This window comes from Triticum urartu, chromosome 6A (assembly GCF_056163025.1).
Source record: "Triticum urartu cultivar PI428250 chromosome 6A, HENAU_Tu73, whole genome shotgun sequence".
NCBI lineage: Eukaryota > Viridiplantae > Streptophyta > Magnoliopsida > Poales > Poaceae > Triticum > Triticum urartu.
Window position 1 is genome coordinate 395552005 of NC_141878.1, and position 72089 is coordinate 395624093.

At 45.6% G+C, this 72089-nt stretch overlaps 1 protein-coding gene and 1 pseudogene across 3 annotated transcripts in view; one reads left to right on the forward strand and one right to left on the reverse strand.

The window, feature by feature from the left end:
- Positions 1-7909: 7909 nt before the first annotated feature.
- LOC147965377 (uncharacterized) lies at positions 7910-47929 on the reverse strand (annotated as a pseudogene). The gene is made up of 5 exons (XR_015609267.1): positions 47778-47929; positions 47314-47675; positions 18897-19374; positions 10954-11469; positions 7910-8232 (listed from the first exon to the last, which is right to left on the reverse strand). The product of XR_015609267.1 is annotated as an uncharacterized LOC147965377 (transcript).
- A 21766-nt stretch (positions 47930-69695) lies between these two features.
- The window catches only part of LOC125513280 (uncharacterized), a 4740-nt gene continuing 2346 nt past the window's right edge, over positions 69696-72089 (forward strand). The window contains exons 1-3 of one of the 2 annotated variants that reach the window (XM_048678351.2): positions 69696-69956; positions 71118-71149; positions 71769-71963. In XM_048678351.2, coding sequence (XP_048534308.1) covers positions 69904-69956; positions 71118-71149; positions 71769-71963 — 280 coding nt within the window. In that variant the 5' untranslated portion in view covers positions 69696-69903. The remainder of the gene's footprint in view (positions 69957-71117; positions 71150-71768; positions 71964-72089) is intronic. The other variant, XM_048678352.2, reaches the window with a different exon arrangement.

A 72089-nucleotide genomic window follows, 5' to 3' on the forward strand; every position in this document is an offset into this window, starting at 1 on the left:
CCTATATAGCATCTACTGCCACTTATAGCAAGACTGATGAATATATATAAGGACGACAAGAGTGGATAATAATTTTCTTACATAATTAGGAAGATAATTAAAAAAGCCACATGCGGCTATGCCCGAAATACATAAGGGCAAAAGAAGAAGGAAGACGCATACAACGATCTGGCTCGCTGATCTCTACTTTCTTTGTGCGCTGCAGGTCGCGGAGACTAGTTCTCGGGGCGGGCGACGATCTCTTTCATCAGTTTCATGTCCTTAATACGGTGCTTGGTAGCATCCATGCATTCCTCCACCAACCTATTACGCTCGATGCGGAGCATGGCATTCTCGTCCATAAGTTTCTTAATGATGACGCCCGTCCTCTGCAACAAGGCAGTGGTCTCCTCCTCCTGCTTCACCCTTCCTGCGATCTTCGCCCTCAGCAGGTCGTGCTCGCTCCGGAGCTTCGCATTGCCCTCCCCTAGTTGTCGGATGACGCTGGTAGCCTCGTCCTGCAACCTCGCCCAGCCGGAGATCTGATCCATCTGGCTATGGACCATCGCATGCATGCGCCTGTAAGAGTCCTCGCCTGCCCGCGAGAAATTTTCCCAGGCCGCCCAGCGCGGCGGGACCTCCGTGCTGCTTCGGCGGCGCGGCGGGACATCTCTGCTGCTTCTGCGGCATGGCCGGACCAGTCGGCTACATCGACGGCGCGGTGGGACCTCCGTGATGCTTTGGCGGCGCGGCGGGACCTCTGTGCTGCTACTTCTGCGCGGCTGGACATGTCGGCTGCTTTCGCAACGAGGCGGGACATCTCTCGTGCTTCCTCTTCCATGTTCACCTCTCCCTGGTGGAAATCTCGCGACCCAGAACTCACGCTGGCTATGGCTTGATTGACTTGATTGTTTTTTTGTGGATGAGGAGTTGAGGAGGAATGTGCAGTCATCTTAGCATAGTAGTATTTATAACTGAGTACTACTAATATGCTCCTAAGTGGGAAACTGTTTAGGTTGTGAACGGTGTGAACAGGTTTGCAATTAAATATAGTGTGGTAGTAGTAGTAATTTGGAGTGTGACGAGACGCGCTCAAAATTTATTGACGGTTCCAGTTTCGAAGTGCGGCACTATTCCCGGATGGCGTAACGTCGGCACGTTTTCTCGGCAGTGGTGTAGCATATGCCATGGTACTAGTTCTTTTTCTACTGTTGTGTACGTGCAAAACATGGCACCGTCGAATACATATCTTATGCTTGGCGTTCGAGAGGAATACCCTCGTGGCGAGCTATTGACTAGTCTTTTTTCCAGACGCATTACACCTATCTCTCGGGACTTCTCGCACGCACCATCACTGCTCCCTAGGTCGATGCCACCCACATACACTTGTACTCTGAGAAGAGGTGCACGCACGCACTCGTCCTCTCTCACACACGCATCTGTAGCTACGAATTGTAGTGTTCTCAACCATCCGATTGGCTCTATCATAGGTTTCACGTTGCTCCTTGGCCTTGAGATTGAGAAGTTTGAAACTCGTAGGCTAAGGTGGAGGCGCGAGGTTTTGGTTAACGTGCGGGCCGCACACGGCACCAACACGACACGAGTTTCGTCTGCCTGGTGCGCATGCAGTCGGGTGAGTTGTCCAAGTATAGACACAACCAGGCCCTCGTTGGTATCCGCGCCTCAACTTTGGCTGGTCATAGTGGAGAGTAACATAGACTGTAACATAGACTAGTAACTAGACTAGTTACTAGTCTATGTTACTAGTACCTTCATAGTGGGTAGTGTCATGTAGTATATGCATAATTTGGCGATGAGCGCTCTCTATATGTACCACATTTTTTCTTTAATTTAATCTTGTTGGTTTTGCTCCATGGCGCAATCCATCGATACTACTACTGTACAAATATATACATTTTTTAAAAGGCTAGAGGGCGGGGCAATCTAGCTTGGTCCTTTTCAAGAGAGGCGAGGGCCTTTGTGATTTGATAGCTCATTACTACTGGAAGGCAAGGCCTTGTGATTTGACTGCTCGTATCAATGTGCCGACGACCTGAGGAGGAGCAAAGAACCGTGCGGTATACTCAAGTTTTTCACTGGAGTAGTACTAGTACGACGAAGGAGCACGAAACACGGCAGCCCAGTGCCATGTGGCGATAAAAATGATCTAATTTGCTAGTCATCTCATTGTTAGCATTGTTCTATTCATGCCTCGCAGAGAACGTGACACGTGCGGCGAAACACCCGAAGCAAAAGAAGAAACACAGGAGCAAAAGAAGAAGGAAGATTATCACCCCAGATGATCTAATTCGTCGTGGAGTCGTAACTGCTTCTTCATCGCCTCCACGACCTTCATCTCCTTGCGCGTCTCCTCCGCCATCTTCTTCATTCTGTCCATGACGCGGGATTTCTCGATGCGAGCCTTCATCATCTGTTCCACGGCTGCATTATGTACCCTGACAGCAGCTGGGGCTCGATGCGGAGCTTCGCCAACTCCTCCTTCTGTTCCATGACGAGGGCCTGCAGCATCTTCATCGAGGAACTACTACTCTCATGCAGCTTCTTTCAGCCGGCGTTCTTCTCCTTCAGCAGGTCGAGCTCGTGGCAGAGCTTCGCCTTGTCCTCCTGAAGTTGCAGGATTTCACCGGTCGCCTTCTTCTCCGAGGCCATGCTCTTCTTCAGCAGCATCACCAAGCCGGCGGTCAAGTCCCCCTACTTATTGAGCTCAGCGGGCATGTCATCGAGACTCTCCTTCAACAGCTCCACCAAGCTGTGGATGAACTCCTTCTGCTAATTGAGGTGCTTATTAAGCTGATCGGGCATGCCGTCGAGGGATAACGACTCTAGCTCCGCCAGCTCGGCATGTTCGCGTCCGCGGCTAGGGCGCTCCTAGGAGCCATCGCCAGACCGTGAGAGATCTTTCGAGGTCTCTGCGTGGCGGCGAGCCCTCTTTTTTTCCGCAGCCTTGGTTGCCGCTCCCTTGTTACGAGTAGTTCTCGACCTAGAGCTCTGCGCACCGGACATGGCAAGGACGGATGAAGAAGAAGCACTTATGAGGAGGAAAGGTAGAGTAATTATCAGTTAGGTAGTTCCCCTTTTTATAACCTAAGTACTAGCACTAGTACTAATACCTGCATAGAGGGAACACGTTCAGGTTTGGTACGTACTAGTAGGTATGAGCAGGCTTGCACTTAATTGTAGCACTAGTACTTTCGAATGTGATGGGAACAAGGTAAAGATAAATTGATGGGATTTGGTTTCGAGGCCCGAAACGGCTCCCGATGAGTTTAATGGAACATAAATTTCAAGTAGACTACACTACTCACATGCGTAAATATTATGTTACTGTCAAAAATTGGCACAAAATAGGAAGGAGACCAATGGAAGTACTACTAGCAACCCAGATTTAACTACTCGCATGCGCGAGTGGAGTAGTAATGTCTTTCTTCCGCCCGCACGTCCACTCAATTTGCATGCACTGTATTAATTGACCATCAATAAAGTGAAGGACTTTACACGCGTCAAATTATCACATGGGGTGGATCTTGATACAAAATTGCGTCCACCCGTGTACGTGCGTGTGTGTGCGAGGAAATGAGTGCGTGCGTGGCGTGCGTGCACATCTTCGCTTCGTGCATGTACCGCCAGTGTGGCTCGGGGAGGACGAGTACATTCTTCTGGAACCAGCAGGACGTCACTGTGATCAATCCACACAAGGATGTCGCGACAACGCCTCTGATAACCCACAAGTATAGAGGATCGCAACAGTTTTTGAGGGTAGAGTATTCAACCCAAATTTATTGATTCGACACAAGGGGAGCCAAAGAATATTCTCAAGTATTAGCAGCTGAATTGTCAATTCAACCACACCTGAAAACTTAATATCTGCAGCAAAGTATTTAGTAGCAAAGTAATATGATAGTAGTGGTAACGGTAGCAAAAGGTAACAGTAGTAAAAGCAATGTTTTTGGTATTTTGTAGTGATGATAGCAATAGCAACGGGAAAGTAAATAAGCGAAGAACAATATATGGAAAGCTCATAGACAATGGATCAGTGATGGAGAATTATGCTGGATGCGGTTCATCATGTAACAGTCATAACCTAGGGTGACACAGAACTAGCTCCAGTTCATTGATATAATGTAGGCATGTATTCCGAATATAGTCATACGTGCTTATGGAAAAGAACTTGCATAACATCTTTTGTCCTACCCTCCCGTGGCAGCGGGGTCCTTACGGAAACTAAGGGATATTAAGGCCTCCTTTTAATAGAGAACCGGAACAAAGCATTAACACATAGTGAATACATGAACTCCTCAAACTACGGTCATCACCGGTAAGTATCACGATTATTGTCACTTCAGGGTTAACGGATCATAACACATAATAGGTGGCTATAGACTTGCAAGATAGGATCAAGAACACTCATATATTGATGAAAACATAATAGGTTCAGATCTGAAATCATGGCACTCGGGCCCTAGTGACAAGCATTAAGCATAGCAAAGTCATAGCAACATCAATCTCAGAACATAGTGGACACTAGGGATCAAACCCTATCAAAACTAACTCGATTACATGATAGATCCCATCCAACCCATCACCGTCCAGCAAGCCTACGATGGAATTACTCACGCACGACGGTGAGCATCATGAAATTGGTGATGGAGGATGGTTGATGATGACGATGGCGACGGATTCCCCTCTCCAGAGCCCCGAACGGACTCCAGATCAGCCCTCCCGAGAGGTTTTAGGGCTTGGCGGCGGCTCTGTATCGTAAAACGCGATGATTTCTTCTCTCTGATTTTTTTCTCCCCGAAACTCAATATATGGAGTTGGAGTCGGAGAGGCAACAGGGGGACCATGAGGTTGGGGGCGCCCCCCCACCCTCGTGGCAAGGTGGTGGGCCCCCTAGCCTTCATCTTTTGCAGGTATTTTTCTTATTTTCTGAAAAGTGGCTCCGTGAAATTTCAGGTCAATCCGAGAACGTTTGCTCCTGCACATAAATAACACCATGGTAATTCTGCTGAAAACAGCGTCAGTCCGGATTAGTTCCATTCAAATCATGCAAGTTAGAGTCCAAAACAAGGGCAAAAGTGTTTGGAAAAATAGATACGTTGGAGACGTATCAACTCCCCCAAGCTTAAACCTTTGCTTGTCCTCAAGAAATTCAGTTGACAAACTGAAAGTGATAAAGAAATTTTTTTACAAATTCTATTTGCTCTTATTGTTGTAAATATGTAAAGCCATATTTCAAGTTTTCAGCAAAGATTATAACTAGCCACATTCACAATAATGCATAGGCCTCAAGTTTACTCATATCAATAGCATAATTAACTAGCGAGCCATAATAATAAATTTCGGATGACAACACTTTATCAAAACAATCATAATGTGATATAATAAGATGGTATCTCGCTAGCCCTTTCTGAGACCGCAAAACATAAATGCAGAGCACCTTTAAAGGCCAAGGACTGACTAGACATTGGAATTCATGATAAAAGAGATCTAGTCAGGTAGTACTCAATGTAAACTAACAGTAATGAATGCAAATGACAGCAGTGCTCTCTAACTGGTGCTTTTTAATAAGAGGATGATGACTCAGCATAAAAGTAAATAGATAGGCCCTTCGCAGAGGGAAGCAGGGATTTGTAGAGGTGCCGGAGCTCGATTTTGAAACAGAGGTGAATAATATTTTGAGCAGTATACTTGCATTGTCAACATAACAACCAAGAGATGGCGATATCTTCTATGCTACACACATTATAGGCGGTTCCCAAACAGAATGGTAAAGTTTATACTCCCCCTTCCACCAACAAGCATCAATCCATGGCTTGCTCGAAACAACGAGTGTCTCCAACTAACAAGAGTCCCAGGGGGAGTTTTGTTTGCAATTATTTTGATTTAGTTTGCATAAAGCATGGGACTGGGCATCCCGGTGACCAGCCATTTATCTCGTGCGTGAGGAGCGGAGTCCATTCCTCTTGAGAATAACCCGCCTAACATGGAAGATACAGACAGCCCTAGTTGATACATGAGCTATTCTAGCATACAAAATAGCATATTTATTTGAAGGTTTAGAGTTTGACACATACAAATTTACTTGGAACGGCAGGTAGATACCGTATATAGGTAGGTATAGTGGACTCATGTGAAATAACTTTGGGGTTTATGGAGTTTGGATGCACAAGCAGTATTCGCGCTTAGTACAAGTGAAGGCTAGCAAAAGACTGGGAAGCGACCAACTAGAGAGTGACAATAGTCATGAACATGCATTAAAATTAATCAACACCGAATGCAAGCATGAGTAGGATATAATCCACCATGAACATAAATATCGTGAAGGCTATGTTGATTTTGTTTCAACTACATGCGTGAACATGCGCCAAGTCAAGACACTTAAATCATTCAAAGGAGGATACCACCCTATCATACCACATCATAACTATCTCAATAGCATGTTGGCACGCAAGGTAAACCATTATAACTCATAGCTAATCAAGCATGGCACAAGAAACTATGATTTCTAATTATCATTGCAAACATGTTTATCCATAATAGGATGAATCAGGAACGATGAACTAATCATATTTACAAAAACAAAAGAGGTCGAGTTCATACCAGCTTTTCTCATCTCAGCCAGTTCATCATGTATCATCATAATTGCCTTTCACTTGCACAACTGAATAGTGTGAATAATAATAATAGTGCACGTGCATTGGACTAAGCTGGAATCTGCAAGCATTCAATAAACAGGAGAAGACAAGGCAATATGGGCTTTTTTGTCAGATCAACATTTATGCATATAAGAGCCACTTCAACAATTTAATTATGGTCTTTGTTGCGTAAAAAAACAATTTAATTATGGTCTTCTCCTATCAACCCCCAAAGAAAAGAAAAGAAATAAAACTATTTACACGGAAAAGCTTCCAACAAGCAAAAGAAGAACAGGAAATCTTTTTGGGTTTTCTTTTTAATTACTACTACAAGCATGAAAATTAAACTAATTAAAAGCTATAACTAATTTTTTTGGTTTTTCTTAAGGTTTATTAAACACACAAAAAGAGAGCATAAAAAGGAAATTTAACTAGCATGGATGATACAATGAAAAAGTATGAACACCGACATCTAGCAATGAGTGTGTGAACATAAATGTAATGTCGGTGGGAAATACGTACTCCCCCAAGCTTAGGCTTTTGGCCTAAGTTGGTCTATGGCCACGGCTGGCCTGGCGGATATCCATAATAGTAGTTGGGGTCGTACTGCGATGCAGCGGCTATCGCCTGCTGAGCTCCAGCGTGGCGACGAGCGGCCTCCTCTCGTACTCATCTGCCTCCTCTCTGGTAATAGTATATCTTCCTCTTGCCTGATAATCAAAAAATGCAGGAGCAGGGAGAGTAATACGGACAGCAAGACGTCTGTCAAATATTAGTCGATACTGGAGAGGTAATTCATTCCTCTCAACAAACTGGTGGTGAACCATAGCATTAAAGTCTAGGTAAGCAGGTGGTAATTCAATATCATCTTCGCGTATGTCTATACCAAGAAAATTAGCTATGCGGGTTGCATAAATTCCTCCAAAGAAATCTCCATTAAATCTATTAAGGTGCAGCCTACGTGCAACAATGGCTCACAAATTATAAGATTGGTCTCCTAACACAGCACTTCTAAGAATACTGAGATCGGGGACACACATGTGACATGCCTCATCTTACCATTTATGCATCTACCTATGAAGAGAGCAAAGTAATATATAGCAGGAAAGTGAATGCTCCCTATGGTAGCTTGTGTAATATCTCTAGATTCTCCCATAGTTATGCTAGTAAGAAAATCTCTAAATTCAGATTTGCGAGTGTGATGTCCCCGATTTGACCGTACACTAATCATACACGCAAACGTGTACGATCAAGATCAGGGACTCGCGGGAAGATATCACAACAAAACTCTACAAGTAAGATAAGTCATACAAGCATCATATTACAAGCCAGGGGCCTCGAGGGCTCGAATACAAGAGCTCGATCATAGACGAGTCAGCGGAAGCAACAATATCTGAGTACAGACATAAGTTAAACAAGTTTGCCTTAAGAAGGCTAGCACAAACTAGGATACAGATCGAAAGAGGCACAGGCCTCCTGCCTGGGATCCTCCTAAACTACTCCTGGTCGTCGTCAGCGGGCTGCACGTAGTAGTAGGCACCTTCCGAGTAGTAGTAGTCGTCGTCGACGATGGCGTCTGGCTCATGGGCTCCAACGTCTGGTCGCAGCAATCGGGTATAGAGAGGGGGAAAAGAGGGAGCAAAGCAACCGTGAGTACTCATCCAAAGTACTCGCAAGCAAGGAGCTACACTACATATGTATGCATTGGTATCAAATGGAATAAGGGTATCATATATGGACTGAACTGCAGAATGCCGGAATAAGAGGGGGATAGCTAGTCCTATCGAAGACTACGCTTCTGGTAACCTCCATCTTGCAGCAGGAGAAGAGAGTAGATGGTAAGTTCACCAAGTAGCATCGCATATCATAATCCTAACCGATGATTCTCCCTTCGTCGCCCTGTGAGAGAGCGATCACCGGTTGTATCTGGCACTTGGAAGGGTGTGTTTTATTAAGTATCCGGTTCTAGTTGTCAAAAGGTCAAGGTACAACTCCAAGTCGTCCTGTTATCGAAGATCACGGCTATTCGAATAGATTAACTTTCCTGTAGGGGTGCACCACATAACCCAACACGCTCGATCCCATTTGACCGGACACAATTTCCTGGGTCATGCCCGGCCTCGGAAGATCAACACGTCGCAGCCCTACCTAGGCATAACAGAGAGGTCAGCACGCCGGTCTAAATCCTATGGCACAGGGGCCTAGGCCCATCGCCCATTGCACACCTTCACGTTGCGAGGGCGGCCGAAAGCAGACCTAGCCTAGCAGGCGTTCCAGTCCAATCCGGCGCGTGCCGCTCAGTCGCTGATGTCACGAAGGCTTCGGCTGATACCACGACGTCGAGTGCCCATAACTGTTCCCGCGTAGATGGTTAGTGCGTATAGGCCAGTGGCTAGACTCAGATCAAATACCAAGATCTCGTTAAACGTGTTATCTTGAAATAACCGCGAACGCCGACCAGGGCCAGGCCCACCTCTCTCCTAGGTGGTCTCAACCTGCCCTGTCGCTTCACCACAAAGATCCACACAGAGGGCCGTTAGGACAAAGGTCCTTTCAGCCCCCAATCCGTTAATCACTCGTGGGTGTTCCACGAGCCGACCCGACTTTAGTCACCACATGTATCATGTATAAAGTATATAGTATATAGCCGTGATCACCTCCCGAGTGATCACGGCCCGATAGTATAGCATGGCAGACGAACAAAAATGTAGGGCCACTAATGATAAACTAGCATCCTATACTAAGCATTAGGATTGCAGGTAAAGGTAACAACAGTAGTAGCAAGGACAGGCTATGCATCAGGATAGGATTAACACAAAGCAGTAACATGCTACACTACTCTAATGCAAGCAGTATAGAGAAGAGTAGGCGATATCTGGTGATCAAGGGGAGGCTTGCCTGGTTGCTCTGGCAAGAAGGGTTCGTCGTCGATGTAGTCGATCACAAGGGTACCGATAGGGGTCTCGGAGTTTACCGGAAAGAAGTAATGGAGGGGGAACACAATAAATAACATAGCAAACAAAGCAACACAAAGCATAACATGGCAATGCGCGGTACTAGGGGTGACCTAACACCGTATGAGGTGATACCGGTGAAGGAGGGGAACATCCGAGAAAATATCCCCGGTGTTTCACGTTTTCGGACAGATGAATCGGAGGGAGAAAGTTGCGTGTTCGCTATGCTAGGGATGTGTGGCGGACGAACAAACTGCGTATTTGGATTTTTCTCGTCGTTCTCAACAACTTTCATGTACAAGATATTTTCATCCGAGTTACGAATTATTTTATACTGATTTTTAAAGTTTAATTTATTTTCTAGAATTAACGTATTATTCTAATTCGGGTTGACTAAGTCAATTTGACTAGTCAAAAGGAGATGTGTGGCCGACATGTCATAGACTCTAAACCTAATTTATTTAAAAAGAGGGCCTACATGTCATCTACTACTAGAGTAACTTAGCTCCTTAGCACTAATAAAACTAGCTAAGGAGCAAAAATAGTCCTAAAACTAATCCATCTAATTAAACTAGACCTAAACTAATTTTGGGGCAGCCCCACACACATGGCACATCGGCCAGACACACTCACACGCTGCACAAATATCACACACACACACACACCTACACAGCACACACACACGCTGCTTTGGGGCAGCCCTACACACATGGGCACACCGGCCACACACACGCTGTACACACATCACACACACCTACAGAATACACACACAGAGCACGTAGCTAGGAGTTACTTCTGTTTCCTTTTAACAAAAAAGAGCATTTTGCGATTTTGATAGGATTTAATCTAGGCATCGAAGGGATTTGGTCCAGTGGGATAAAATGGAGTTCGTCATGCAAACTTTCTACTCATATTATTTTTGCCCAAGTTAGTAGTTGGTTAGCCACCGTTTAGGAACTGTCTAAAGTGTTAGTCATTGTAAAACTAGAGAAGCTAGCTAGTAACTACAAAGTACAGTAAGCAGCGGCAGTAATAGGATGCAGTAGCCGCGCTAGTAGCAACGGATAGCAACAGCAAGTAGATAAGTAAGTAGCAGCAGCGCAGGAGCAGGCTGCGGCGGCTCGCAGGGGCGGCCGGGAGCACGGCAACACGGGGGCGGACGCGTGCGTCGAGGCGCAGCCGGGCGCAAGGCAAGGCGCGACGAGGAGCTGCTATGGGCGCACTGCGAGGAGCAAAGGCGCGGGGATGGGCAGGCGGGCTTGCTCTCGGACGCAAAGCGTTGGCCATGGCGGCCAGGCTCGCGAGGACGACGATACGGTGACGGATCGAGCAAGTAAAAGAGGGGGATGGGGAGAGGAGCTCACCAGGGGGTGGATGGTATTCTCGGGAAGGCCGGGGACAGGCTGGAGAGGCTCGGGGAGGACCGGAGGAGCTGAACGACGCGGCGGGACGGCGGCGACCGAAACAGGGGAAGATGCCCGATCGGGCGATGACGACCTCCGCGACTCGAGCTTGCGGGCGAGGACGGTGTGGACGAACGACGCGGGGCTCCTGGTAGGTTCTCCCGCGGCGGAGAGCTCGTTGGTCGTGGTGACGATGATGCAGCGGTGGTGACGCGGCGATCTCGCGCGGGGCGAAGAGAGCGGGCGAGGGAGAGGGAGATGGGGGATTTGGGGGCTAGGGTTCCAGAGGGGACGGAGGCGGCTGGGGGCGCCCTTAACCAACAGGGGGAGCCGCGGGATAGCCGGCATCTGGCTGGGGCGCCATGGATGCCCGCCACGACTCCCTGCTCCTGTAGCGAGATTGCGGATGACCCCAGTTGGACTGGGCCTGCTCCTGCACACCTGAGGTCCAGCCCAACAGTAGTTAGGTTTTGTTTTCTATTTTTCTATTTTATTCTTTACTTTTATTAAATTTAGCAACTAAGTGATTTTTGTTAAATGTTACAAATTGGCACCTAAATTCTATGCAATATTTTTAAGAGACTCACAAAGTTTGAGGTCAATTTGAATTGTATGAACAATCGTTTATTTTGAAAAGACCATTTTATTTGCTGCTGGACCACTTATTAATTTCCTAAGAATTTATTTGTGACCCAGATGAAGTTGGTTTCAACATTTAAATGATCAAAGGAATTTATAGAATAACGCGAACATTTTTGTTTTGACATTTGGAAAATATTTATTGTTTGACTTTACTTTAAATTTGAATTTTGGTTTGAAATATTTCTGAATTGTTTTTCTTAGGGCATAGTACTGATGACTTGGCATCATTAGTGGAGGGTTACTGTAGCTAAATTATCCGGGCGTCACAATTCTCCTCCACTACAAGAAATCTCGTCCCGAGATTTAAGAGGTAGAGAAGGGGGGAAGGTCTAGTTACGAAATGCTAACGGATCTTCTCGATCTTGGTTGCTCTTCTCGAAGTGGTCAATCCATAGTGCTGATGTCTTCATTCCTATGCATCAATGCATCATGATGAGGTTGTCGTCCTTTCTTAAGGAACTCCACCTCACTTACGATAATGCTAAGGGGTAACTTCGGAAGAACAGGCCTCTACAAGGTTGCTTAGCCGGTAGATAACACGAGGGAAGGTGGCGGAAAGTAACTCTCGAATTGCAACTTAAGAAAACATCGAGAGCAAGTAAGACGGTGCAATAAGAAGTTTCGAGCGGATAGGAAATCATTTATTGCCTGAATCAGAGTGTGAAAGGGGTTCAGAGCAACGGGAATAAGTATTATGTCCGATACCAGAATTGATCGGTAGGAGGGTGGCTCGTGAATTACATACGAAACAAAGTGCAAGGGATAACTTCGAAACATGGATGTACAGGAGAGTCAGGTTTCGATCCTGTGGAACTGTGGGTTATGGGCCCACCATGTGGTTAAAAGTAGGAAGGACGTTGACATCTTGCACGGTCATGATAGCAAGACATGTCAGAGGGTAGCCTATCAGTTATGTTGGCAACAATGTCGATACCAAGGGCGAGGGACGAAGAGAACCATTTTCCTGCTCGTTGAACGAGGCGGACCATTAGGCAAAGTTCTCGTCCATCGGTGGTTACCGGAATGCTATCAACAAAAGCAACAGGGTCTTACTGACACGGTTGTACACCAAGGTGTTTACATAAGCAGAAGAACATTACTACTTAGATCATATAGGTCATCAGAAGGGGTAAACAAAACAATGAAAAGGAAAAGGTGATCTTCATATTAAACAGAACAATGGAAAGGAAAATGTGTAAACACACAAATTTCAGGGGGTATATCCTTCCCAAGGACAAACAGAGCATGATAGCCATGACAGGATATAACGTAGAAAACCCTTTAGGAAAGGGGAGAGAAATTTCATGACATTACCCATACAACGGTGTTTGGATAATTGATAAAGAGACTTTAGCATTGTGCTTAAAATGCTCTTATTGAAAATCAGAGTACCACAGACATGCTTCGAGATAGCATGGACATGGTCAACAGGCAAAGGTCGGATTTTGGATACTCAAGGGATCCATCAGGAACAACTTGTAGAATAAGCCTTACAATTTCCTCAGGGAAGAATGGCTAACCTTGCTAAAAAGGATGAACTATAACTATAAGTCCTCCGGCCAGGTGTGCTAGGCATGACATCACCTTACCGGGTCATATAAAGATGTTATAACTCCCGGAAATATGTTCCAACCATCATATCTGACCGAGATTCAGATCTGATTGGTGTCAGGATAACTCAGACTTAGGATGCCTGAGAAGAAAGATGCAACACAAATTGTCGAGATGACATTGTAAGGTTCTCGGGAAATGAACTATGGAAGCGAGTTCCGAACAAGGTTTCACCATTAAATCAAGGAGAGGTGAGGAGGTGACTGATTGACTCAGCGACAATCCGTTGAGATTTCCAAAAAGATGGATTTCCACAACTATGTGAACAAGGAGATGACATAAGCTAGATCAAATGACTTAATGATGTATGCTCGAGGAAAACATACACAGTTAAACATTAGTTGAAATGCGCACCTGAAATATGGGCTAGGTAGCACGATCAATGTTCGAATGATGATTCAATAAGCCATAGACGTAGCATGAAACTATAGACCAATAACTTCAAAGCAATAGGGTTGCTAGAAGTTTAGAATTTACACATCACAGACCATTTGTCAGTATTCCGATTAGAAACAACACGGGGACCAAGAAAAGAATGGCGATGATGATCATGACAAATTCCGTCGAGAGGTTTCATGGAGATGTAATCGGTCGGCGATGACATCAAGTCAAAGGAATGATGAAGCGAAAAGTTATTGGAACCACGAGTACGCCACAAACTCGGAATCCAACTTGTTGTTCAAGGAAAAAAGATCTGACGTGGAAAGTCGACGTAAGCTTAGCTCATCATCGAAAGTTGTGCTCCGGGATTAAGGACCAGGTAGCATAGTTAAAATTTAGCACGATAATGATATAGCCGATCAGGCTTGGAATGACTTGAAGGATTATTAAACTCATAAGCAACGAATATTACTTAGAGTTATCGAACCAGAGTGCGGAATCGGTTCACTTACCGGTGTTCTTGAGCGACTAACAACTCAGAACCCATGAAAAATTGGAATCAATGAGAATGTAGCACTTGATGAAGAACTCATAAGAAGTTATGCAGTTCCATGATAATCTTGAGATACCAGGGGGTAATACTCGACGACAAATCAAAGTAGAGGTTGGACTGGGGTATTACTCCGCAGAAGACAAGTGCTTAAACTTGCACGAGAAATGGTATTTAAAGGAGAACATGGTCGGAACCACGATTGCAAAAGGTCAGATCCCAGATATAAGATGAACCTATACCAAAGGAATAATTAATTTAAGAGAAGCTTTAATGATAAGATCTACATCGTGTCCATGGGCATGAACGCAAGGTTCAAGGTCGACTCCCACTCCTTCAATGCAATAACTTTCATTCACTGCTCTAGTTAAAAATGATTTCAGTGTCAAAAACCTACCCGGTGAATTACTAGAGGAGCATGACCCGTCAAAAACTTTCGGGTTCACACAGATTAAGAAAGGCATAGGTTCAATCCGTCAGGGTATCGTGGAATCATATACCACAAGCTTCAATCGTAAATACCACCAGCTCGAAAACAGAGCATGGTTGAGAAAACAGAGGATAAAATTCACCAAAAGCATTATGTATCCGAGGAAAGGCTCACAAGGTTATTGAATAAGGAGGACACTGTCGAATAATAAACCAATAAAGGATCTGACGGTCCATAGCGGAGCTGATGTGAGCATCGGCACACAATCAGTTGAAGATAGGATGCAAGGGCCTCAGATTATAGAACACCTGAATGATTCGATGCTTAGTTATTAAAGGAATTATGATTCCCAAATAGAAGGATCAGAAGCAGACACTCTGATCAAGGGTGGATAAGTTCAATAGACCTAAGGGTACAATTGACGGCAAATAGATTGGTCGAGAATAAGCTCATGTTCAAAAATGACGTCTGAGCCAGAAAGATAATTTAAAAGGATCAATTGATAATTGCATGCATTCGCACTCATGTTGAATCATTAGGATCAAAATTACGGTGTCTAAGGATAATAACGAATATTGCCAGACATATGGAAAGCATCCAAAATGCAAGCATACAAGTATTGCAGAGCAATAAGCTACTAAGGATTCTTGGAGGATCGAATAGTATTTCAAAGACCATTGTGAAACACATGAACAACTGGAGGTGAGTGGATACTCGATAAGTGCGAGAATTATTCATAGGGTAATTCAGGTGACAAAGAACAGCAAGGCAGTAAGCTCAAAGGATTATCGAAACAACGACGAGTATTTCGGGGTATCTTGTAATAACAAGACCAACTGGGTATGAATGTAAGAATAACAACTGCAAGTAGTTATCCGTAAGGGTTGACGGTGGAAGGGGAATTGCAAACGCGATGAACACAAGTTCTCGGGTTAACAGCGAAGTGTATCTTCAGGGTCTTCACGTGCAGCAGACGATCATCAATAATAAAGGGCTCTCCGGTGAAAGTGATAACGAGCTCCTAATGTTAGATTTAGCAAAATTCATTTAACCCGAATAGAAGAGAGATCAGAGTCCCAGAGTATAGACAAGGAGTAAAAGATCCTAATACCACCCAATGGCGACGTGGGCCCGTAAGGCGCACAACCATGTTAGTAAAAGTTTTGTAACGACTAGACTCAACTTCGGCCAAGGAGTGTGGAAGGGGGGTTCCTATAGGCAGTCGGCTCTGATACCAACTTGTGACGCCCCCGATTTGACCGTACACTAATCATACACGTAAACGTGTATGATCAAGATCAGGGACTCAAGGGAAGATATCACAACACAACTCAACAAATAAGATAAGTCATACAAGCATCATATTATAAGCCAGGGGCCTCAAGGGCTCGAATACAAGAGCTCGATCATAGACGAATTAGCGGAAGCAACAATATCTGAGTACAGACATAAGTTAAACAAGTTTGTCTTAAGAAGGCTAGCACAAACTAGGATACAGATCGAAAGAGGCGCAGGCCTCCTGCCTGGGATCCTCCTAAACTACTCCTGGTCGTCGTCAGCGGGCTGCACGTAGTAGTAGGCACCTCCCGAGTAGTAGTAGTCGTCGTCAACGGTGGCGTCTGGCTCATGGGCTCCAACGTCTGGTCGCAGCAATCGGGTATAGAGAGGGGGAAAAGAGGGAGCAAAGCAACCGTGAGTACTCATCCAAAGTACTCGCAAGCAAGGAGCTACACTACATATGTATGCATTGGTATCAAATGGCATAAGGGTATCATATGTGGACTGAACTGCAGAATGCCGGAATAAGAGGGGGACAGCTAGTCCTATCGAAGACTACGCTTCTGGTAACCTCCATCTTGCAGCAGGAGAAGAGAGTAGATGGTAAGTTCACCAAGTAGCATCGCATATCATCATCCTAACCGATGATCCTCCCTTCGTCGCCCTGTGAGAGAGCGATCACCGGTTGTATCTGGCACTTGGAAGGGTGTGTTTTATTAAGTATCCGGTTCTAGTTGTCAAAAGGACAAGGTACAACTCCAATTCGTCTTGTTATCGAAGAACACGGCTATTCGAATAGATTAACTTCCCTGCAGGGGTGCACCACATAACCCAACACGCTCGATCCCATTTGGCCGGACACACTTTCCTGGGTCATGCCCGGCCTCGGAAGATCAACACGTCGCAGCCCTACCTAGGCACAACAGAGAGGTCAGCATGCTGGTCTAAATCCTATGGCACAGGGGTCTGGGCCCATCGCCCATTGCACACCTGCACGTTGCGAGGGCGGCCGGAAGCAGACCTAGCCTAGCAGGTGTTCCAGTCCAATCTGGCGCGCGCCGCTCAGTCGCTGACTCACGAAGGCTTCAGCTGATACCACGACGTCGAGTGCCCATAAATGTCCCCGCGTAGATGGTTAGTGCGTATATGCCAGTGGCCAGAGTCAGATCAAATACCAAGATCTCGTTAAACGTGTTATCTTGAAATAACCGCGAACGCCGACCAGGGCCAGGCCCACCTCTCTCCTAGGTGGTCTCAACCTGCCCTGTCGCTTCACCACAAAGATCCACACAGAGGGCCGTTAGGACAAAGGTCCTTTCAGCCCCCAATCCGTTAATCACTCGTGGGTGTTCCACAAGCCGACCCGACTTTAGTCACCACATGTATCGTGTATAAAGTATATAGTATATAGCCGTGATCACCTCCCGAGTGATCACGGCCCGATAGTATAGCATGGCAGACGGACAAAAATGTAGGGCCACTGATGATAAACTAGCATCCTATACTAAGCATTAGGATTGCAGGTAAAGGTAACAACAGTAGTAGCAAGGACAGGCTATGCATCAGGATAGGATTAACACAAAGCAGTAACATGCTACACTACTCTAATGCAAGCAGTATAGAGAAGAGTAGGCGATATCTGGTGATCAAGGGGAGGCTTGCCTGGTTGCTCTGGCAAGAAGGGTTCGTCGTCGATGTAGTCGATCACAAGGGTACCGATAGGGGTCTCGGAGTTTACCGGAAAGAAGTAACGGAGGGGGAACACAATAAATAACATAGCAAACAAAGCAACACAAAGCATAACATGGCAATGCGCAGTACTAGGGGTGACCTAACACCGTATGAGGTGATACCGGTGAAGGGGGGGAACATCTGAGAAAATATCCCTGGTGTTTCGCGTTTTCGGACAGATGAATCGGAGGGGGAAAGTTGCGTGTTCGCTATGCTAGGGATGTGTGGCGGACGAACAGACTGCGTATTTGGATTTTTCTCGTCGTTCTCAGCAACTTTCATGTACAAGGTATTTTCATCCGAGTTACGGATTATTTTATACTGATTTTTAAAGTTTAATTTATTTTCTAGAATTAACATATTATTCTAATTCGGGTTGACTAAGTCAATTTGACTAGTCAAAAGGGGATGTGTGGCCGACATGTCATAGACTCTAAACCTAACTTATTTAAAAAGAGGGCCTACATGTCATCTACTACTAGAGTAACTTAGCACTAATAAAACTAGCTAAGGAGCAAAAATAATCCTAAAACTAATCCATCTAATTAAACTAGACCTAAACTAATTTTGGGGCAGCCCCACACACATGGCACATCGGCCACACACACTCACACGCCGCACAAATATCACACACACACACACCTACACAGCAGTACACACATCACACACACCTACAGAATACACACACAGAGCACGTAGCTAGGAGTTACTTCTGTTTCCTTTTAACAAAAAAGAGCATTTTGCGATTTTGATAGGATTTAATCCAGGCATCGAAGGGATTTGGTCCAGTGGGATAAAATGGAGTTCTTCATGCAAACTTTCTACTCATATTATTTTTGCCCAAGTTAGTAGTTGGTTAGCCACCGTTTAGGAACTGTCTAAAGTGTTAGTCATTGTAAAACTAGAGAAGCTAGCTAGTAACTACAAAGTACAGTAAGCAGCGGCAGTAGTAGGATGCAGTAGCCGTGCTAGTAGCAACGTATAGCAACAGCAAGTAGATAAGTAAGTAGCAGCAGCGCAGGAGCAGGTTGCGGCGGCTCGCAGGGGCGGCCGGGAGCACGGCAACACGGGGGCGGACGCGTGCGTCGAGGTGCAGCCGGGCGCAAGGCAAGGCGCGACGAGGAGCTGCTATAGGCGCACTGTGAGGAGCAAAGGCGCGGGGATGGGCAGGCGGGCTTGCTCTCGGACGCAAAGCGTCGGCCATGGCGGCCAGGCTCGCGAGGACGACGATACGGTGACGGATCGAGCAAGTAAAAGAGGGGGATGGGGAGAGGAGCTCACCAAGGGGCGGATGGTATTCTCGGGAAGGCCGGGGACAGGCCGGAGAGGCTCAGGGAGGACCGGAGGAGCTGAACGACGCGGCGGGACGGCGGCAATTGAAACAGGGGAAGATGCCCGATCGGGCGATGACGACCTCCGCGGCTCGAGCTTGCGGGCGAGGACAGTGTGGACGAACGACGCGGGGCTCCTGGTAGGTTCTCCACGGCGGAGAGCTCGTTGGTCGTGGTGACGACGATGCAGCGGTGGTGACGCGGCGATCTCGCGCGGGGCGAAGAGAGTGGGCGAGGGAGAGGGTGATGGAGGATTTGGGGGCTAGGGTTCCAGAGGGGACGGAGGCTGCTAGGGGAGCCCTTAACCAACAGGGGGAGCCGCGGGATAGCCGGCACCTGGCTGGGGCGCCATGGATGCCCGCCACGGCTCCTTGCTCCTGTAGCGAGATTGCGGATGACCCCAGTTGGACTGGGCCTCCTCCTGCACACTTGAGGTCCAGCCCAACAGTAGTTAGGTTTTGTTTTCTATTTTTCTATTTTATTCTTTACTTTTATTAAATTTAGCAACTATGTGATTTTTGTTAAATGGTACAAATTGGCACCTAAATTCTACGCAATATTTTGAAGAGACTCACAAAGTTTGAGGTCAATTTGAATTGTATGAATAATCGTTTATTTTGAAAAGACCATTTTATTTGCTGCTGGACCACTTATTAATTTCCTAAGAATTTATTTGTGACCCAGATGAAGTTGGTTTCAACATTTAAATGATCAGAGGAATTTATAGAATAACGCGAACATTTTTGTTTTGACATTTGGAAAATATTTATTGTTTGACTTTACTTTAAATTTGAATTTTGGTTTGAAATATTTCTGAATTGTTTTTCTTAGGGCATAGTAGTGATGACTTGGCATCATTAGTGGAGGGTTACTGTAGCTAAATTATCCGGGCATCACAGCGAGGATCCCTTATACTACCTCATTGTGGAAGTTTGCATGCAGTGGTAAAATCCTCTAAGTCCATAGTGTAAAATTTATCATAAAGATCAAACAGGACAGTTGGATAATTACGTGAAATTGAAAATTCAAACCTCCTCACAAAGGTACTGGTGAGGTTGTGATACTGGCTGCACTTCTCTTCCTCGAAGCTCACAAGATCAGCGTTACGCAAATATGCGTTGAATTCTTCCTTAATTCCCGCTTGATCCATAAAGTTCTCAGAAGGCCATTCATAAGGACGCACTGGAGCGTTTCTTGGTGGCTCGTCATCAGCATCACGCATTGCAAGCCTGGGTCCTTGCTTCCTTGAAGAACCACCTTGGAACATCTTCCTAAGCATATTTCTTCCTCTGAAATTTCTAAAAAATATTAGTAACTTCAAAATAAAAGTAAACCAAACTCAATAATATTGATAGCAACTACTCCTACAAGTGCCTAGGGCCTATATCATGCATCAAAACTACTTTTGACCATATAAATTTGACATGCAAGCTCAAGAACAGGGTCACCTAAGCAGCAAAAATTTACAATGAATAAAGCACTAGAACAAAAACTAATTGGATCAATGGAGGAGTCACATACCAAGGAACAATCTCCCCAAGCAGTTTTGTGAGAGGTGCTTTGAGCAAGGAGATCGAAAATGGCAGAAAAGTGAGCTTGAACTCGGGTTTGAGCTGGATATTCGTGTTTGGGGGAGGAAGAAGGAGTGTGTGGATGAAAGAATGAGTGGAGGAGGGCCACCATGGGCCCATGAGGCAGGGGGCGCACCCAGGGGGTAGGGCGCGCCCTCCACCCTCGTGGGCAGGTGGTTGACCCTCCTACTGTGTTCTAAGTGCCAAATATTCTCAAATATTCTAGAAAAAATCATATATAAATTTCAGGGCATTTGGAGAACTTTTATTTTCGGGGTATTTTTATATTGCACGGATAATCAGATAACAGACAGAAAAATATTTATTTTTATTTTATTTAATATAAATAACAGAAAGTAAAAGTGGGGCACGGAAGGTTGTGCCTTCTAGTTTCATCCATCTCATGATCATCAAAAGGAATCCACTAACAAGGTTGATCAAGTCTTGTTAACGAACTCATTCCGAATAACATGGAACCGGAGAAATTTAGAATAACACTATGTTACCTCAACGGGGATATGCTCATCCCCAATAAAAAGTATATCATATTTCTTCTTGACAGTAGGAAGAGGAAATTCAAAACCTCCAAATATAATCGATGAAATTTTTCCAATAGAGTTGATACTATGAACTTGAGGTTGTTTCCTCGGAAAGTGTACCGTATGCTCATTACCATTAACATGAAAATTGACATTGCCTTTAGTGCAATCAATAACAGCCCCTGCAGTATTCAAAAAGGGTCTTCCAAAAATAATAGACATACTATCGTCCTCGGGAATATCAAGAATAATAAAGTCCGTTAAAATAGTAACATTTGCAACTACAACAGGCACATCCTCACAAATACCGACATGTATAGCAGTTGATTTATCAGCCATTTGCAAAGATATTTCAGTAGGTGTCAACTTATTCAAATCAAGTCTACGATATAAAGAGAGAGGCATAACACTAACACCGGCTCCAAGATCACATAAAGCAGTTTTAACATAATTTCTTTTAATGGAGCATGGTATAGTGGGTATACCGGGGTCTCCTAGTTTCTTTGGTATTCCACCGTTAAAAGTATAATTAGCAAGCATGGTGGAAATTTCAGCTTCCGGTATCTTTCTTTTATTTGTAATAATATCTTTCATGTACTTATCATAAGGATTGGTTTTGAGCATATCAGTTAATCGCATACGCAAAAAGGTAGGTCTAATCATTTCAGCAAAGCGCTCAAAATCCTCATCATCCTTTTTCTTGGATGGTTTGGGAGGAAAAGGCATGGGTTTCTGAACCCAAGGCTCTCTTTCTTTACCATGTTTCCTAGCAACAAAGTCTTTTTTATCATAACGTTGATTCTTTGATTGTGGGTTATCAAGATCAATAGCAGGTTCAATTTCTACATCATTATCATTACTAGGTTGAGCATCATTATGAACATTATCATTAACAGTACCACTAGTTTCAGGTTCATTACCAGATTGTGTTTCAACATCAGAAATAGAAATATCATTTGGATTCTCAGGTGTTTCAACAATAGGATCACTAGAAGCATGCAAAGTCCTATCATTTTTCTTTTTCTTCCTTTTAGAAGAACTAGGTGCATCTATATTATTTCTCTGGAAATCTTGCTCAATTCTCTTAGGATGGCCTTCAGGATACAAAGGTTCCTGAGTCATTCTACCAGTTCTAGTAGCCACTCTAATAGCATAATCATTATCTTTACTATTCAATTCATTGAGCAAATCATTTTGAGCTTTAAGTACTTGTTCTACTTGAGTGGTAACCATAGAAGCATGTTTACTAATAAGTTTAAGTTCACCTTTAACATTAGCCATATAATCACCCAAGTGTTCAAGCATATTTGAATTATTTTTCAATTTTCTACCAAAATAAGCATTGAAATCTTCTTGCTTAGCCATAAATTTATCAAACTCATCTAAGCATGGGCTAGCAAAGTAAATGAGATTTCAGCTTTATCATATCTATAGAGAGAATTTACCTTTACTACCTGTGTCGGGTTATCAAGACCATGAGTTTCTTCAATAGGTAACGGATTAAGATCATATGTTTCTTCAACAGGCGGTAAATTAAGACCATGTATTTCTTCAATAGGAGGTAAATTCTTAACATCTTCAGCTTTAATACCTTTTTCTTTCATAGATTTCTTTGCCTCTTGCATATCTTCATGACTGAGAAATAGAATATCCCTCTTCTTCGGAGTTGGTTTAGGAATAGGCTCAGGAATTGGCTCTGGAGGTGTCCAATTATTTTCATTTGTCAACATATTATTCAATAAAATTTCAGCTTCATCCGGTGTTCTTTCCCTGAAAACAGAACCAGCACAACTATTCAGGTAATCTCTGGAGGCATCGGTTAGTCCATTATAAAAGATATCAAGTATTTCATTTTTCTTAAGAGGATGATCAGGCAAAGCATTAAGTAATTGGAGAAGCCTCCCCCAAGCTTGTGGGAGACTCTCTTCTTCAATTTGTACAAAATTATATATATCCCTTAAAGCAGCTTGTTTCTTATGAGCAGGGAAATATTTAGCAGAGAAGTAATAAATCATATCCTGGGGACTACGCACACAACCAGGATCAAGAGAATTAAACCATATCTTAGCATCACCCTTTAATGAGAACGGAAATATTTGAAGGATGTAAAAGTAACGAGTTCTCTCATCTTTAGTGAACAGGGTGGCTATATCATTCAATTTAGTAAGATGTGCCACAACAGTTTCAGATTCATAACCATGAAAAGGATCAGATTCAACCAAAGTAATTATATCAGGATCAACAGAGAATTCATAATCTTTATCGGTAACACAGATAGGTGAAGTAGCAAAAGTAGGGTCAGGTTTCATTCTAGCACTTAGAGATTGCTTACTCCATTTAGCCAATAACCTTTTGAGCTCATTTCTATTTTCGCAAGCTAAAATAGCGAAAGAAGCTTCTTGATCAAAAACATAACCCTTAGGAATAACAAGTGGTTCTTCATCATCACTTTCATCAGTATCATCAGATTCAATATTTTCAATTTCTCTAGCCCTAGCAATTTGTTCATCAAGAAAATCACTAAGTGGCACAGTAGTATCAGGCATAGAGGTAGTTTCATCATAAGTATCATGCATAGTAGAAGTGGCATCATCAATAACATGCGACATATCAGAACGAATAGTAGAAGCAGGTGTAGGTGTTGCAAACTTACTCATAACAGAAGGTGAATCAAGTGCAGAGCTAGATGGCAGTTCCTTACCTCCCCTCGTAGTTGAGGGACAGATCTTGGTTTTCGGATCTCTCAAGTTCTTCATAATGAGAAGCAGATATATATCCCAAGTGACTCAAAGAATAGAGCTATGCTCCCCGGCAACGGCGCCAGAAAATAGTCTTGATAACCCACAAGTATAGGGGATCGCAACAGTTTTCGAGGGTAGAGTATTCAACTCAAATTTATTGATTCGACACAAGGGGAGCCAAAGAATATTCTCAAGTATTAGCAGCTGAGTTGTCAATTCAACCACACCTGGAAACTTAATATCTGCAACAAAGTATTTAGTAGCAAAGTAATACGATAGTAGTGGTAACGGTAGCAAAAGGTAACAGTAGTAAAAGCAATGTTTTTAGTATTTTGTAGTGATGATAACAATAGCAACGGGAAAGTAAATAAGCGAAGAACAATATATGGAAAGCTCGTAGGCAATGGATCAGTGATGGAGAATTATGCCGGATGTGGTTCATCATGTAACAGTCATAACCTAGGGTGACATAGAACTAGCTCCAGTTCATTGATATAATGTAGGCATGTATTCCGAACATAGTCATATGTGCTTATGGAAAAGAACTTGCATGCCATCTTTTGTCCTACCCTCCCGTGGCAGCGGGGTCCTTACAGAAACTAAGGGATATTAAGGCCTCCTTTTAATAGAGAACCGGAACAAAGCATTAACACATAGTGAATACATGAACTCCTCAAACTACGGTCATCACCGGTAAGTATCCCGATTATTGTCACTTCGGGGTTAACAGATCATAACACATAATAGGTGACTATAGACTTGCAAGATAGGATCAAGAACACTCATATATTGATGAAAACATAATAGGTTCAGATCTGAAATCATGGCACTCGGGCCCTAGTGACAAGCATTAAGCATAGCAAAGTCATAGCAACATCAATCTCAGAACATAATGGACACTAGGGATCAAACCCTAACAAAACTAACTCGATTACATGATAGATCCCATCCAACCCATCACCGTCCAGCAAGCCTATGATGGAATTACTCACGCACGGCGGTGAGCATCATGAAATTGGTGATGGAGGATGGTTGACGATGACGATGGCGACAGATTCCCCTCTCCGGAGCCCCGAACGGACTCCAGATCAGTCCTCCCGAGAGGTTTCAGAGCTTGGCGGCGGCTCTGTATCGTAAAACGCGATGATTTCTTCTCTTTGATTTTTTTCTCCCCGAAACTCAATATATGGAGTTGGAGTTGGAGTCGGAGAGGCAACAGGGGGCCCACGAGGTTGGGGGCGCGCCCCCACCCTCGTGGCAAGGTGGTGGGCCCCTTGGCCTTCATCTTTTGCAGGTATTTTTCTTATTTTCTGAAAAGTGGCTCCGTGAAGTTTCAGGTCATTCCAAGAACGTTTGCTCCTGCACATAAATAACACCATGGTAATTCTGCTGAAAACAGCGTCAGTCCGGGTTAGTTCCATTCAAATCATGCAAGTTAGAGTCCAAAACAAGGGCAAAAGTGTTTGGAAAAGTAGATACGTTGGAGACGTATCAGCCTCCACATGTGCCACGTGGCTTCATGAACTATAAGAGAGACACTGTGTAGTGTGCCATTGTGTTTTGCACATACCCGAAGTACTAGTAAGGTACACGTGCATTGCACGCGTCAGATTTTGCAACCAAATTATGAATAAATACCACACTATAACATGTAAGCTCTGAGTCGTATATGCCTGATGTAGACCTTCGTTTAATTCTTATAGTTCATCTCATTCAAAATCAATTAGTTTTTGTAAAAAAAACCTAGGGCCTCTTTGATTTGTAGGATTTCCAAAACGTGGGAATAGGAAGAAGATGGGATTTAGAGTGGAATGTCGTCTTGAATCCTACAGGTTTGTATGAGTGTTTGATTGTGCATAGAAAAAACGCAGAATTCTTTCAAAGAGGTTTGAGTGGATGCGATGTTTCCTATGAAATCTAGTGCAAATGAATCATATGAAAAAATTCCTATGGTTTACAATCCTACGAATCAAACAACCAAGATAGGAAAAATTCCTAAGGATTAGAATCCTCCAAAATTTCTTTGAGAATCCTTTGAATCAAAGAAGCCCTTAATCTATTTTATGATTCATGGAATTATGCGTTGTAAAGCATAAAGTAAAAAATGGCAATTCAACTAGAAAAAAAGTTTGGGCAGTTATGATACGGAAGATTCTAGAACAAAGGAGAACCACTGTTGTTTTGAGATTTGTGCATTATGCTTAAGTTCAACCATGGAGTCTGCTAGATTGTACATGTGGCAAAATCCAGTGGGGGGCTAGAAGATGGTGCGAAGGGCCGAGTGGAGGGAGACTATGAAGGAGTGCACAACTGCGAGATCGATATTTAGAGAGGGGGCTAGAACATGCACTGTTGCGCAGTGGCGGAGCCATGAAAAATGTCCCATGAGCTAGGGGGCAAGCATTGCTAATCCTTTACGAGGAGGGCCAATTCATCAACTTAAACCATTTTTACCAACAATTGTCTAATGATCACACTCATATTAGCCTCGATATATAATGATGTTAGGGGGGCAGGGCCCTTGCTGCCCCATGTCTTCACCATTGTGCGCACGTCTGAGAGATGAAGCGGAAGGCATGGATGATGAGAGGGGGCGTTGGATATATAATTAATGTGGGTGTATTAGCTATATATGTAATCCTATATAGAGAGGTATAGATTGATTTATTTGGACGTGAGAAAGAGGGTGAGACCTCACTAGATATATAGATTGATCGGTTTATGTGGAAAACTATGAAAGACCTAGCTATATACACACACACATAGAGGAACATCGATCGTTACGCATGCATGTGAGAGATAAAGAATGCCCGATATGATGCAAAGGAGGATGTGTGTGTGTGCCTTCATGGGAGACCGACCTGAAAAAAAAGATTGCATCTGTGCGATGGATAATGCCGACGGGTAGTGTGTGCACGAGAGAAAGTTAATGGTACAATTATAAAGAGATGTAACATCCCAAATTTTCAATTTGAAATGTTATACACTAGAACATCATTGCATACCATATTTATTGCATTTTGGTTGATCCTAGAAAATTCTACGCAACTCAAGGACCCTCGGAGAGAGTTGGGGATTTCGTTATTTTCATATTTGAGTTTTCTCAAATTTTGAAAACAGGATCATTTGATTTGATTTATTTTATCTTCAATTATTTATATTACAAAAATATGAGAGAGGGAATAAAATGACTTTCCCAAAATAAAAAAAATTGAGGATTTAATAAAAAAATCAAATAAGATTTTATTTCGGTTTTATTTGCAATTTTATTTGAATTTAGGTAAAATGCGCGTTTTTCAAAATTGCATTTAGGCCCCAAGTAAATGTTCATCCTATGTGGCTTGATTTTAGAAGCCGGGGAAAATTTATTTCGGAATTTTTGAAGTCCGTTTAGTATTCCTTTTGTTTTTTTTTCTGAGCGTAACTATTTAAAAAAACGCAACCGACCTAACGGGCCGTGTCCGGCCCGGACACTTGGCCCGGCCGGCTTTATAAGTCGGGGAGGCCCAGCCGGACCCCCCCCCCAAACCCTAGCCGCCTTAGCCGCCCCGCCACCGCGGCCGCCGCCCCTCGCCGCCCCGCGCCGACCCCGCCGCCCCGCCGGACCGCCGCCCTGCCGCTCACCGGAGGTAGACCTCGCCGCCGCTGTTTTTTTTCAAAAAACCGATCGGTTTTTCGTCGGTTTTGTTTGGTTTTTTTAATTTCGTTTTTTTAATAGATTGGTTTTCCGGTTTATTTATTTAGCGAGTGTTTGCTCGGTCGTTCGTTTTAACGAACGCGTTCATCGTTTAGATCCAGTTAACGAACGTCTGTTCGTTAATCTGTTCGTCGTTTTCTTTTTCTCGGATTAAATCCGCGATTTTTCTGATCGCGATTCCTGATCCATTTTTCGTTCTAGTATAACTTTTCGCTCGTTTATCGGAATCAGGCGATTCAAGCGCCTGGAGTTTCGTCTCGAAACCCTCTTTCCGTTTAACCAACTCAAACAAGTTTTTGCCACTATAAAACATTATCCTAGATCTAGAATAGTAAACGAAGCCTGTTTCTTTTGCCGTTTGTCCTTCGTTGCTTCGTTCGATTTGATTCTTTTTGCCAATCGGAGTTCTTAATTTGAACTTTCTGGTTAGATCTCTTATTCGAGTTTTACCTGTGCATTAGTTGAGTACTTATTGTATGCTTCTTTGTTTGGGAGTTACTTCTACGTTGCTTATTATGCTATGCTATGCTAGTAGACGTGGATTGGGTGAGTGTATCCATGATAGATGTGATATTGTTAAATTAACGGTTTATCTAAGGTGGCAACTTAAATACACATCTGGGTGGATTGAGGCACCTGGGTATTCCAACAATTGCCTGTTTTTCTTTTGGACCGCCACCCAGGCTCAAAGGGATCATGAGATTATTCATGCTAGAAACTTTCGTTTGCAGCCACAAGCTACTATGGGCTCTAGCATAGTTGACTAAGTTGTGCGAACTCTTACAGTGGTAGACTAGCAGATGTAGGGGAAAGTAGGTGTAACGGTCTACCCGATCGTAAGGTGCTAGCGCTTCTGAAAGACTATGTCTCGGTCATCCGCTTCTCAAACATCATGTAGTGCGAGAATCCCAACGGAGGAGATCGAGTCTTGTGGGAAAAAGTGCGCAAATCTCTGCAGAGTGTATAAACTAATCATGGTTAGCCGTGTCCCCGGTTATGGACAGCTTGAGTATCTAGTACTTGGATTATCATGTGAATCTCATCATGTTACTCTAATTAATTTGTTGGGTTTTGTTTAATGATGATGCTTAATTGGGTTGAGAATGCTGTCAACCATTCTCAATGTTTAACAACCACCATGTTAGTTAAATAAAATGTATTCCTTTGCAGTAGGGAAAAATTGGCTTTACGCAATAACCATAGAGCTTTCCACCAGCCAAATATGCATATAGTATAGCCTATATGTTTCATTACTCTCTATGTGTTACTTTGTCAGCATATTCCATGTGCTGACCCGTTTCGGGCTGCAACGTTCATGTTGCAGACTTTTCAAACGACGAGTAAGGTGCTTTTAGGTCGTGGTTCTATACTCAGTGATGCCGTTGGAGTTGATGGACTCACTTATCTTCCAAGCATTCCACTGTTATCGTTATTAGATGGCCTTAAGCCATATTTATTGTAATAAGTTCTCTTTTGAGACACTTGATGTAATAAGTGTGTGATTGCTACTCTGTTATAAATCCTTCAAGTACTGTGTGGTGTCAGCATTACTGATCCAGGGATGACACCTGAGCACAGAGATTGGACCGTTTGAGGTCTGGTCGCTACAAGATGGTATCAGAGCACACGCTTACTGTAGGACACGACCACTAAGCTAAAAGACCTAGATCACTACTCACTCTCTTCTCATTCTGACTTCTCATATTTTCTACTCTTTTAGGATGGCAGATGCAAGGAACAAGTTCACGCAACCGGATGAAGATACACCCTTTGGACGTCACTTGAAGGAAGTCACTAGATATCTGAACATAGGAGTACCAAGCTTCACCGGGACTTACAACGCCACTTTACCTGAAGAAGAGCGCTGGATGATTCAAGTTCAAGTTCCAGGAAAGACGTTCATGCCAGTCACTGAGTCCATAGAGTTTTCTTTTGATGCACCAACTTGGAATCTAGGAAAGAGCATGGCAGCTCACATCACCATGGGACGCATTGGAGAAGTTTACCGCAATGATCTCAAGGATACTATCTACCTGACTTGTGGGCGCCGAGATGAGCACTGGGAGATGATCAGCACCCGGAAGGATAGATCAATTGCTACTTTTATCCAGGAGTTAAACCAGCACATTCGACGTCAAGAGAACCAAATATGCGCCGACATGATAGATCTAAAGAAGGCGAGGACAAGAATCAAGGAACTGGAGGAAGAACTCAAGGCCACACGTGAAGATTATGAAGAGGAAATCGAAGTACTAGTGGACAAAAATGCCGACCTAACAATGAAGATTGGAATATTCATGGGAGGCCCTACACCAGTAGAAGAAGACGAAGAACCCAAGGAGATTCGCCCGGAAGACTACATCATCATCGACGACACCGACTCGGATCCAGATGATAGCGATGATGACTATGTGGATGAAGCTGGAACAGATATCATGGAGTCCGCAACCGAAGAATAGTAGTCCGCCATGTAAATATAGTAGTCCGAGCACTTTGCGATAGTTAGATCGATTGTATGCCCTTGTTTGATTGATTGAATGAAGTGAATTGTTTGCCTTTGCCTCATGTGCATATGGGTAGTGTTTTCTCTCTAGACCCCTCTCTATTCTTAAATCTCATCTTTTCTAAACCCTCAGATGCCTCCGAGACGTGACCCCGGATTTACCTTCCCACCGGAGCTCACCCAGTTGATCCAGCAGCAGAACACATTGATGCAGTTGCTAGTCCAGAATCAGAATCAGGGGAACAGCAACAACAACCCACCACCACCACCACCTGTTGATCACTTAGCCCGTTTTCTTAGGCTAAATCCGCCGGTGTTTTCCAGTAGCACCGAGCCGATAGTAGCAGATGATTGGCTCCACAAGACAGCAAGCGAGTTGACCACCGCAGGATGCACATATGCGAAAAAGGTGAAGTTTGCCGCACATCAGCTTGAAGGACCCGCAGCATCATGGTGGGAGAATTTCACAGCCACTTTCCCTGTCGACACTGTCACGTGGGACCAGTTTCAGCAGGCTTTCCGTACTGCCCATGTTTCAGCAGGAGCTATGGCCATGAAGAAGCGAGAGTTTCGCAACTTGCGCCAAGGAGGACGGACAGTTGGCCAGTATGTGGAGGACTTTAGTAAGTTAGCACGTTATGCCCCAGATGACGTAGCTATGGATGCAGCTAAGCGGGAGAAGTTTCTGGAAGGACTGAATGATGAGTTGAGCATGCAGTTGATGGTAGCAACCTTCAACAACTACCAGGAGTTGGTAGATCGTGCTCTCATGATTGAAGGGAAGCAGCAATAGATTGAGAACCGCAAGAGGAAGTATGGACAAGGGAAGTACAATTCAGGAGCTCAGCAGAAGCCACATTTTACCCCTAGACCGGGAGGACATTTTCAGCATACCCATGGAGGAGGTAGCTCGCACAATCACAATGGCACCAAGAATGGTAATGGGAATGGAGGAAGCAACGGCCAGAACCGCACCAACCCATCAACCCCAGCCAAGAGAGACCTGAGCCAAGTCACTTGTTTCAAGTGCCAGAAGACCAGACATTATGCAAATGAATGTCCTGAATCCCAGAATGGAAATGGCAATGGAAGCTCTGGGAAGAAGCCGAACCCTTTCAACAGGGGGCAGGTGAACCATGTTAACGTGGAGGAGGTTGAAGAGCAGCCGGATGCAGTAATCGGTAAGTTTTTGGTTAAGTCATTTACTGCACTCGTTCTTTTTGATACTAGTGCATCGCATTCATACATATCAAGGGAATTTGTGGATAAGTATAACCTGCCCACCAAAGTTCTTAGAACACCTATGCTAGTAAGCTCACCAGGAGCGGAGTATATGGCTAGTAAGGGATGTTTCCAAGTGCCATTGAGTATAGGTAGGCATGTGTTTCCCTCAGATTTGATCATTTTGGAATCACAAGGCTTGGATGTAATTTTGGGTATGGATTGGCTGTCGATGTATGGAGAAAACATCGATTGCGCTAGTAAGTCAATTTTGCTTACGACCCCAGAAGGGAGAAGGATCAAGTATGTATCCCGGCATGTGTCGAAGAGGACTCAAGTAAATTGTCTAACAGGAGTTGTGCAGGAGGAAGTACCAGTAGTGAAAGATTTCCCTGATGTATTTCCAGAAGAGTTGCCAGGCATGCCACCGGATAGAGATATTAAATTTTTGATTGAGCTTTTGCCAGGCACAAGGCCAATATCTAAGAGACCATATAGGATGCCCGCAAAGGATTTGGTGGAGATTAAGAAGCAGATTAAGGAGTTACTGGATAAAGGTTATATTCGCCCAAGTTCTTCGCCTTGGGGATCCCCAGTACTTCTAGTAGCGAAGAAGGATGGATCGTTAAGGATAGTTGTTGATTATCGAGGATTGAATGAAGTAACCATCAAGAACAAGTACCCACTACCGATGATCAATGATCTGTTTGATCAATTGCAAGGAGCTAAGGTATTTTCCAAGATCGATCTACGATCAGGATACCACCAGTTGAAGATTCGAGAACAGGATATACCTAAGACGGCTTTTACCACCAGGTATGGGCTGTACGAGTATACCGTTATGTCATTTGGTCTGACTAACACACCTTCATATTTTATGAACATGATGAACAAAGTGTTTATGGAGTTTTTGGATAAGTTCGTCGTAGTGTTCATCGATGATATCCTGGTTTACTCGAAGAATGAAGAGGAGCATAAGGAGCATTTGCGTTTGGTACTTGGTAAGCTCAGAGAACATCAGTTATATGCCAAGTTTAGCAAATGTGAGTTTTGGTTGAAGGAAGTTGGATTTCTCGGACACGTTATATCCGGAGAAGGTATAGCAGTAGATCCCACTAAGGTTGACACTGTGACAAATTGGGAAGCGCCAACAATAGTTGGAGAGATCCAGAGTTTTCTTGGACTCGCAGGATACTACCGGAGATTTATTGAAAATTTCTCAAAGATTGCAAAGCCTATGACGGAGTTGTTGAAGAAGGATACCAAGTTCATATGGACTGAGGAATGTGAGGCCAGTTTCCAGGAACTGAAGAAACGTTTGGTTACATCGTCTGTGTTGATTTTGCCAGATCAGACCAAGGATTATGAGGTGTATTGCGATGCTTCACGTCGAGGACTTGGAGCAGTGCTTATGCAAGAAGGAAGAGTTGTTTCATATGCCTCACGACAGCTTAAGCCCCATGAGTTGAATTATGCTACGCATGATTTAGAGTTAGCAGTCGTAGTGCATGCATTGAAAACCTGGAGACACTTTCTCATTGGAAATCATTGTGAGGTATGCACGGATCACAAGAGTTTGAAGTATATCTTCACACAGAAGGAGTTGAACCTTAGACAAAGGAGATGGCTTGAGCTCATCAAGGATTATGACATGAGATTGCATTATCACCCCGGAAAGGCTAACATAGTAGCCGATGCGCTGAGTCGTAAAAGCCATGTCAACACACTAATGACGGGAGATTTACCAAAGGAGTTAGCCAAAAATCTTCGTGAGCTATGTTTGGAGATAGTTCCGAGAGGCTATGTAGCAGCATTGGAGATTCAGTCTACATTGATGGATAAGATAAGAGAAGCCCAGAAAACCGACAAGGGGATCGCTTCTATTAAGGAGAAAATGAGCAAAGGAAAAGCTAAAGGCTTTCGTGAGGATGAGCATGATACCTTATGGTTTGAAGACTGTGTTTATGTGCCTAATGATTCGGAGATCAGGAAGGAGGTGCAGGACCCCATTGTCGTGGGATGAAGTTGGAGACCGCCAGTTGTTTGGACCGGATCTAATTAAGGAGTCTGAACATAAAGTGAAATTGATTCGTGATAGGCTCAAGGTAGCCCAATCCAGGCAGAAGAGCTATGTGGATTCTAAACGCAAGGAGACAGTTTACGAAGTCGGAGACCGAGTTTATCTTCCAGTATCTCCACTTTGAGGAGTTAAGCGTTTTGGAGTTAAGGGAAAGTTAGCGCCACGATTTGTAGGTCCATACAAGGTTTTGGAGCGTATGGGAGAAGTAGCCTACAAGTTGGAGTTGCCCGAAGGATTGTCAGGAGTCCAAGACGTGTTCCACGTTTCGAGTTGAAGAAGTGCCACACAGAGATGGCTGATATACCGCCGAGAGACACAATGCCACTGGAAGCAATTCAGTTGGACAGTGATTTGACCTATGAGGAGAAACCAGTCAAGATTCTTGAGTATGCCAGTCAAGTCACCCGCAGCAAGGTTATTAAGTTTTGCAAAGTTCAGTGGAGCCACCTGAGAGCGAGAGGAAGATTTGCTGAAGGACCACCCTCACCTATTTTCTAGCCAACCCGAATCTCGAGGGCGAGATTCATCTTAAGGGGGGTAGGTTTGTAACATCCCAAATTTTCAATTTGGAATGTTATACACTAGATCATCATTCCATATCATATTTATTGTATTTTGGTTGATCCTAGAAAATTCTACGCAACTCAAGGACCCTCGGAGAGAGTTGGGGATTTCGTTATTTTCATATTTGAGTTTTCTCAAATTTTGAAAATAGGATCATTTGATTTTATTTATTTTATATTCAATTATTTCTATTACAAAAATATGAGAAAGGGAATAAAATGACTTTCCCAAAATAAAGAAAAATTGAGGATTTAATAAAAAAATCAAATAAGATTTTATTTTGGTTTTATTTGCTATTTTATTTGAATTTAGGAAAAATGCGCGTTTTTCAAAATTGCATTTCGGCCCCAAATAAATGTTCATCCTGTGCGGCTCGATTTTAGAAGCCGGGGAAAATTTATTTCGGGATTTTTGGAGTCCGTTTAGCATTCCTTTTGTTTTTTTCTGAGCGTAACTATTTAAAAAAAACCGCAACCGACCTAACGGGTCGTGTCCGACCCGGACACTTGGCCCGGCCAGCTTTATAAGCCGGGGAGACCCAGCCGGACCCCCCTCCCCAAACCCTAGCCGCCTTAGCCGCCCCGTCGCCGCCGCCTTTGCCGCCGCCACAAAGCGCAGCCACCGCATAGCGCCGCCGCCGCTCGTGCCGCGCTGCGCTGCCGCCGCCCCTCGCCGCCCCGCGCCGACCCTGCCGCCCTGCCGGACCGCCGCTCGCCGGAGGTAGACCTCGCCGCCGACGGTTTTTTTCAAAAAACCGATTGGTTTTCTGTCGGTTTTGTTTGGTTTTTTTAGTTTCATTTTTTTAATAGATCGGTTTTCCGGTTAATTTATTTAGCGAGCGTTCGCTCGATCATTCATTTTAACGAACGCGTTCATCGTTTAGATCCAGTTAACGAACGTCCGTTCGTTAATCTGTTCGTTGTTTCTTTTTCTCGGATTAAATTCGCGATTTTTCTGATCGCAATTTCTGATCCGTTTTTCATTCTAGTATAACTTTTCGCTCATTTATCGGAATCAGGCGATTCAAGCGCCTGGAGTTTCGTCTCGAAACCCTCTTTCCATTTAACCAACTCAAACAAGTTTTTGCCACTGTAAAAAATTACCCTAGATCCAGAATAGTCAAAGAAGCCTATTTCTTTTGCCGTTTGTCCTTCGTTGCTTCGTTCGATTTGATTCTTTTTACCAACTGGAGTTCTTAATTTGAACTTTCTGGTTAGATCTGTTATTCGAGTTTTACCTGTGCATTAGTTGAGTACTTATTGTATACTTGTTTGTTTGCGATAGAGTACCCGGAGTGCGCCGCTTGCTACTTCAAATCGCTAGGTTTTTCGGATCATCAGCAAGGCAAGTAACACTTTGATCATACTTCCAATTACCCAGTTTTTATTGCATTAGATCAATCCTCACACATTGCATGGTTAGGATCTAATTAAATTATGGGTTGGGAAGTAGTTGAGGTAGTACCTATTACCTGCTTATTATCAAACCTTTGGGAGTTACTTCTATGTTGCTTATTATGCTATGCTATGCTAGTAGACGTGGATTGGGTCAGTGTATCCATGACAGATGTGAGATTGTTAAATTAACGGTTTATCTAAGGTGGCAACTTAAATACACATCTGGGTGGATTGAGGCACCTGGGTATTCCAGCGATTGCCTGTTTTTCTTTTGGACCGCCACCCAGGCTCAAAGGGATCATGAGATTATTCATGCTAGAAACTTCCATGTGCAACCACAAGCTACTATGGGCTCTAGCATAGTTGACTAAGTTGTGCGAACTCTTACAGTGGTAGACTAGCAGATGTAGGGGAAAGTAGGTGTAATGGTCTACCCGATCGTAAGGTGCTAGCGCTTCTGAAAGACTATGTCTCGGTCATCCGTTTCTCAAACATCATGTAGTGCAAGAATCCCAATAGAGGAGATCGAGTCTTGTGGGAAAAAGTGCGCAAACCTCTGTAGAGTGTATAAACTAATCATGGTTAGCCGTGTCCCCGGTTATGGACAGCTTGAGTATCTAGTACTTGGATTATCATGTGAATCTCATCATGTTACTCTAATTAATTTGTTGGGTTTTGTTTAATGATGATGCTTAATTGGGATTGAGAATGTTGTCAACCATTCTCAATGTTTAACAACCACCATGTTAGTTAAATAAAATGTATTCCTTTGCAGTCGGGAAAAATTGGCTTTACGCAAAACTGTAACCATAGAGCTTTCCACCAGCCAAATATGCATATAGTATAGCCTATATGTTTCATTACTCTCTATGTGTTACTTTGTCAGCATATTCCATGTGCTGACCCGTTTCGGGCTGCAACGTTCATGTTGCAGACTTTTCAAACGACGAGTAAGGTGCTTTTAGGTCGTGGTTCTATACTCAGTGATGCCGTTGGAGTTGATGGACTCACTTATCTTCCAAGCATTCCACTGTTATCGTTATTAGATGGCCTTAAGCCATATTTATTGTAATAAGTTCTCTTTTGAGACACTTGATGTAATAAGTGTGTGATTGCTACTCTGTTATAAATCCTTCAAGTACTGTGTGGTGTCAGCATTACTGATCCAGGGATGACACCTAAGCACAGAGATTGGACCGTTTGAGGTCTGGTCGCTACAAGAGAAGACCAATGTGTGGGTGTAAAAGACTAGGTGAGGTCATAATCAATGTAAAGTTGAATTCAAATATTTGAATAAGAGATCATGATGTTTGAAACACATGCATGCATGAATATAAAGGAGATCTGCGTGGTGTGGTTTGGAAACGAGCATGTTGTAATGTATACACATTGAACAAGGTCAGACTGGTTTGAATTTGAGATACCGATGGCAGACATCGTTTGGCCACATTGCATCCGTGCATTGACACACTATTCTAATTGGAGATGATGGGTGGCTTTCGCATCACATATCTATATCTATACCCCTATATATATATTATATTTTATATTTTTTATATAATGTGCGGATAACTTTAACTTTGAAAGATGGTCGTTGGATGAGGCTAATCGGATGGTGCAGAGCTAGCAAATTTGAGCACTACTGGCCGTTGGATATCATCTAGATTCCACCAGATTTTGCCACATGTACAATCTAGAAGACTTTATGGTTGAACTTAAGCATAATGCACAAACCTCAAAACACAAACACTTCTTCTTTGTTCTAGAATCTTCCATATCAGAATTGCCCAAATGTTTTTTTACATTATTTGTTTTTACTTTATGCCTTACAACGCACAATTCCATGAGTCTTAAAATAGAATAGTTTTCTTATAAAAATTAGATGATTTTGAATGAAATGAACTATAAGAATTAAACGAACATCTACATCATGCATATATGACTCAAAGCTTACATGCTATAATGTGGTATTTATTCATAATTTGGTTGCCAAATCTCATGCGTGCAATGCACGTGTACCTTACTAGTCTAAATGGTGTATGTGTGTGTTGTGTGTGTTAAACACATTGTACGTAGTATATCATACTAGTCTAAATTGTCTTTTTTTTTGGTACACGTTACGCTTGTTCTCCCGAAATTTCAAGCTGCGCCTTGTTATGCCAAAATTTCAAGCTAGCGTCTCTGTCTATCGTGCTGCGAAACTCCCGCCTCTTCAACCCGCACCTTGTTACCCCAAAATATTTAAGATAAATCTTTGTCTCGTTGTGCTCCTACAACTCCCTACATCTCAACCCGTGCCTTACTATTCCAAAATTACAACGCGGGCGAAAACTCCCACCTCCTGTGAAATCCCGACATGCGAAATGCCCGTGATACCCCTGAACTGAAAGAACCGCCTAAAATCGGTGGGGGTACTTTCGTAACTTACCCCATATTTCAGACAAGCGCGCCCCTAAGCCATGGTTCCCCACTCCCATCCCATCCGCCCACCCATTCATACACCGAGGCCGAGAAAACCCGCGAAGCCCCACACCCTCCTCCGTCCGCCACCCAGCCGGAGCCTCTTCCCCGACGACGTCGTCCACAGCAACACCTCGACGTCCCTCATCTACCGTATCGGATGAGGATCCGTCGTCGATCTGGTCGTCCCGCCGGTTCAGCCACCTCGTCCTCCACCTCCAAGGAGCTGCCCCGACGTTCCCCTCGTCTTTCGCGCCACCTCCATTCCCACACCGTCGTATTCACCTGCACCACCGAAAGAGCATCATCATCACCATTTCCTCGGATGAAGCTGCGGCCTAATCAGCGCCACCAAAGAGGTTGTACACTAATCGGTGCATTTTCTTCTTGATTCGATCTCACGGTGCTGCCAGCGCTCGGTCCCGAGCCGATACGGCGCGGCTCCATCCACGGCGGCGTCGCCGGCCACTTCCTCCACGGCGTCGCTCCCTCGGCGGCGACGTCCACATCAGTAGGAGCTGCTGCTACTTTAGCTCTCGCTCACGCTGCTGCTCTGCTCTTGCTCTCGGTCCCCTGCCTTGTCTGCTCTTGCTCGCACTGCTGCTCTCGCTTTTGCTCTTGCTTGCGATGCTGCTCCGATTTAGCTACACTTCAGTCGATTGAATCGACTTTTGGGTCAGTCGATTTTCAGGGGGTGGGGGGGCTCGCCGGAGTTAAGGAAGAACCAGTCACAGCGGGGAGGGGGGTTTGCCGGAGAGGTACCCCACTATCGACCTTAGGGTTCAGGGCGGGGGCGGTGGTCGCCAACGGTGGTGGGGCGGTTGCGTGGGGATCGCCGGAGAAAAATCTTGGAATGGTGGGGCCTAGAGGGATGACCGGGGCGGCGGCGGACCGACGGTGGGGAGTGTTTTCGGGGCGGGCGGGGCGGCGCACCGCCGACCGCGGGCGGCTGTTTGGTCAGTGGTGGCTGGCGGCTCAGGGGATGGAGGTTGAAGATGAACTACAGGCCCATGATTTCGTATCTAATGGCTGCAAAATTGACTGACTAGAGATGAAAAAGTCAGTCGACTGACGTGTAGCCTCACCTCTAGTACGTTCAGTTTCGACGGTAAAATTCAGTTTTGACAGTCAAGTTTAGTTTCGACAGTTAAATTCAGTTTCGACAGTTAAGTTCAGAGATGATCGGCTGATGTATTTTACATCTAGCACTTTATGGTTATGTATTTTACATCATCTATTGGAGATGCTATTAGAATTCCACTCATGTTAACATTGTCTCTCTTGTCCTGCTTCAGCCTCGACGTCGTACAACTCACTGGAGCTGCTCCAACGATGAAACCCTCCATCACAGCGGAGCAATACCTCGGGCTCCATCTCCAGACGCCCAAGATCTTCTTCCCCTCCTCCGACAGCCAAGTCAGCCAGAGCATCCTCACCGGCCAACCCAATCACGCTGAGATCGACATGGCTTCACCAAAGAGGTTGTACACTTGTTGCATATCTTTTTTACTCTACATGTTCTATATATTGTCCACTGAGCACATGGAGTAACGGGAAATACGATTATTTTATCCTACTATATGACAAGCAGTGAGGTACCAGGCAACTTAGCTATTCGTGATGGACTCTCTTGAACGCCATCATTATTTATCTGTGTGCGTTTGAGCTATGCATTTGTCGATGGTCCTAGGAGTTGAGCTAGTAGGGTAGTGGCCTGGGTCCAAAGTAATAGAAGTAGCACAAAAACATTTTTTTAGTGTAGGCTTTTCCTTGCTCAAGCCTACCTACTAGAATCGTCAGTGCTTGAAAAGAAAAGTGGATGAGAAACATAGGAATTGGAAAGTTTCCTATGGTACTACTTTTCATGAATTTGGTGCAAAGGAATGGATCAAAGGAAAACTGTAGGATTTGTTCCTTTAGTGTCTCCTTGAAAGAAAAACCGTAGGAATTTTAATTTCCACTTGTCCTCCTTTTCAAATTCCTATTCATGAAGCACAAGACTAAGAGATAGTAGCATTATAGCATTATAACCATACATTTTCTTGTGGTTTGACTTAATCTCACCATGCTTCTTTGCATCCTGTGATCTTCCAATTTTTGTGAACCAAACACCCAGATTGGCAGAAATCCTGTGTTTTTAAATTCTCTATTTTGCACGTGCATTCCTATCCTATTCATGTCTATTTCCTATCCCTGCATTGTTAGAATCCTCAAATTCAAACAAGCCCTTACACAATTACTTCTGTTACAGATATGTGTCAAAGAAAACCTTGTGTGGTTTGTCCTGCTCCTATGGTGCTGTGTTCCACCCCATCTCAGCTACTCCAACGACGGAAGGGTTCACCACAGTAGGGATCCGCTCTTCAGACTGTCTTTCGCCGCCTCAGATCTTCTTCCCCGTCGCTGGCATCCACGACAACTGCATTACCATCATCAACTGAGCAGATGACCTTGAGGACTACACGGGTTTGCAAGAGAGGTCTCACTCTTCCGTGTCTGCTTACGTTATGCATCGCTTAATATGATGACATGCTACTTTATCGTCGTGTTCACCTATTAGACTCCGAGTTAGGTCCAAACTTATGCTGAAACTTGAATTTTTTAAATGGTTGTGGGGTACATATTGGGGCAGCAATCAGTACTATTTGGTTAATCTCGGGTGTCTACTATGAGTTTCATGTTGGGTGCAAACAAACATTAAAGAGCCATTATCTGTATTTTTTAACTAAAGCTATTATCTGCCTGCTATCATTGGTTTTGGGTCTATCCACAGTTTGCCACCATCACTCTGGATTTGTGCATGCACTCCTTACATAATCTCACTATGTTTTATTCCTATGCATGTCAGTTATTGTACATAATGGAACTGAACATGTAGAGCAAAAGAGACGAGCCTTGCGTGGCAATAAAATTTCATGCAGATGTCGCTCCATGGTGGGTTTGGGAGTCCTAGATTAGGGGGTCTCCGGACTATATCCCTTGGCCAGACTGTTGGACTATGAAGATACAAGATTGAAGACTTCGTCTCGTGTCCGGATGGGACTCTACTTGGCGTGGAAGGCAATCTAGGCAGTACGGATATGGATATCTCCTCCTTTGTAACCGACCTTGTGTAACCCTAACCCTCTCCGGTGTCTATATAAACTGGAGGGTTTTAGTCCGTAGGACATAACAAAAAACATACAATCATACCATAGACTAGCTTCTAGGGTTTAGCCTCTCTGATCTCGTGGTAGATCTACTCTTGTACTACCCATATCATCAATATTAATCAAGCAGGACGTAGGGTTTTACCTCCATCAAGAGGGCCCGAACCTGGGTAAAACATCATGTCCCCTGCTTCCTATTACCATCCGCCTTAGACGCACAGTTCGGGACCCCCTACCCGAGATCCGCCGGTTTTGACACCGACATTGGTGCTTTCATTGAGAGTTCCTCTGTGTTGTCGCCGTTAGGCTTGATGGCTCCTACTATCATCGATAGCGATGCAGTCCAGGGTGAGACTTTTCTCCCCGGACAGATCTTTGTGTTCGGTGGCTTCGCACTGCGGGCCAACTCGCTTGGCCATCTGGAGCAGATCGAAAGTTACGCCCCTGGCCACCAGGTCAGGTTTGGAAGCTTAAACTACACGGCCGATATCCGCGGAGACTTGATCTTCGACGGATTCGAGCCTCTGCCTTGTGCGTCACGCGGTTACGATGAGTACGATTTAGCTCTGCCATCGGACAGTGTTCAAGAAATCACACCGGCAGCCGCTTCGACCCTTAATTTGGAGCCAGTTGCACCTCCCATGGACGGGTGGATAGACCCCGCCATAAAGGCCGCATCCCCAACGGCGATCGAGCCGAATATCGATCTTACCCTTCACGAGAGCCGTGTTGTTGAACTGCCGGATACTTCTCCGGCCATGCACTCCGAACCGCCTGCGCCCGTTCCTATCGAATCCGGTTGGCGTCGATCATGGAGTTTACCTCCGCGGATATCTTTCAGCACTCGCCCTTCGGCGACATACTGAATTCATTAAAGTCTCTCTCATCAGGAGAGTCCTGGCCGAAATATGTCCGGCAGGATTGGGATGCGGATGACGAAGAAATTCGTCGCCCACCCACCACCCATTTAGTAGCCACTGTCGATGACTTAACCGACATGCCCGACTCCGACTCCGAAGACATCTACGGTATGGACGACGATGCAGGAGATGAACAGGAACCACTACCCACAGGGCACTGGACGCCCACTTCATCACATGACATATACATGGTGGACACGCCAAAAGAAGACGACAACGAGGAACGGAAGGACGCAACAAAGGGTTGTCCCCTCGAGAAGCAGTCAAAGCGACAGCGTAAGCGCCGCTCCAAATCCCGCCTCGGCAGAAACAACGATCATATAGACCCAGCGTTAGAGCAGGGTGAACCATCGCCGGACCACGGCAACACGGAGAATCAAACCGAACAACCCGACTCTGTCAAAGATAATAGTCCAGACGACATCACACCGGACAGACACCCGGAGCAACAGAATGCCCATCAAAGGCTCGTTGCCACCGCGAGGAGTCTAAAAAAGTAGAAGCAAAGGCTCAAGGCTGCGCAAGACACACTCAGAATTAGATGGAGTAAAGTGCTCAACACAGCAGCGAAGTACGGCGGTAATCACCCCACCAAGAGCTACCCGAAGCAGAAGTTGCTACCTGAATTCGATGAGGAGGCCTTAGATCCCCCGCAACCAAAAATTAAAATGGCCATCTGGCCGGATAGACGACCTCACGGCCAACATAGAACGGCAAACAACGCCGCACATAAGCCAATACGTGATCCACGTGAGGGCTCGCATCAAAAGGACAGCGCAACCAGATCCATCTATGGACCACGCAAGCGCGCTCCAGCATATGATGCAACACAACAAACATCCGAACAACACGGTACACCCAGATACAGGGCTGCCGCACACCCCCTATGTTTCACCGATGAGGTGCTGGACCATGAATTTCCAGAGGGATTCAAACCCGTAAACATAGAGGCATACGACGGAACAACAGACCCTGGGGTCTGGATTGAGGACTATATCCTCCATATCCATATGGCTCGAGGAGATGATCTACACGCCATTAAGTATTTACCCCTCAAACTCAAAGGGCCAGCTCGGCACTGGCTTAAAAGCCTCCCCGAAAGCTCCATTGGAAGCTGGGAAGAGCTCGAAGACGCTTTTCGGGCAAATTTTCAAGGGACTTATGTCCGACCTCCGGACGCGGACGATTTGAGTCATATAACTCAACAGCCCGGAGAGTCATCCTGAAAGCTTGGAACAGGTTTCTTACTAAAAAGAATCGAATAGTCGATTGTCCGGACGCCGAAGCCTTGGCAGCTTTTAAGCATAGCGTCCATGACGAATGGCTTGCCAGACACCTCGGCCAAGAAAAGCCGAGAACAATGGCAGCATTAACAAGCCTCATGACCCGCTTTTGCGCGGGTGAGGACAGCTGGCTAGCTAGATGCAGCACCAGCGACCCAAGTACATCCGAAGTTAGAGATGGAAATGGGAAATCACGACGCAGCAAAAATAATACGCGCCGGAATAAAGAAGACAGCCCGAAGAGCACGGCAGTAAACGCCGGATTCAGAAGTTCTCGGCCAGGTCAGCAAAAGCCGCCCTCTAAAGGCAGCAGAGACGAACTGTCCATCTTAAACAAAATTCTGGACCAAATATGTCAGATCCATAGCACCCCTGGTAAACCCGCTAACCATACCCACAGAGAATGTTGGGTCTTCAAGTAGGCCGGCAAGCTCAACGCCGTACACAAGGGGAAGGATACACCAAGTGAAGACGAGGATGAGCCTCTCAAGCAAAACATTGGGGAACAAAAGAAATTTCCACCAGAAGTCAAAACAGTGAACGTGTTACATGTGATCAAGGGGAGAAACAAAGCGGCACTCCCAGAGAAATATGCCCAAGGGCCTATCACCGTGGAGTCCTGCCACTGGTCGTCTCAACCGATCACTTTCGACCATCGGGATTACTCAGCAAGTATCCGGCGTGCAGGATGGGCTGCCTTGGTATTAGACCCAATAATTGACGGATACCATTTCACATGAGTCCTGATGGACGGTGGCAGCAGTCTAAACCTGCTATATCAGGACACAATCCGCAAAATGGGGATAGACCCAACGAAAATTTGCCACAGCAATACTACCTTTAAAGGAGTAACGCCAGGCCTAGGGGCTCATTGCACGGGCTCCCTGCTACTAGAGGTTATATTCAGCTTCCCCGTTAACTTCCGTAGCGAAAATTTAACATTCCAAATTGCTCCATTCCAAAGTGGCTATCAAGCATTACTTGGACGCGACGCTTTCGCTCGCTTTAATGCAATACCGCATTACGCTTCCCTCACGCTTAAGATACCCGGTCCATGTGGCATCATTACAGTAAATGGAAATATTAAGCGATCCTTGCACGCCGAAGAGAGTGCGACTGCCTTGGCAGCCGCACACTAAAAACGGCCTCACCAACTAAAGCATTTGATAGGTCGTCAAGACCACGGACATGGTTAGACGAGTCCGGCGCAGCTATATGTCATTCACACAGGTTTGATAGGCCACACCCCTATTACAAATACAAGGGGCTCAACGCGCGCAGACAAGTGGCAATTTTTACTCATCTTGAATTATACATGGTTTCTTTAAACCTACCTTTTTGCACGACAACTTTTCACCTAAGTTTCTCTCTTTTACAGATGACCATCGTGCTACACCCGTCCAGGATACGGCACAACGGAGACACAGGCGTAGACGTACAGTAGGGACCCGTTCCAAGGATTCTTTTTAGATTAAGACCCTGCGTAAACCTTTTTTACTATCTCTTGTTGATACACATCCCTCGGATTCTTAGTACTATTGAGAAGGATGCTGACGTCTTGGCATGTGGCCACGTCAGAATAATGCACATGCCTGGACACCAGGGGCTTCTTACAAAGGGCACTGTTTAGGCCCAGTTTATACCATAAAGACCGAATACCTTAGGGAGTGTTCGGCGTCGCGAGTTTGGCCTTATATGCATCAGCTCCGAATCATGTCTTTGGTCAAATGTTGGGTTTGCCCGGCTCCTGTGTTTTTCTGCCTTACGTTCCGCTCTATCGGCTAAGGCGGCACCAGGAGAACTACTGCGATTGTGCCGCGGTTCATCCGAACGAGCACCTTAGTAGAGAAAGTCGAAAACTTACTGTCATTATATAGCGTGAGACTGGTCAACCACTCGATAACCTATCGGAATGTTAGAATTCCTCCGCCTTAACAAAGGGTCGTTTCCCGGCCAGGCATGTACGCACCCCGAATTCGGGAGAGTGCGGAGCCACCAGGGGCTATATAGTAGCCCCACTGTCAAACTCCTATGGCTAAGTGAAAGTGTTAAAGCATTATAGTCCGGTTGCCTAGTTCACTGCGCCATCACCTCCTTATTAGGACCAAGACGTTGGATTAAGTGTGAATACGCGTCTTCTGCGAACACCCCCGCATTATATGCGTGGGGGCTGAAGCCGACGACTGCAATCTTTCAGGTTATACACATGTATACATAAACGGCCGCACAGGAGGCATCATATTACTTTCGGGCAAAAGTATAAATACAGCCTTAATAAATTTCATAAAAACATTGTGTTTACAATGGGAATACATGTCACTCAAACATAATATTCTTCGAGCACTGGGCCTCTATCAAACGAGCGCCCTCGAGAACTTCTTCGAAATAGTGCTCGACAGCCACTCGGCCTATGGCCGAACCCTGCGCCGCAACAGTGGTAGCATCCATCTCCGCCCAGTATGCTTTGACACGGGCAAGGGCCATCCGCAAGCCCTCTATACACGCCGACCTCTTCATCGCATTGATGCGCGGCACCGCTCCAAGGAACTGTTGCACTAAGCTGAAATAGCTGTTGGCTTTGGTTTTTCCGGCCACAGATGATCTACGACGGACCTCATGGCGAGTCCGGACAACCTATTGAGTTCGGCCCATTCGGCTAGCTGATCAGTCAATGGAAGCGGACGCTCTGGAACGTTAAACTGCGACCAGAACAGCTTGTCCACTTCACGATCTGTTTGATCCTGGAAGTATTCGGCGGCATCGACAGCGCTCGCCGCCAAGTCCATATATGCATCTGCCGAACTCCACAGCCGATCCAGAGGGGCATACCGCGGATCTCCGAACTTCCTCCACAACAAAAAGGGCTTCCCAGCCGCAATATCCCCGGCTTCATGCAGCTCTTCCTCGTTTGCCCTCATAGCAGAGCGGGTGTCTTTGGTCGCCACCGCGGCCTTTTCAAGGTCCGTCGCCTTCTCTCGGTTCTCTTCTTCAAGGAGCTGGCAGCGGTCGGCAGTGTCTTTTAACTTTACAGCCATCTTGGCCATTTTATCTTTGCTCTCGCGATGTGCAGCCTTTTCGGCTCTTAACTCTTCGGCCGCCTTTAAAGCGGCCGCATTACTAATTCTTGCTTGTTCCTTGGCTCGGGCAAGTTCCGCCCGAAGGGTCTCCACGGTGGCAGCTCCATCTGCAGTCACAACATATTACAGATACTGGCGTTACGCTGCTCTTACTATGTGACATTCACCAGAAAACATTACTTACCCTGTGCCTCGTCAAGCCGCTTGTTAACAATCTCGATGTCGGCATCTGCCGCATCCAGTTGCCGCTTTAGCTCGGCAAACTCATTAGTCCGGCTAGCCACCGGAGTTTCCACCACCTGCACATAAAGTCAGTTTGGTTATTACCTAGGACTACGATCCTCTGTTCGCCGCCGTTCTCGACGACAACCGGAGTCTCGGGGGCTACCATCTACACAGGGCACACCTAAAAATGTGCAGTACTATCAAAAAGTATATCATTTCACGTACCTCAAAGCCCGTCAGTAGACTCATAAAAACTTCATGCAATCCGCTTTCGGTGGACGAAATTCTTTCCATCACTGTACCCATCAACGTACGGTGTTCTTCTGAGATGGCCGCTCGCTCCAACAGCTCCCTCAGTACGTCCGACCGCATACCAGACGATGCCGGACTCTTTTGTTTGCTCTCTTCAAGAGTCGGACGCTGGGGACTTCGGGTGACTACAGGATTATCTTCTGGCCTCACCGGATGTCACACCCTAGCTAGTTCATGCATTAGAGTGCCTGCATCATGTTTAATTTTCCCAGAAAGATGAAATGGGGATGACTGAACCCCTAGCACCCCCTTAAACCAACTAGGGTTTACTAAAATTGGTTTCAATGAACCCAAAATGCCCTTCACAAAATGTTCATCATTTCTGGATTGGGCTAAAACCCCTGGCAAAAATGGTGCACTCTATTCGAGGACATTCTGGATTTTTTGAATTAAATCATAAGTATTTGAATTTGGGCATTCAAATACTATAAAATATTTTAAATGCTCAAATAATTCTGGAAATAAGTGTGGGCTGTTGGAAATAATCTAAAAGGAGCCTATGATTATTTTCAGGATTTTTGTAAGTGCCTAACTATTTTTAATAAAGCCACAAACTTACAGAAAAATAGAAAATAAATAAAAACAGAAAACAGAGAGAGAGAGGGAAACCCACCTGGGCTTACCTCACCTGGCAGCCCACCTGGCTGGCCCGGCCCATCTGGCCTGTGCCAGTCATCACCTACCTCTGCCAGTAGGCAGAGGAGGGACACCGCGACGCCGCCGAGCTCACCACGCCACCTCCCTGCCTGCCTGTCGTCGCCCGCGCCAGCGCGACGCCTCGAAGCGCCTCTGCGGCACCGCCTCGACCCCTTGGACACCTCACTCCCCCCCTGCTCTCTCCCTCGCTCCCCCGAAGCCATGGCCGACGCAGCCGCCGCCGTCTTGCCGCCGTAGCCGTAGCCACCGTCGTCCCCGTGCCACCCCACCGTGTCCACGAGCACCGCCGCATCTCCCTCGACCTCCTCGACGAGCCACGAGGCCTCTGACGCGCTGCAACGCCGCCACCACTGTCGTTCCCCTCGTCGGCCACCGGAGATCGTCGCCGACAATTCGCTGCCTCCCAAGCTTCCCCGAGCTCACTTCGACGCCTACTGCAACCGCTGTGAGCTGCTCCTCCTCCTCTCCCTCTCCGTTTTCTCGTTTGCACGCCGTAGCTGCCGCTTCCCGGTGACCGAAACCCACCGCCACCCGGCTTTGTTGCCGCCATGACCCGAGCTCGAACCACCCGCGCCCTTGCACCGCATCGCACTCCTGGTGCCTCCAGGAGGCCGCCTAGCCCCTCTACGCGCTCGCCTGCTTGCTCTAGCGCCACGCTCGCACGAAGCCGAGCTCCGTCCGCTGCCAAACTCGTCGCCGATGCCTTTTCCGACCACCCCAGCTCCTCCCGCTTGGCCTACCAGATGCGCGCGAGCCCCAGCTACGTGTAGGACAAAACCGCAGTCGATTTGGTCAACTGTGGGCAAAACCCGACGCTCTCCGCCCGCGTCTGTCATCGCCGGCGTCGAGCCGTGGACCAACGTCGGCGGGTTTGACCCGTTGACTTGACTGGGTGGGCCCAGGTTGACCCCCCTGAGTCTATGACAAGTGGGCCCCCTCTGCTAATTAACCTAGTGTTAGCACTAACTAATTTTAGTTAGTTTAGGTCACTGACATGCGGGCCCAGGCCCCACTAACAGTTAGTTAGTATTAACTTAACCTTGTTAATTAGCTGTTTCACTGACGTATGGGTCCCAGCCGTCAGGTTTGACCTGGGCTGGCGCCTTTGACTCGCTGACGTCACAGTGACGCAGTGCTGACGCAATTATTCATTTTCTGGATTTATTCTTATATAGGAAATTCCAGAAAATAGCCAAAACTTCTAAAAATCATAGAAAATCAACCATGGCTCCAAATCAAACAAATTATATATGAAAAATGATCAGAAAAATTCAGTCTTTCCATCTGTAATGGTCTCATGCATGACAAAACACTTTAACCTTGCTGTTTAGGTGAAACAAGCTAATACACTTATTATGCATAAGAACTTAAGCTTCCATTTGAATCTTTGATTCAAATGGACCCATTTCAACTTGTTTCACATTGCATTAGGCAGGACACATCATTTTGCCATGTCATAGCATGCATCATATTGTTGCATATTGCCATGTGTTGATTATATTCTGTGGTGTCTTTCGTGGTAGGTTCTACCTCAAAGGATATCTCCGTGTATCCAACTGAAGGGCAGTACCCTACTACCACTCCATCAGGCAAGCAGCCCCATTGATCATATTGTTACAATCCCATGTTCTCGCCTCTGCTCTCATTTTTTGCATTAAGACAACAACATTTCAAAACTGCTGTGTGCTGCGGTAGTTGAACCCTTATCCTCTGCATGACCTGTCATTGCCACAGTCACTAGATGAAACCCAGTAGCATGTGTAGGAGTTGATGGAGCCATGTATGTGTTTCCTACCTTGCTATGCCTGCTATGCTTAGAGTTGTGTCAGGTCTGGTTCATCTGGGTGATGGGCTAGAGTGAAATGATTATGTCGGTAATGTGAGGGATGTGTTGAACATGTTTTGGTAAAGGTATCGATGAGAGGCCATGTAGGAGTACATGATGGGTTGTTACATTGAGGCCGTCCCTAAGAACTGAGATTTGTATGTGTGATTTAAGAATCAGCTACTACCATACATTGGGCCCGAAACCAATGGACCCTCTCGGCTTCTTAATCACCCTAGTACTCTGTCCAGGAGTTGCAATTAGTTTCTGGTGTTTGTAGGTTATGTGTTGGCGGCCGTGCGTAGCGCTGACCCTAGGGGTGGGCTATGTTGCGGTAGATACACCGTGGCCGGGTATGCCGGGCGCCCGTTTGGCGTCTCGGAACCCTGTTCACATCGTTCTGGGCCGTATGTGGAAACCTCGGCCGGACTCCCTGTGGATGGAACCTGGTTAGGCGATAAACCTGGACTAGAGACTTGAGTGTTTAGGTAGGCCGTGGCCGACACCCTCGTTGGGCTTCCGCTTGAAGGTTGCCGAGTAGATGTCGTGTAAACGACGGTAAGTGGTGAGAGCGTGTATGAAGAAGTACACCCCTGCAGGGTTAACATCATCTATTCGAATAGCCGCGTCCGCGGTAAAGGACTACTTGGTTGCCTATACAGTTCATAGACAAGTTAATGGTTACTACTAAAAGACTCAAGATAAGTGTGAGTACCGAGGGTGGCCCTCTCGTAGGATGACGAGGGAGGATCCCCGGTGGAGTATTGTGTTGGTGATTAGTGGACTCGTGTGCGAAAACTATTTTACTAGTGGTGTCTCGTAGGATAGCTTAGCCAAGAGTCAAAGCTGGCTTGCTGCAATAACTCCACCACCTTCTTGAGAATGAGCATGTATAGTGGGTTCTGTTGTAAGACTTGTTGAGTACCTTTGTACTCATGTTTGCTTTAATTACTGTTTTCAGACGACAACACCGCCCCCTCCGATGGGTTTTATGTAGACCTCGACGTCTATGAGTAACTTGCCACCCAGGTGGTGATCCTGGCCATGGAGGGCCCTATGTAGATAGACAGGCTTCGAGAAGCCTTCTTTCTTTCTAGTGTCTGTACTCATACTATTTGCTTCCGCATGTGCTTGTATGCTTGTATGACTTGAGTATCGGGTCATGTGACCCCTACCTGTATGAACATGTTATGTATGGCTCTCTGGAGCCTTTAAATAAAGTACTTGAGTTGTAGAGTTTTGTTGTGATGCCATGTTGTATTTGCACATATCGAGCATATTGTGTGTATGATTGAAATGCTTGGTATGTGTGGGATCCGACAATCTAGTTGTCTATCCTTGGCAGCCTCTCTTATGGGGAAATGTAGTCTAGCGCTCCTTGAGCCATAGTAGTCCGCTACAGCCCGGTTCACCGGAGTCCTGCTAGCCCAGCACTACTGCTCAGGACACTTGACTGGCCGGCATGTGTTTCACTTCGTTCCTATGTCTGTCCCTTCGGGGAAATGTCACGCGGTGACTTCCGGAGTCCTTCCTAGCCTGCCACAGCCCGGGTTCCCCGGAGTCCTGTTAGCCCAGTGCTACAGCCCGGTTTCACTCCCTAATACCGACATGCTCGATGTGATTCATGTATGCCTGTCTCCATAGGTCTGTGCCTCTTTGGGTTCACGACTAGCCATGTCGGCCCGGGTTCTTTGTCATATGGATGCTAGCGACACTATCATATACGTGATCCAAAAGGCGCAAACTGTTGTGGATGTCTCAAATCTTTTTCTGAGCATTTACAGCCGTTATGCTGTCCGATTTCCCCTAGAAAATTCCATTGTTGAGGAAATCGTTAACTGGTAGCTGCTCGGTTGGCTAGCGAGTAGGGGATTAATCGGCTAATCGGCAAGTTAATCGGCCATTTAATCAATTAATCGGACGATTTTTTGGTTTATCGGCTACTCGGTGACCCTATGAGTAGGGATTAATCAGCAAGTTAACTGGTTAATCGGATGAATTCTTGAACAGGGGAAAATTCTAATGCCTTTGCATTATTCTGTGCTTTCAGATGGCCACCTGTTCGCAGAACCAAGTGGTTCGTCTGACCCGGTGCCTTGATGTGCCCGGCCACACGGCCATGTTGGTTCGAGTGATGGTCGAGTCAGGTTATCGGTGGTATCCGGAATATACCGTCGAGGAGCAGTTCAGAGACTTCAACCAGAGCCAGTACCTTTGTACCGTCAAGATATATCCCTCTTATCCTGGAGCCACTGAGCCCCCTCACTGTTCCTATGGACTTGGGGTCACTATTGAGATGTCTGTGCAGGATGCAGCCTATTCAATGATGACTATCATTCGAGCCAGGATTGCCTTGCTTCAGAACACCGACTTCCGTTACATGCCAGCCTCACTTCCTGGAGCACAGGGGTACTATCAGGCTTTGTACTATGACTCTACACATGAGGAGTCACTACTCCGCACCACTGCCGAGATGCTCGAGGATAAGGACCGCGAAAATCGGGCCTTGCGTATGGAGCTTTTCAACTCTCGTGCTGATCATTGGGCCACTTTGACTTGGTTTGCACCTGCGGTACAGGCATGATACATGGACCTGAGGGACCTGTACCCTGTACGGTCTGGATTGCCAGATTGTATGGAGTGGCGCGATGTAGGAGGCATCACCCCTCCTCATGGTCCCCGTCTGCCACCACCTGTGGGACCAAGGCCACATCCGAGTCCCTATGGTCCGCAGGCTCCGCAGGATCATCTATTCCTAGATGATCATGTTCCACTTCCAGGCTTTGGTGGTGACTTTTATGAGGATTACTATGGAGCCGTCTGAGCTAGTAGTAGTTTCACTAGTACTGTAATAGTTGTATTCTCCACAGTCCTGCGTGACCCGTGGGATACGAGTTGGTGTGTATCACGCTCCGGAGGTGTAGAAAAATAATGTATAGGAGCTTGGAATGCCTCCGATGAGATGTAATGTCTTTCACCGTAGTTGTACTCTAGCCTGGGCTTGTACTAAACTATGTACGGTGTGTATGACCAATGGTATATATATGGCAATTTCTATATTACCATGTCGTGCAATGAACATCTTAGCATTCCATGTTATCCATTACATTCTGCACTTCCTTGCTAAGTTTGTGCCATCCTTATCTAAACCGTTGTCTTGTTTTCTCCTAGGATGGTCAACACCCGTAGCAACCCTGCTTCCCCGGAGCAGGGAGAAGCCAGTGCAGCTAGGGGTGAAAGTCTGCCTCACCCGCCTTCTCTGGCCGAAGTTATGCTGGAGGCGTAAAGAAACAAGCGTGAGACTAACCGCTTGCTGGAGCGGATTGAGCAGAACACTGCACGCCATCAGTGAAATGACTTGGTCAATCAATGACTTTATCAAGTTGTACCCACCAAAGTTTAATCATTCCGTCGAGCCCCTCGACGCGGATGACTGGCTCCGCAGCATCACACACAAGCTACATTCTGCCAACGTAGCCGAAGCTGATAAGGTTACCTATGCTGCCTATCACCTCGAAGGCCCTGCTAGCCTTTGGTGGGAAAACTTTGAGGCTATGCACCCGGTTGGCCAAATCACTACTTGGGCTGAATTTAGTGAGGCTTTCCATGAGCATCACATCCCGGAAGGTCTCATAGATCGCAAGAGGGAAGAGTTCTGCAATTTCACCCAAGGGAGACTGACTGTGGATGCATATAGTCGTGAATTTGGGAATCTGGCATGATATGCTCCTGAAGAGGTATCCACCGACGCTAAGAAGCAGGCAAGGTTCCGCAAGGGACTTAGCCCTGAGCTTCGCCGCGATCTTCGTCTGCACGAGTGCACCTCCTTTCAGAAGTTGGTCAATAAAGCCATCAGTACTGAGACAGGCCAGTCTGACTATGACGCTTCACGCAAGCACTCTCGTGATTTTGGTTCTTCATCCGGCTCGGGATCTCAGAAGCGCCGGGTGTGGATTCCAAGCACGGCACTGCCACCCAGGTTCATCCCGAGGCCATCCTTTGAGGCGCCTCGTCCCAACCAGCAGTTTGCACCGTCCAAGCCCTATGGTGTCCCCGCTGCTAATGCTGCTCCAAGCCCCAATGTTGTGACATGTTTTAAGTGTGGAGAGCTGGGTCACTACAGTCGAGAGTGTCCCCAGAACAACAACCCCAATCAGTCTGGAAAGTCCGTTGGTCGTGGTAAGCCAGCGGGAAAGACATTCTACGCCAAGCCAGCCACCACTGCACGTGGCCATGTCAACTATGTCTCAGCTGGGGAGGCTCATGAGGATCCTAACATCGTCCTTGGTACGCTCCTTGTTAATTACCATCCGGCATCTGTTCTTTTCGATACTGGAGCATCTCATTCATTCATATCTGAGAGCTATGCTCGATTGCATAACACGACATTCTGTGACATGCCCACTACCATGGAAATTCAAACCCCTGGCTCTAGATGGCAAACCTCCAGAGTAAGCCATGGGAATGAAATTCTTGTCAATAGACTTGTCTTCCTTGCATCCTTAATAGCTCTCAAGTCCTCGGACATAAACATCATCTTGGGTATGGACTGGATGTCAGCTCATTATGCTAAGATTGATTGTGCCACTAGAACCGTTCAACTTACTCACCCATCGGGCAAGACAGTCAATGTCTTAACTCGAGTGGCCAAGCGCCAGCTTTACTCCCTAAATGCCAACCCCCTTCCAGACCTTGAAGATATTCCGGTAGTCCGAGACTTCCCGGATGTCTTTCCAGAAGAACTGTCAGGTGTTCCACCTGACAGGGATGTCGAGTTTGTGATAGACCTTGTTCCAGGAACCGTTCCAATTTCTAGAAGACCCTATAAGATGGCACCCTTAGAACTAGCCGAGCTTAAGAACCAACTCGATGAGTCCTTGAAAAAGGGTTTCATCCGTCCTAGTTCCTCTCCTTGGGCTTGCCCCGTCCTCTTCGTCAAGAAGAAGGATGGAACGGATCGGATGGTCGTAGATTACCGACCTGTCAACTTGGTCACTATCAAGAACAAGTATCCGCTTCCCAGGATCAACGATCTGTATGACCAGCTCGCTGGATCCTCAGTCTTTTCCAAGATGGATTTGAGGTTGGGCTACCATCAAATCAAAATCAGAAACAGGGACATTCCCAAAACGGCCTTTGTTACTCGCTATGGCCAATACGAGTACACCGTTATGTCCTTCGGTTTAACCAATGCCCCCGCCACCTTATCTCGGTTAATGAACTCGGTCTTCATGGAGTATTTGGATAAATTCGTCGTAGTATACCTCGATGACATACTCATCTACTCCAAGAATGAAGAGGAACATGCCGAACATCTAAGGCTGGTATTGACGAAACTTCGAGAGCATCGCCTTTATGCCAAATTCTCCAAGTGTGAATTTTGGTTGCCAGAAGTGACCTATCTAGGCCATGTAATCTCTGGTAAGGGTATTGCTGTCAATCCCGAGCAAGTTCAAGCCGTCCTTGATTGGACTCCACCTGAGACGGTCAAGCAAGTTCGTAGCTTCCTTGGCTTAGCGAGTTATTGCCGCCGCTTCGTCGAGAATTTCTCCAAGGTTGCTAAACCTCTAACTGAACTCCTCAAGAAAGATAAAAAGTTCGAGTGGACCCCACAGTGCGAGTTCAGCTTTCAGGAACTGAAAAGACGCCTGACATCTGCTCCCGTACTGGTACCACCAAATTTCTCCAAGGACTTTATTATCTATTGCGACACCTTGCGACAAGGACTAGGTTGCATACTCATGCAAGATCGTTAGGTAATTGCCTATGCCTCACGACAATTACACCCACATGAGGAGAATTATCCCACACATGATCTAGAGCTTGCAGCTGTAGTCCATGCACTTAAAACTTGGCGACATTACCTTCTCGGCAATCGTTGCGAGATCTTCATCGATCACCAAAGTTTGAAATATATCTTCACCCAACCGGATTTGAATCTCAGGCAAAGACGTTGGGTCGAGTTGATCTCGGATTATGACTTAGGAATAACTTACACCCCGGGCAAAGCCAATGTCATGGCTGACGCGCTAAGTCGTAAATCTTATTGTAACAACTTGATGTTACAACTGAGTCAACCACTTCTTCACGAGGAATTTTGTAAGCTTAATCTTCACATTGTTCCTCGAGGATTCCTATCCACCATGGTGGCGAAGCCTAACCTTACAGATCAAATCATAGCTGCCCAGAAGCGTGATAAGGGCATATCCCGGATTAAGGAAAACATCGCTAGCGGAGTTGCTAAGTGTTTTTCCATGGATGAGCAAGGTGTTGTATTCTTCGAGAACCGCTTGGTGGTTCCCAAGAAACAACATCTACGCCAGTTGATTCTTAAGGAAGCTCATGAATCCCCTCTCACCATTCATCCCGGTAGTACTAAAATGTACCAAGACCTACGCCAGAGGTTTTGGTGGACTAGGATGAAGAGAGAAATTGCTCAATACATTGCTAGTTGCGACGTCTATCGTCATGTTAAAGCAGAGCATCAACGGCCTGCTGGCACCCTTCAACCTTTGGCTATTCCTGAGTGGAAATGGGATAAAATCAGTATGGATTTCATTACTGGGTTTCCCAGGACCAAGAGAGGTAATAATGATATCTTCGTCGTAATCGATCGTCTTTCCAAAGTAGCCCATTTCCTACCTGTTCGTGAGAGTATCACCGCTAGCCAGCTAGCTGACCTATACATCTCCCGAATAGTGTCTCTTCATGGTGTCCCATTGGAAATTAACTCAGACTGTGAGAGTCTCTTCACCTCTCGATTTTGGGAAAGTTTCCAAAATGCTATGGGAACTCGTCTCTCTTTTAGCACCGCCTTCCACCCTCAATCAAGTGGTCAAGTAGAGCGAGTCAATCAAATTCTAGAAGATATGCTCCGAGCTTCTGTCATCTCATTCGGAATGGATTGGGAGAAATGCCTTCCATTCGCGGAGTTTGCTTATAACAATAGTTATCAAGCTAGCTTGGGCAAAGCTCCTTTCGAAGTTCTCTATGGACGAAAATGTCGAATGCCTCTTAACTGGTTAGAAACCGGGGAAAGACAACTCTTTGGCCCGGATATGATTCAGGAACCAGAAGAGCAGGTTCGCGTTATTCATGAGAAATTGAAAACAGCCCAATCTCGTCAAAAGAGCCAATATGTTCATAAACATAAGCTCATGACTTATGAAGTCGGCGAGAAGGCTTACCTTCGGGTTACTCCGCTAAAGGGAACCCATCGTTTCGGTATCAAAGGCAAATTAGCTCCTCGATACATTGGACCCTTTCGCATTCTTGCCAAACGAGGAGAAGTTGCCTACCAATTGGAACTACCTCCGCATCTTTACAGAGTTCACGATGTCTTCCACGTTTCTCAACTCAGGCGTTGCTTCGCGGATCCTATCCGTGGAGTGGACCACGAAACGCTTGATCTACAAGATAACCTCTCATATCGGGAATATCCCGTTCGTATCCTTGATCAACCTGAGCGTACCACTCGACGCCATAATATCAAGTTTCTCAAGGTTCAATGGTCACACCATTCCGAAAAGGAAGCCACTTGGGAAAGGGAGGATCGTCTTTGACTCGAGTACCCCACCTTCTTCCCAACAGATCCTAAATCTCGGGACGAGATTCTTTTGAGTGGGGGTGAGTTGTCACACCCTAGCTAGTTCATGCATTAGAGTGCTTGCATCATGTTTAATTTTCCCAGAAAGATGAAATGGGGATGACAGAACCCCCAGCACCCCCTTAAACCAACTAGGGTTTGCTAAAATTGGTTTCAATGAACCCAAAATGCCCTTCACAAAATGTTCATCATTTCTGGATTGGGCTAAAACCCTGGCAAAAATGGTGCACTCTTTTCTAGGACATTCTGGATTTTTTGAATTAAATCATAAGCATTTGAATTTGGGCATTTAAATACTATAAAATATTTTAAATGCTCAAATAATTCTGGAAATAAGTGTGGGCTGTTGGAAATAATCTAAAAGGAGCCTATGATTATTTTCAGGATTTTTGTAAGTGCCTAACTATTTTTAATAAAGCCACAAACTTATAGAAAAATAGAAAATAAATAAAAACAGAAAACAGAGAGAGAGAGAGAGGGAAACCCACCTGGGCTTACCTCACCTGGCAGCCCACCTGGCTGGCCCGGCCCATCTGGCCTGTGCCAGTCATCACCTACCTCTGCCAGTAGGCAGAGGAGGGACACCGCGACGCCGCCGAGCTCGCCACGCCACCTCCCTGTCTGCCTGCCATCGCCCGTGCCAGCGCGACGCCTCGAAGCGCCTCTGCGGCACCGCCTCGACCCCCTAGACACCTCACTCCTCCCCCCTGCTCTCTCCCTCGCTCCGCCGAAGCCATGGCCGCCGCAGCCGCCGCCGTCTTGCCGCCGTAGCCGTAGCCACCGTCGTCCCCGTGCCGCCCCACCGTGTCCACGAGCTCCGCCGCATCTCCCTCAACCTCCTCAACGAGCCACGAGGCCTCGGACGCGCTGCAACACCGCCACCACTGCCGTTCCCCTCGTCGGCCACCGGAGATCGTCGCCGACGATTCGCCGCCTCCCGAGCTTCCCCGAGCCCGCTTCGACGCCTGTTGCAACCGTTGTGAGCTGCTGCTCCTCCCCCTCTCCGTTTTCTCATTTGCACGCTGTAGCTGCCGCTTCGCCGGTGACCAAAACCCATCGCCGCCCGGCTTTGTCGCCACCGTGACCCGAGCTCGAACCACCCGCGCCCTTGCACCGCATCGCACTCCTGGTGCCTCCAGGAGGCCGCCTAGCCCCTCTACACGCTCGCCTGCTTGCTCTAGCGCCACGCTCGCACGAAGCAGAGCTCCGGCCGCCGCCAAACTCGTCGGCGGCGCCTTTTCCGACCACCCCAGCTCCTTCCACTTGGCCTACCAGATGCGTGCGAGCCCCAGCTACGCGTAGGACCAAACCGTAGTCGATTTGGTCGACTGTGGGCAAAACCCGATGCTCTCCGCCGCGTCTGTCGTCGCAGGCATCGAGCCGTGGACCAACGTCGGCAGGTTTGACCCGTTGACTTGACTGGGTGGGCCCAGGTTGACTCCCCCTGAGTCTATGACAAGTGGGCCCCCTCTGCTAATTAACCTAGTGTTAGCACTAACTAATTTTAGTTAGTTTAGGTCACTGACATGCGGGCCCAGGCCCCACCGACAGTTAGTTAGTATTAACTTAACCCTGTTAATTAGCTGTTTCACTGACGTGTGGGTCCCAACCGTCAGGTTTGACCTGGGCTGGCACCTTTGACTCGTTGACGTCACAGTGACGCAGTGATGACGCAATTATTCATTTTTTGGATTTATTCTTATATAGGAAATTCCAGAAAATAGCCAAAACTTCTAAAAATCATAGAAAATCAACCATAGCTCCAAATCAAACAAATTATATATGAAAAATGATCAGAAAAATTCAATCTTTCCATCTGTAATAGTTTCATGCATGACAAAACACGTTAACCTTGCTGTTTAGGTGAAACAAGCTAATACACTTATTATGCATAAGAACTTAAGCTTCCATTTGAATCTTTGATTCAAATGGACCCATTTCAACTTGTTTCACATTGCATTAGGCAGGACACATCATTTTGCCATGTCATAGCATGCATCATATTGTTGCATATTGCCATGTGTTGATTATATTCTGTGGTGTCTTTCGTGGTAGGTTCTGCCTCCGAGGATATCTCCGAGTATCCAACTAAAGGGCAGTACCCTACTACCACTCCATCAGGCAAGCAGCCCCATTGATCATATCGATACAATCCCATGTTCTCGCCTCTGCTCTCATTTTTTGCATTAAGACAACAACATTTCAAAACTGCTGTGTGCTGCGGTAGTTGAACCCTTATCCTCTGCATGACCTGTCATTGCCACAGTAACTAGATGAAACCCACTAGCATGTGTAGGAGTTGATTGAGCCATGTATGTGTTTCCTACCTTGCTATGCCTGCTATGCTTAGAGTTGTGTCAGGTCTGGTTCATCTTGGTGATGGGCTAGAGTGAAATGATTATGTCGGTAATGTGAGGGATGTGTTGAACATGTTTTGGTAAAGGTATCGATGAGAGGCCATGTAGGAGTACATGGTGGGTTGTTTCATTGAGGTCGTCCCTAAGAACTGAGATCTGTATGTGTGATTTAAGAATCAACTACTACCATACATTGGGCCCGAAACCAACGGACCCTCTCGGCTTCTTAATCACCCTAGTACTCTGTCCAGGAGTTGCAATTAGTTTTCGGTGTTTGTAGGTTATGTGTTGGCGGCCGTGCGTAGCGCAAACCCTAGGGGTGGGCTATGTTGCGGTAGATACACCGTGGCCGGGTATGCCGGGCGCCCGTTTGGCGTCTCGAAACCCTGTTCACATCGTTCAGGGCCGTATGTGGAAACCTCAGCCGGACTCCCTGCGGATGGAACCTGGATAGGCGATAAACCTGGACTAGAGACTTGAGTGTTTAGGTAGGCCGTGGCCGACACCCTCGTTGGGCTTCCGCTTGAAGGTTGCCGAGTACATGTCGTGTAAACGACGGTAAGTGGTGAGAGCGTGTATGAAGAAGTACACCCCTGCAGGGTTAACATCATCTATTCGAATAGCCGCGTCCGTGGTAAAGGACTACTTGGTTGCCTATACAGTTCATAGACAAGTTAATGGTTACTACTAAAAGACTCAAGATAAGTGTGAGTACCGAGGATGGCCCTCTCGTAGGATGACGAGGGAGGATCCCCGGTGGAGTATTGTGTTGGTGATTAGTGGACTTGTGCGTGAAAACTATTTTACTAGTGGTGTCTCGTAGGATAGCTTAGCCAAGAGTCAAAGCTGGCTTGCTGCAATAACTCCACCACCTTCTTGAGAATGAGCATGTATAGTAGGTTCTGTTGTAAGACTTGCTCAGTACCTTTGTACTCATGTTTGCTTTAATTACTGTTTTCAGACGACAACACCGCCCCCTCCGATGGGTTTTATGTAGACCTCGACGTCTATGAGTAACTTGCCACCCAGGTGGTGATCCTGGCCATGGAGGGCCCTATGTAGATAGACAGGCTTAGAGAAGCCTTCTTTCTTTCTAGTGTCTGTACTCAGACTATTTGCTTCCGCATGTGCTTGTATGCTTGTATGACTTGAGTGTCGGGTCATGTGACCCCTACCTGTATGAACATGTTATGTATGGCTCTCTGGAGCCTTTAAATAAAGTACTTGAGTTGTAGAGTTTTGTTGTGATGCCATGTTGTATTTGCACATATCGAGCATATTGTGTGTACGATTGAAATGCTTGGTATGTGTGGTATCCGACAGTCTAGTTGTTTATCCTTGGCAGTCTCTCTTATGGGGAAATGTAGTCTAGCGCTCCTTGAGCCATAGTAGTCCACTACAACCCGGTTCACCGGAGTCCTGCTAGCCCAGCACTACTGCTCAGGACACTTGACTGGCCGGCATGTTTTTCACTTCGTTCCTATGTTTGTCCCTTCGGGGAAATGTCACGCGGTGACTTCTGGAGTCCTGCCTAGCCTGCTACAGCCCGGGTTCCCCGGAGTCCTGTTAGCCCAGTGCTACAGCCCGATTTCACTCGCTGATGACCGACATGCTCGATGTGATTCATGTATGCCTGTCTCCATAGGTCTGTGCCGCTTTGGGTTCACGACTAGCCATGTCGGCCCGGGTTCTCTGTCATATGGATGCTAGCGACACTATCATATACGTGAGCCAAAAGGCGCAAATGGTCCCGGGCCATGGTAAGGCGACACCCGTGGGGATACCGTGCGTGAGGCCGCAATGTGATATGAGGTGTTACCGGCTAGATTGATGTGACTTGGAATCGGGGTCCTGACACCGGATCCGGAGAGGCCCTCCGTGACGACACTTCAAGGTCGCCCGCTTCTTGAGCGGGGGAGTCTGGGGGAGGCATTTCGCTCTCCATCATCTCCGGAATAAGATCCCCCGAAGACGAGCTCTGCTGAGAAGGGCTAAGATCTGAACTGCAAGATAAACGCTTCGGTTATTTTCCTCAGAGGTAAGGTAGTATATCTCCACTATTAAAGTACCTTTCGATTACATACAGCTCGTTGGAGGGCTGATCCTCGCGTGGACTTTGTGTGGCAAGAGCACCCTCCAAGGTAGGACTCTCTGGTGGAGACTTCTTCTCTCGTTTGGAAGCCTCGGTTTCCGGATCTTCAGAGGCAGTCCTCTTCCTTCCCCGAAGCGAGAGAAGGTCAGATCCTTCCCCTTGGTTATCCTCCTTCATGGAGGCGCTCATTCTCTCGGTTGGAATTGGTAGCGATGGGGGCCCGCTTTCGACCTCATTATTCCCCCCTTTATCTTCCTTTGAGGGCCCCGGGGAAGGTGCTAGCTCGAGCATCTTTTCCAGTACCGGATTCTCCAAACCCTCAGGAAGGGGGGCCGAACACCAAATCATCTTCGCCCTTGTTAGCCAGTCCTGGTCAAAGAGCGATTTCTCAGAATGACGTCATGGTAAATGAAAGACGGTGTGTTCGGCTAAAGGATTACTTACTTGGTCGGCGGTACGGTTGCTGCTCAGGCCCACGTCCTCGGTAGTATCCGAACACTCTATTTGGGGTCCGAAGAATGATTTGTACATATCCTCGTGCGTCAGGCCGAGGAAATTCTGAATGGTGCACGGCCCTTCTGGGTTGAACTCCCACATGCGAAGGGGCCGGCGTTTGCAAGGCTGGACTCGACGAACCAGCATGACTTGCACCACCGTAACCAGACTGAAATCTCCTTCGAAGAGATCTTGAATGCGGCTCTGTAGCATAGGCACGTCCTTGGCTGGACCCCAGCTCAGTCCTCTGCTAATCCATGACATCAGTTGTGGTGGAGGGCCCGAGCGGAAAGCAGGGGCAGCCACCCACTTGGCACTTCTGGGAGCTGTGATGTAAAACCACTCCCGTTGCCATAATCCGGACACCTCTGGAAAGGAACCTTTTGGCCACAGAGCTCCTGCTATCTTGCTTATTAATGCGCCTCCGCACGCTGCATACTGCCCCTCGACCATCTTCGGCTTCACGTCAAAAGTCTTGAGCCACATGCCGAAGTGAGGGGTAATGCGGAGGAAGGCCTCACACACGACAATGAATGCCGAGATGTGGAGAAAGGAGTCCGGGGCTAGATCGTGGAAATCTAGCCCGTAATAGAACATCAAACCCCTAACAAAGGGATCCAGGGTGAGGCCTAGACCTCGGAGGAAGTGGGAGATGAACACAACGTTCTCGTTGGGTTCAGGAGTAGGGACGACCTGCCCTCGGGCAGGCAGCCGATGTGAAACCTCGGCGGTCAAGTATCTGGCCTCCCTCAACTTCTTGATAGCCTCTTCCGTAACGGAGGAGGGCATCCACCGGCCTTGAAGGCTAGATCCGGACATGATTGAAGGTCCGAAGCACCTGACCTAGGCTTTGGGTGTTAGAACTCGAGGCGGGAGAAGGATTCGATTGAGCACGGGAGGGAAAAAAGTAAAAGCCTTGTCCCTTTATAAAGAGGATGAATATCAAGCGTCCTCTCTGTAGCCGTTTGGGACTTGCCTATAATCTAGGAGTCCTAGACACGGTTGGGTTACCCACGACCGTATTGATGAGAATCCCGTAATTAGGGGAACACGATCTCTGCTTTGACAAGACGTGTCAAGAAACCCCCTCGCGTTATGTGTGAAGCTGGTTGAAGAAAAACGGTTCGAATAATCACCGAACCATGGCATGATGTCATGTTGCCAAAACATGTCAGCAGATTAAGATTTGTGGAAATATTATTCTCTCTACGGTGGTATGTGAAACTTATTTTGCAGGGTCGGACACTATCCTTATATTCAAATTCTTCCGTGATGTGTTCGGAGGAGGAACCCGCCTTGCAATGCCGAAGACAACACTGCACGCCGGACTCATCGTCATTGAAGCCTGGTTCAGGGGCTACTGAGGGAGTCCTGGATTAGGGGGTCTTCGAACAGCCGGACTATATCCCTTGGTCGGACTGTTGGACTATGAAGATACAAGATTGAAGACTTCGTCTCGTGTCCAGATGGGACTCTACTTGGCGTGGAAGGCAAGCTAGGCAGTACGGATATGGATATCTCCTCCTTTATAACCGACCTTGTGTAACCCTAACCCTCTCCGGTGTCTATATAAACCAGAGGGTTTTAGTCTGTAGGATATAACAAAAAACATACAATCATACCATAGGCTAGCTTCTAGGGTTTAGCCTCTCTGATCTCGTGGTAGATCTACTCTTGTCTACCCATATCATCAATATTAATCAAGCAGGACATAGGGTTTTACCTCCATCAAGAGGGCCCGAACCTGGGTAAAACATCGTGTCCCCTGCTTTCTGTTACCATCTGCCTTAGACGCACAGTTCGGGACCCCCTACCCGAGATCCGCCGGTTTTGACACTGACAATGGGCGCAAAGGCCGCCCCTGATGTCTACTACACAACCTTCTTCTTGTAGACATTGTTGGGCCTCCAAGTGCAGAGGTTTGTAGGACAGTAGCAAATTTCCCTCAAGTGGATGACCTAAGATTTATCAATCCGTGGGAGGCGTAGGATGAAGATGGTCTCTCTCAAGCAACCCTGCAACCAAATAACAAAGAGTCTCTTGTGTCCCCAACACACCCAATACAATGGTAAATTGTATAGGTGTACTAGTTCGGCGAAGAGATGGTGATACAAGTGCAATATGGATAGTAGATAATGGTTTTTGTAATCTGAAAATATAAAAACAGCAAGGTAACGAATGATAAAAGTGAGCGTAAACGGTATTGCAATGCGTTGAAACAAGGCCTAGGGTTCATACTTTCACTAGTGCAAGTTCCCTCAACAATAATAACATAATTGGATCATATAACTATCCCTCAACATGCAACAAAGAGTCATTCCAAAGTCACTAATAGCGAAGAACAAATGAAGAGATTATGGTAGGGTACGAAACCACCTCAAAGTTATCCTTTCTGATCGATCTATTCAAGAGTCCGTAGTAAAGTAACATGAAGCTATTCTTTCCGTTCAATCTATCATAGAGTTCGTACTAGAATAACACCTTAAGACACAAATCAACCAAAACCCTAATGTCGCCTAGATACTACAATGTCACCTCAAGTATCCATGGGTATGATTATACGATATGCATCACACAATCTCAGATTCATCTATTCAAACCAACACAAAGTACTTCAAAGAGTGCCCCAAAGTTCCTACCGGAGAGTCAATACGAAAACGTGTGCCAACCCCTATGCATAGGTTCATGGAAGGAACCCGCAAGTTGATCACCAAAACATACATCAAGTGGATCAATAGAATACCCCATTATCACCACGGGTATCCCACGTAAGACATACATCAAGTGTTCTCAAATCCTTAAAGACTCAATCTGATAAGATAACTTCAAAGGGAAAACTCAATCCATTACAAGAGAGTAGAGGGGGAGAAACATCATAAGATCCAACTATAATAGCAAAGCTCGCGATACATCAAGATCGTACCACCTCAAGAACACGAGAGAGGGAGATCAAACACATAGCTACTGGTACATACCCTCAGCCCCGAGGGTGAACTACTCCCTCCTTGTCATGGAGAGCGCCGGGATGATGAAGATGGCCACCGGAGAGGGATTCCCCCTCCGTCAGGGTGCCGGAACGGGTCTAGATTGGTTTTCGGTGGCTACGAAGGCTTCTGGTGACGGAACTCCTGATCTATTCTGCTCCCCGAAGTTTTTAGGGTATATGGGTATATATGGGAGGAAGAAGTACGTCGGTGGACCTCCGAGCTGTCCACGAGGCAGGAGGCGCGCCCAGGGGGGTGGGCGCGCCCCCCACCCTCGTGGGCAGCCCGGGACTCTCCTGGTCCATCTCTGATACTCTGTGGTCTTCTTATGGTCCAAAATAAGTTCCATGAAGTTTCAAGTCAATTGGACTTCGTTTGATTTTCCTTTTCTGCGATACTCTAAAACAAGGAAAAAACAGAAACTGGCACTGGGCTATGAGTTAATAGGTTAGTCCCAAAAATCATATAAAATAGCATATAAATGCATATGAAACATCCAAGGTTGATAATATAATAGCATGGAACAATAAAAATTATAGATACGTTGGAGACGTATCAGCATCCCCAAGCTTAATTCCTACTCGTCCTCGAGTAGGTAAATGATAAAAACAGAATTTTTGATGTGGAATGCTACCTAACATATTTATCCATGTAATTCTTTTTATTGTGGCAAGAATATTCAGATCCATAAGATTCAAGACAAAAGTTTAATATTGACATAAAAATAATAATACTTCAAGCATACTAATAGAGCAATCATGTCTTCTCAAAATAACATGGCCAAAGGAAGCTATCCCTAAAAAATCATATAGTATGGCTATGATCCATCTTCACCACACAAAGTATTTAAATCATGCATAACCCCGATGACAAGCCAAGCAATTGTTTCATACTTTTGATGTTCTCAAACTTTTTCAATCTTCACGCAATACATGAGCGTGAGCCATGGACATAGCACTATAGGTGGAATAGAACGGTGGTTGTGGAGAAGACAAAAAGGAGAAGATAGTCTCACATCAACTAGGCGTATCAACGGGCTATGGAGATGCCCATCAATAGATATCAATGTGAGTGAGTAGGGATTGCCATGCAACGGATGCACTAGAGCTAATAGTGTATGAAAGCTCAACAAAAAAACTAGTGGGTGTGCATCCAACTCGCTTGATCACGAAAACCTAGGGCATTTTGAGGAAGCCCATCATTGGAATATACAAGCCAAGTTCTATAATGAAAAATTCCTACTAGTATATGAAAGTGACAACATAGGAGACTCTCTATCATGAAGATCATGGTGCTACTTTGAAGCACAATGTGGTAAAAGGATAGTAGCATTGCCCCTTCTCTCTTTTTCTCTCATTTTTTATATTTTTTTATTTGGGCCTTTTCTCCTTTTTAAGGCATTTTTTATTATTTGGGCTTCTTTGGCCTTTTTTCGCCCGGAGTCTCATTCCGACTTGTGGGGAAATCATAGTCTCCATCATCCTTTCCTCATTGGGACAATGCTCTAATAATGATGATCATCACACTTTTATTTACTTACAAACTCAAGAATTACAACTCGATACTTAGAACAAAATATGACTCTATATGAATGCCCCCGGCGGTGTACCGAGATGTGCAATGACTCAAGAGTGACATGTATGGAAGAATTATGAACGGTGGCTTTGCCACAAATACGATGTCAACTACATGATCATGCAAAGCAATATGACAATGATGTGTGTCATAATAACAGAACGGTGGAAAGTTGCATGGCAATATATCTCGGAATGGCTATGGAAATGTCATAATAGGTAGGTATGGTGGCTGTTTTGAGGAAGGTAAATGGTGGGTTTATGGTACCGGCGAAAGTTGCGCGGTACTAGAGAGGCTAGCAATGGTGGAAGGGTGAGAGTGTGTATAATCCATGGACTCAACATTAGTCATAAAGAACTCACATACTTATTGCAAAAATCTATTAGTTATCGAAACAAAGTACTACGCGCATGCTCCTAGGGGGATAGATTGGTAGGAAAAGACCATCGCTCGTCCCCGACCACCACTCATAAGGAAGACAATCAATAAATAAATCATGCTCCGACTTCAACTCATAACGGTTCACCATACGTGCATGTTACGGGAATCACAAACTTTGACACAAGTATCTCTCAAATTCACAACTACTCACTAGAATGACTCTAATATTACCATATTCATATCTCAAAACAATCATCAAGTATCAAACTTCTCATGGTATTCAATGCACTTTATATGAAAGTTTTTATTATACCAATATTGGATGCCCATCATATTAGGACTAAATTCATAACCAAAGCAAAATACCATGCTGTTTAAAGACTCTCAAAATAATATAAGTGAAGCATGCGAGTTCATCTATTTCTTCAAAATAAAATCACTGTCATGCTCTAAAGAGATATAAGTGAAGCACTAGAGTAACAACAAACTACTCCGAAAGATATAAGTGAAGATCAATGAGTAGTCGAATAATTATGCAACTATATGAAAACTCTCTAACATTTAAGAATTTCAGATCTTGGTATTTTATTCAAACATCAAGCAAAACTAAACAAAATAAAATGACGCTCCAAGCAAAACACATATCATATGGCGAATAAAAATATAGCTCCAAGTAAAGTTACCGATGAACGAAGACGAAAGAGGGGATGCCTTTCGGGGCATACCCAAGACTAGGCTTTTGGTTGTCCTTGAATATTAACTTGGGGTGCCTTGGGCATCCCCAAGCTTAGGCTCTTGCCACTACTTATTCCATAATCCATCGAATCTTTACCCAAAACTTGAAAACTTCACAACACAAAACTTAACAGAAAACTCGTAAGCTCCGTTAGCGAAAGAAAACAAAACACCACTTCAAGGTACTGTAATGAACTCATTATTTATTTATATTAGTGTAATATCTACTGTATTCCAACTTCTCTATGGTTTATAAACTCTTTTACTAGCCATAGATTCATCAAAATAAGCAAACAACACATAAAAAACAGAATTTGTCAAAAACAGAACAGTCTGTAGTAATCTGTAGCTAACGTAAACTTCTGGAACCCCAAAAATTCTAAAATAAATTGCTGGACGTGAGCAATTTATCTATTAATCATCTGCAATAAGAATTAACTAAATAACACTCTTCAATAAAAAATGGCAGCAATTCTCGTGAGCGCTAAAGTTTGTGTTTTTTACAGCAAGATCAACAAGACTTTCCCAAGTCTTCCCAACGGTTCTACTTGGCACAAACACTAATTAAAATCATAAAACCACATCTAAACATAGGCTAGATGAATTATTTATTACTAAACAGGAACAAAGAGCAAGGAACAAAAATAAAGTTGGGTTGCCTTCCAACAAGCGCTATCGTTCAACGCCCCTAACTAGGCATGATGATTTCAATGATGCTCACATAAAAGGTAAGAATTGAAACATAAAGAGAGCATCATGAAGAATATGACTAGCACATTTAAGTCTAACCCACTTCCTATGCATAGGGATTTTGTGAGCAAACAACTCATGGAACAATAATCAACTAGCATAGGAAGGTAAAGCAAGCAAAACTTTAAGATTTTAAGCACATAGAGCGGAAACTTCATATTATTGCAACTCCTACAAGCATATATTCCTCCCTCATAATAATTTTCAGTAGCATCATGAATGAATTCAACAATATAACTATCACATAAATCATTCTTTTCATGATGCATAAGCATAGAATTTTTATCACTCTCCACATAAGCAAATTTCTTCTCATGAATAGTAGTGGGAGCAAACTCAACAAAATAACTATCATGGGATTGAAAATTGAAATCAAGATGACAAGTTTCATGGATATCATTATTCTTTATAGCATATAAGTCATCACAATAATCATCATAGATAGCAACTTTGTTCTCATAATCAATTGGAACCTCTTCCGAAATAGTGGATTCATCACAAAATAAAGTCATGACCTCTCCAAATCCACTTTCATCAAAAGATTTATTTTAAGTGCATAACTCAAACATCAACTCTTTGGTTTTCATTGTGAGTCCACATATGCTCCACCTGTCGGTCCATTTTCTCTTAATCATGTCCACTTTTCCGTCTGAATCCGACGAATCAAAGAACTCATCTTAAATCATTTGGTCAAGCTCCGTCGACTCATACTCGTCGTCCTACGAAGCATCGGAATTCATCGTTTTCCCTAAAAAATCACAAAAATTAGGTCGAACACATAGTGCATGAAGGGGAGCCCATGAGTTGCCAGACGTACTGCAATGGCGTCCGGGCCGGCGACGACGTCTTCGATGGCGAGGACGGGAGAGAGGAGTGATGTGCCGATGGTGGCGGCGCAGAGGCTCGGAACAGCTGCGGACCGCGCGTGGCAGCAGAGCTACGAGACGGATGCCGCGGAAAAGGAAGAAGAGAGGAGAGAGCAAATGGATCCGGTAGGGCAAGGGGTAGATTTGGTGCAATTTGAGGTGGGGTAGGGTTGTCGGGTCTGAGTGGCGGGCGCGTCCGAGCGGCCCATATCCATCCTATATTTAGGCTGGATACGAGGAGTGCCGGTCAGCCGGGGGGTTTGAGGTGCCCATCTAGGTCGATTTTTTGTGACCAGTCAGTTACCGGGCCGTCCGCCCGGGCGTCTGAGGCGGGTATGGGACGCCCGGGTGTAGATGCTCTTATATAGCACTCAAAAGAAAAAAACTTGTGTGAACCAACCTGTAGTTAGATGATTAGAGAGACAGTGATATCGACAGCCCACCAGGTTTCAAGTCATGGTAGATGACATGCCGGATCAGTCTTTCGAAGGTGCTCATATGCGTTCATATGGGTGAGTGTATGCGCGTAAGTACGAGCGCTTAAGGCTGTGCTGATGTTAAAAAAAAAGGAGAAACTTATGGATCTCTTGTTTTGGGACTTCCAATCGTGGCACGGCGCAATTCTACGGCCCACTCGTCAGTGGCAGCAGTTTCCCGGAATCGAGACATTACTGCGCAAAGCACTCCCGCTTTCCCCACCCACACCCCCGGCCCGGGCCCCCATCTTCGCCCCTTTGTTCCTCCCTCTTTTGCATCTCTCGCCGGGGCAGGGCACGGAGGGTGGAAGAAACAGGGCGGCAGCCGTGCTGGGCAGGAGGAGGAAGGAAGCAACCCCACCCACCACCCGCTTCTTCTTCCTCCCCTCTCCACGCCTCCCAGGGCCCGAGCTGCTGCCATGGCGGATAGCAACCCGGACAGCATCAAGAGATACACGCCTCCCGTGCACAGGTCAACCCCTCCCGCATTCGCCTTTCTTTCCAGGACGCTCGTGCAGCTTCTTGCCATTTTCGATTCGGGCCGCGCTTACCGAGAATCGCATTCCGAGTGTGGGATTGGACCCCGGCCTGGTCGAATCCTTTGCGAGAAGGGGTGGCTTCTTGGTGATCTGGGGCACCTGTGGCGCGGAGGCTGGGAGCTGCCTGCCTTGGATTCGGTCATTTCCTGGGATTTTGGTACTACTATTACGCTTCGGGGCATTCATGTGGTGGTTTGGTTGGGATTAGCTGGAAGGTTGACGGTGTGACCTTCTCATTGCCCTTCTTAGATTTGGCTGCTACGTCGTTTTCTATAGCTGCTTAATGCGTGTGATTTGAGGTAGAGCCTGAGAACATGTAATAGCCTATGATGTCACCGAATCGGCGAATCTAGCCTTGCTTTTTTTTCTTTTCGCTATTTCTGCTAGCTAATAGAGGGCATAATGAAAGCGGTTCTTGACACATATATCTTCATCACTAGCAAGCTACCATTGTTGGTCCTGGGGTGGTCTTTTGGCACGCTGATCTAGTTTATCAGTGAGTATATGGAAAAAGGACACTCTTGAAAGCTAACTTTTTGCCTAAAGGGTGTTTGTTTAGCTTTGGTCAAGCATCATGGCTTCATTCCGAGATGAAGGGTGACTCTAGTGTGGATTATTCAACTTAACGCAACCTTGCTCAGCCACTCTTACCCATGCAGTCGTCCAGCTTGGATAAAGCCGATGATCAGTTTGAAGTAGTGTATATAATTGGCTTAAAGGTCTCTTGTCTATATTATCTGGCTCTGCATGTTTTAGATTTCTGTTATTCAAATGCTGTAATTGTTCTGTAGTCACTTACGACTCACATTAACAAATTTAGTTCAGCATGAACAGAAAGTAGATTTGTTGGAGCAATCTTGTGTGTTCAGTTGACAATATCGTTGATTTGGTCAGTTGTTCTTAGTTATGTTTCTAGTATTTCTGACCTAATACTTAGATATCTGCAGTTCTCAGTATGTGTATGATGTTTAAAAACCTAGTTAGTACTTGAAAGATGTTTTTGCGCTGACTGCATTGTTAGCTTTTTATGTTGCTACGTATTTGTGCATATGACCTGCTTGCTGATGTCTGTCTTTACTCTCATTATGCTTCAGGAATCGTGCAAACAATCGCCGCAAGGCTGGAGGTACATCTCATTTGGATGCGATTAGTTAGACTTCATAGATACTTGCTATGTTATGTTTTCCTTTTATTGTGTGTTTGGTCACTACGCTCAGTATGATGCGCATGGTCCCACCAATAGTCAATAACTCAATATGATCTGACGTAGTTGCTTGGTGTTATATGGTATCACTCATTGTGTCCCAAATTTTTTCTAGGAGTGCTTTTAGATGTCTTGTCTACATACTCCAATTAATGTGGTTCTTTGAGACAATGAGTGATACCATTAGTAACAATAAGATCTTTAGTACACCAACATCTCTGTATGAACACTCTATGCACCATTGCATGGGTTTAAAATATCGCACATCTAATGTAGGTCACCTGCAAATTGTAACCATATGCTGCTAATCTCTATAATTAGCCATTTCAGAAGTAAAAAATGACTTTGCTGTTCTTTTTACTTACATGGTCATCTCTTATAGCTTCTCAGAATCTCCTTTCGTAGATATGTTTGCACTTCCGTTTTATCCATCTGTAATAAACTTTTGATGGCTAGTATTTTCCTTGTACGTATTTTCCTATGCTCAATCTGTATGTTTAAGTTTAGCTAACATTTGGGAGACTTTTGCTATTTCATCAAGCAGATAGGGCTGAGAAAGCCAACTATTCATACAACATTGATGGAGAGAAGAGCCATGTTCCTTCACTAAAGAACCTTCCTCCAATTATCCATCATGATGCTTTTGTCAGCAATGCTCAAAATGATTACAGTCATGCAAGATTAGTACCATTGGAAGGATGTTCTGCCAGTGAGGCTTCACAGCTTCTCAGTGAACGTATGTTTATCAGAAAGACTGCATGCCCATACTGCCCTTTCAGTGGCTTGTAGAATATCTGTCTAGAAGTTATTTTCTTTTGAATACTGAAAGTTGCTACATATTATTGCCGTGTCACATAAAATC